Source organism: Ovis aries, chromosome 14, assembly GCF_016772045.2.
Source record: "Ovis aries strain OAR_USU_Benz2616 breed Rambouillet chromosome 14, ARS-UI_Ramb_v3.0, whole genome shotgun sequence".
Taxonomy (NCBI): Eukaryota; Metazoa; Chordata; class Mammalia; order Artiodactyla; family Bovidae; genus Ovis; species Ovis aries.
In genome coordinates this window covers 11832524-11893471 of record NC_056067.1, presented here as the reverse complement: position 1 = coordinate 11893471, position 60948 = coordinate 11832524, and the positions used below count along the sequence as shown (strand labels likewise).

Sequence of the window (60948 nt, the reverse complement as noted above, 5' to 3'; positions counted from 1 at the left end):
GCAGCCAGCGGCGGAATTCCCGGGCCCTCAGAGGCGCTGCCTCTCCTGAGGAGGGTCCCTGCTCACCCGCACACCCCTAGCTCTCCTCCAGGGAAGGACTCGCTGGGCCTCGCACCATTTGGTCAGAGATGGCCCGCCATCCCTGCTCACCTGAGTTGGGACCGTGAGAAGGTGTTACTGCAGGATCCAGAAACGTGGGCCTGCTGAACTCTGGGACTTGGTTTGAAACAGAAACGTTGTACCCTCTTCCAGGGGACATCCCAGGGCCTAGACACAGTAGGGCTCCCGGAGTCCCGGCCTCCTCCCTGGTTTTAATGAGACGAGCCTGGGGGGACGTATCACCACTGTTACTCCTCAGCCACTGTCCAGCCGCAGTGCTTCTCCTGGGCTGCAAGCCCACTGACACAAGGCACTGTGGGAAGTTAGCCGCAGGGCACGGCCGCCACCTGCCCCCAGCACCTCCGTCCTCTCAACAGGCTCACCCCGTGCACGCCCTCAGACAGCCTGCTCTGTACGTCAGAGGGGACCTTGGTGACCATGCCAGCAGGCACACGTGCGCAGTCCATCAGTCGTGTCTGACTTTGTGACCCCACGGACTGCACCCCACCAGGCTCCTCTGTCCGAGAGACTCTCCAGGGGATCCCCCCGACCCAGGGATCAAGCCCGAGTCTCGAGTCTCGAGTCTTCTGCACCAGCAGGCGGATTCTTTACCACTGTACCTACTTGGGAAGCCCAACCATCCAACATCAGGGTCATAAACAGCGCCAGCTTTCTGCCTCTACTCAGGGCTTGGGTGCCTTGGCCTTGGTGCACATCACCCCTTCGGGGTGTTGGCATGACCGACCCCAAATATCCTCGGGCTGGAAACTGTGCTGGTCTGTGGATCTGTGACAGCAACGGTGTGTCAGCCGCTGAATCCTGTCTGATCCAGTGGCAAAGGGTAGTGGATGCTCGGCATTCTGAACGAGGGGATTTGTGCCAGCTCGTCCTCTGCCCATGTGTCTTGACAAAACAGTATTCCACATTTGCAGACTCAAGTGTCCTTCTCCCCTGCCCATCCCCAAGGCCCAGAAATCAGTGCGGCTGTGGGCCCACAGTAAGTCAGTGTTCCATCACAGCTTGCCAGCGGGAGATGCTAAGCAAGCCCCTCCCTCCTTAAAACAGCTCAGAACTCTGAGCCATCAATGCCCAGAAGATCCCAGAAGCAGAGCAAGAGGCTGTAGCCAAACGTCCTGCTCCAACTGGCCTCTCTTGTCTTGAGCTTAAACTTTTGTTTGAGTTTTTCTCCACTGGACTAGGGGGACTTGAGGAAGTGAAGGGATCTCTCAAGGGGGGCTATGGTGGGAACACATGAAAACCAGGTTCATCGTCCCAGAGAGGAGGTGAATGTCAGGGGTCTGAGCTGGGGCTGCTCGGGGAGCTTCCGCACCCCATCCAAAGGCCAGCATGGGGATCAGAGAGACCCCAGTCCCCTGTGCAGACCCTGCCCATCATCATTTCCTCAGCACAGGTAGGAAGCTGGATCATGGACCAGACTTCGACTTCTCCCTTTTTTCACTAGGCCTCGTGGCTGGAGGAAAATGGGTGTCCAGGAGCCACGTGGTATTAATACAGTGGTTGGGAACATAGGCTTTGCATTCAGTTCCACCTCTTACCAGGACTGTCTGGATAAAATCCCCTAACCTCCCCAAGCTGGTTTCTTCATCTGGAAACGGGAGCAGTGAGTTATAGGATCTGCATAGGAGGGCTGCTGAGGAGGTAAATGGAAGTGCCATGTAAAGAGGATGGCCACAGGCCGCCGGGGCACCTCCTGAATGTGAGCGAGCCCCGTGTCTGCGAGCCCTGGCTCCAGGCACTCTGCTCAGCTGCTTCTCCGTTAACACCACAAGCCGGCTGGGCCGCTGGACGGGAGGGGGCAGCAGAGGCCACGGTGAGGCTTCTTCTCCTAGGCTTTCTCAGGAGCCCAGAGAACTTCGGAGGAGAGACTCTAAACTTGGTGCCCATCAGGACCCCCTGGAAGTCTGTGGGCCTGAGGATTCCTGGGTCCCTCCTCCAGAGGTTCTAACGCAGTGACTCAGCACACACACACATACCCCCCACCCACAGATGGAGCAGACAGACAGCCCTGGTGTTTCTGATGAGGGCAGTCCCTGAATCACTCTCTCAGAAGGGAAGCCCTTGAGCTCAGGGGTCTCCTGACCAGAGGTTAGGAGGTCCTGGGGTGGGTCCTTATCGGAACCCCTGATTCAACCCCATGTCAGAGTTCATCTCTTGAGCTAAATGGGATGATGTCTTCTTCCTCCCTGGGAAGGGAGGGAACGAATGTCCAGGTGCATCATATTGGAAGATGGGGAGTCCAGCAGTCCCCAAGCTGGATACTCAAGCCCCTGAGAGGGCGGCCTTGTAAAATATTAGTTCTTGCATCTTGTTTGGTAGCCATCCCCACGATGAAGGGGAGAAGGATAAGAAATGCCTGGATCTCATAGCCATTCCCATCTGGGCACCCCAGAGCTAGGCTGTCTTGCTCCCGACCGGCATCACCTCACTGACCACCGTGCCCATAGGTCTACATGACATTACTATTAGACAGGAGGAAAAGTGAGGCTCAGAGGTGACGTGGCTTGCCCAGGTCAAGCCTTACGGGGCTGGGGCTCCAGCTCTGTCCTTGCGTCCTTGCACTACCTCCAGGAGTGCTGCCGGCGGGGAGCCAGGCTTTCAGTACCTCACCCTCCCCACCCCTACCCCTGCAGTTTCGCCCCAAGAGCCAAGAAAGCAGCAGGACCCGGCGGGCACTTTCCCTTCCATCTGAAGCGCACACCCTGAGTGCAGACTGGTCCCCGGGCCTGCCTCCGCCAGGGGCCAGGGAGCCAGGACACAGCGCCAAGGCGCTGCTGCAGCTGCTGCCTGGGGCCGCCATGGCCTGCAGCCGAGGCGCGGCTGCATCCAGGGCGTCGGCCCCTCGCGGAGAGCTGCAGGGAGCTGCAGCCAAGGCGGGATGTATCGTCTTCTTATAGAAACCCTATCGAGTTCCGTCCTGGCCGCTTCCCCACCCCCAGGCCTGTTACTTTGGGGGGTATTCATACCTTTAGGGTATCTCGTCTGCATTGTTCCAGGACAAACCCTAAAGGTATGCACAGGACTTTAGAATTAATTCTCTGGAGGGTGTTCCTAAGCTAGAAGTATACGCACCCACACCCAGTGCAGGCCGTGTGACCACCTCAGAAGCGCGTTTGCGTTGTAGGCTGGTAACTTGCACGAACTGTGCAGGCTTTTGTGTTGGCACCTAGCAGTGGGAGCTTCATCCTGCAGTCCTGGCATGAGCCAGACCAAAATGGGCCTTGGGTCGGCCTCCGCAACAGCGAATGCAGTCCTGCAAAGCAGGCCTGTGAAATCTTGGTTGTGGATGTGGAAGCAGTTACGCCTGTAGAATCTGGCCCTTCCGGGTTTGCCCGAAGCCAGACTCTCCTCTCTGAGGGGAAGGCTGGACTTTTCTCTCAGCCCCAGGCCCCAGGTCAGGCCCATCCCGGATCCCTGGGCTCCCCAGGGCCGGCTTTCCTGCCCCAGTCCCTCTGGATGCCTCCCATCCAGCCTGGCAGGGATGTGAGCACGCTGAGAGATCCCGCCGAAATGAAGGTGCTGCAGGGGAGACGAACAGGAAAACTGGGGTTCACTGCCGCCCCGGACTCTGGTCCAGTGGCGCCAAAGCCCTGCATTACCAGGGCACACAAAGGCCTCTGGCTCGCCAAGGAGCCAAGGGAGTGGGTGCGCGGTCTGGAGACGCCTCAGCAGAAGACCGGGGCGCCCGCCGACTGGGCCGGCATTGGGTTTCTCCTAATCAGCCCCACTTCCCCGGAGCCTCCATTCTAATTGGGGCGCAGGCTCCAACGGGGGGAAGGAGGGGGCCCCTCCCGCCTGCCCGCCTAGGTTGTCTGGATCCCCAGTGCAGCGGCTCCCGCACCGGAGGCCTGAGGGTTTTTCCCTGGCCGGGTTCTCCAGGGCATCAGTGGGGGCAGGGGATAAGGAGAGGTGGCCTCCGCCCCAAAGACAGGGCCTACTCCGTCCTCGGTGAAGCTGCTCCCCAAGCGCTGCCCGCCGCTCCGGCTGCCTGAGACCCGAGGGACAAAGTCGCCGGCTTCTTCCTGTCCCCTTTATCTCCGTGTTATAGATAGCTGTTAGTTTGGGCATTAATTGCCCAGGCGAGTTTATTGATAATTTTGATGTAACAGAGCACCAGAGAAATTGCCCTCATGTCCAAAATGTCAAATTTGAGAAGAACCAGGTTCAGAGGCTCATGACCCCACGACGCGGAGAAACTGTGGTGGGTCTTGAACGGCTGCACCGGCAATGTGACTTTATTGTGTTTGTTTTCCTAGGTAGCTGGGAGTTGGAATAGAAAGAGGGTCAGTAGGGGAGACAGACTTTTTAAAATGGATTTCCCCCCTAATGATTTAGGGGGGAAACGTGCCTATCACCTTGCTCTCCCACCAACACAGCCTTTTTCTTGCTCAAAGTTTATTTGCTTCACCATTGGGGAAAACCAAGTGTAGGGCACCCAAAAAAAAAAAAAAAACCTATCAAAAAAATAACACCTTAGAAGATGCTCCATGATCGATAACAGTTGGAAACAGTAAAGTTTGAAACTCAAAATACATTTCTCATTGGTCCTGGAGTGACCAAAAAGAAAGTGTAAAATGTTGTATATACATATATGTACGAACACACACACATATATATGTATGTTTTTCCCTGGGGGAGGGAAAACTACAGGTTTTTTTTTAGTTTATTTTTTTTAAAACAAGAAATGACATTTAGAGGGGCAAAGGGCTCTTTTTAAAAAACAGAAGCCAAGAAAAATAGTTACTCTTGTCCAGATTTCACTTCAATGTGAAATGAAGAGTGAAAAGAGAAGGATTGGCCAACAAATAAAAAGGGGAAAAAAAGATTAAGAATCATCCATACTTGAAATACAAAAAAGAAAAAAAATAAGACTAGCGATCCCAGGCTGGTTACTGTCTATATTTTGAAGATATTCTGCAATCCCAAGAAAATACTCATGCAATTTTATTTCTAGTTGATACAATATAAGGCCATATACAAATGTTATACATTTTTATTTTGTTCTTTTTTAGGAAAAAATACACAAAAGGCAAAAACATCCTCAAATTGTCATTTTTATACAGTGCAGAAGGAAATTTAAAATACGTGTCACAAACGCTGCACCCCAGCAGCCAAAATACTAAAAAAAGGGGGGGGGGAAGTCCTTCATTTTATATATATATATATTTATATAAAACATATGGAAATTTGTCTTTACACAGATCAGACTTAGTTTCAAATTTACAATGGATATCTAAAAAAAAAAATTCTACGCGGCAAATATTGCCAACAAAGTTACACCATTAATACTGATAAACGGAGGCGCCTATGCGGTGTTTCGATTATTAGGGAAAGAAAGTAGAATAAATAACAGGATGAGCCTTGCTATCGTTTTTTTAAAAAAGTGCCTTAACCTTTCTGCGTCACCGCAATCCTGACTCAGGGCGCTCTGCGGGCCTTCCCCGTCCCCACGGCACCCTGCCTGCCTCACGCTCCCACCAGAAGGTTTACAGTAGAGATCGGAGACAGCTGGGTCTCGGGAGAAAAACCACCCACCAAACAAGTCAAAACAAAGTTCGAAACCAAACCAAAAAAAGCCTGAAGAGAAGGAAGGAGAGGAAGGCGGAGGAGGACGGTGGCAGAGGCCGGGAGAGCCGCCTGCTTCTGGGTTCCTGGTTACTTTCCTAAGATGAGCAGTGGCTTCAGAAATGCAAGTTACTCGCTCAAGGATCCACCTGTGGCTGACGGGAGGACTTCTGAGGTGGGGAGGGAGAGGGCGACTTCTTGTCGGCCCCTCCTTTCCCTGCAAGAGACGGCTCTAAAAAGGAGACGCGCATTCCAAGACATTCTTTCCAAAAAAATTAAAAATAAAACGATAAATACTCAACCAAAAAATAAAAGTATTTGATAATGACGGTTTCACACGTTTGCCTTTCTCCTAAAAACCTTCCCCGACGTTTGCCGTTGGAGGGGGAGATGGGGAGAGACCATAGCAGAAATTCGTGTTCAGATGTTGAGAGTTCTTCCCCAACACAGCACCTTCTCAGCCGGTTTCAGTCGGATCAAAAATAGACACTTATTTATCAACAGCTGCAGTCAGATCAGGCCCCCGCCATCACCATTAAAAAAACTGTTGAGGGAGTGGTGGGGGGGGGAGGTGCCGACCTCGCTCGGTCTTTGCCTCACGGGATCCCTTTCCCAATAATCCGGTTGGGGAGGGGTCAAACCCTTTTCTTCTGCTGACGGTTATACCTCAAAAAAAAAAATAAAATAAAAATAAAGCAGTTTCTGGTGACGGGTTCCGGAGTCCCTGCGCCCAGCCGGCCCCTGCCCGGAGGGGCCCGGAGCTGTGGCCTCACATGACGCAGGGCTTGATGTCTTGGTAGGTGACCTGCTGGTGGTAGTAGGAGCCGCCGCCGGCCGAGTGCATGGACGACGATGCCATGGTGTTGAAAGAGAAGACGAACTCCTTTCGGTCACACATGCTGGGCGACTGCGAGTGATACCGCGGGATGCCTGCGGGGGCGAGGCGAGAGGAAAGGGGGCGTTAAAGGGTGGCCTCCGGAGGCCCGGGCTCCGGGTGGAGAAGCACCGTCACTGTGGGGCGCACCCCGGGGACAGGCCTGCCTGGCTCGGCGCTGGGCCGAGGCCTCCCCACGTCCCAGTTCCTGGTTTCAGGTCTCAGTCGGGCCAGCACCCAGAGGGAAGATTCCCCAGACACGGTCAAGGATCCCTGCAACCCTGGGTGCCTGCTGCCCCGGCCTCTCCCTCCGTGGACACTGAGCCTGGCTTGGGAGGCTTCCGGTGGCGGATGGGGAAGGGGTGAGAGGGGCCAGCAGAGAAGGTCCAGCGGCCTCCACTTCCAGGGCAGCCTGAGGCCTGGGCCTGGCGCCGGGCAGCCACCTTCCAGCCCCTGGAGGCGGCGGTGTCCCCAGAGCAGTGAGCCAGGCCAGCAGGGGCCAACACAGGGGCAAAGAGGGCTTCTCCAGAGAAAGGGTCTTCGGGGAGCGGAGCCTGCAGGACCTCTGGAACCCTGGCTGGAGTTTGAAGCAGCCCCAGTTGTGCGACCCCCGTGGAGAGAGCCCTCCATTCTCCAGGACCGGCTCCTGCCTCCCGCTGGCTGCTGACAGCTGACTCCTGACAGGCCCCTGCTTGGATCCCTCCAAGCTCTTTCAAGAACCAGACCCAGAAGGCTACTAGCGCGTGCGGAGACGGAGGGTCCAGAGGAGAAGATGGTAGTGCATCTTTTTTTCTCAGGGGGGATTGGAAGCGGAGCGGTACCTGTGGGCCTGGAAACCTGGATCCTGAGAAACAGTTTGTTGGGGCCCGCAGCTCAGACCTTCGATCTGGGCCCCTCTCAGCCTCTATTGCCACAAAAAGCCCCAAACTCAATGTTCGTACACCCCAGGCCTGGTTTCCGAAAGGCCGGGCTCTGAGCTTCTGAGCGCCAGCGCCAAGCCCCACCGGCTTTGGGCCTAACTCTTCCGTCCTGCTCGGCTCAGAGCAGAGGCGGCTCTCCCAAAGCAGGGCGAGCGAGCCAGCTGCCCTGGGGACGGGCCAGCTCCATCCTGGGAACTTGCCCAGGTGTCAGGGGGCTAAGGGACCTGAGGGGACTTAGAAGATTGCAGTCTAAGTCTCTGAGGTGAGGATGGGGCCTACCTGGCCAGGCTGGGGCTGCCAGCACATATCCGGGCATTGAAACAGAAAGGAAAAGGGAATGTTAGTCTATGGGGGGACTCCAGGCTGCCCTCAGCCCTCAGACGGGGAGAGGTGGACAGAGAGACACCTTGGGGAGCTGAGGCCTCCATGGTGCAGCTTGGGGACTGGCGCCGCAGGCTCCGGACCAGGGCGCCAGCAGTCTGGGGGCTAGGTCTGTAGTGCGCTCACAGATGTCCACCACACCTCTCCTACCGCCCAGTCCTGGGGACAGCTCGGGGCTCCCCACTCACCTTGCAGCTCAGCAGGGGCGTTGTGACTGTTCTGGTGCAGATACGGCTGGTCCAGGGAGTGCGTGGAGAGGCTGCCGGACAGGGGGTTGGCCGCGGGGTTGCAAGGGGACAGGGGCTGTTGCTTGATGTAGGAGGCGCTGCTGTTGAGCGCCGCCGAGGCAGAGGGAGGCCAGGCGGCCGCGGAGCCGGAGTAGACGGCGTGGGGCTCCATGACCCCGCCTGCCGCCGCGGGCAGCAGCGGGGAGGCGGGCACTGAGCCGTCGTGGTGCGGGTACTCGCCGGCCGCCGTGCCGCCGCAGCTGCCCATGTACGAGTGGCCGCCGTTGGCGGGCAGGTGGGGCACCGAGTGGCTGGGCAAAGCCATGCCGTCCACGTTGCCCGGCAAGTGGCCGTTCATCATGCCCAGACCTCCCTCCAGCGCCAGGCTGTTGGGCGGGCACGAGAGGCCGCCGGCAGAGCCCTGGAAGCTGTAGGTGTCCGGGAGGTGGTTGAAGCCGAGCCCGTTCATCATGCTGTACATGGGCTTGAGCGCCTGGCATTTCCTTCGGAAGCCGCGCGGCCGCCGCCGAAAGGAGCCCTCCTCGAACATGAACTCGCTGGCCGGGTCGATGGTCCAGTAGTGGCCCTTGCCCGGCCGCCCGAGGCCCTTGGGCAGCTTGATGAAGCACTCGTTGAGCGAGAGGTTGTGGCGCACGGAGTTCTTCCAGCCCTGGTAGGAGCCGCGGAAGAAGGGGAAGCGGCTCTGCAGGAACTGGTAGATCTCGCTGAGCGTCAGGCGCTTGGTGGGCGAGCTCTGGATGGCCATGACGATGAGCGCGATGTACGAGTAGGGCGGCTTCTCCGGGCGCCGGATGCCGGCGTTCGTCTTCTTGGCCTTGGACGGGCCGGACGACGCGGGGTCCATGGCCGCGCCGCCTCCCCCGCCGCCGCCGCCGCCGCCGCCGCCGCCGCCGTGCGGTGGCTGCTGCTTCTCGGGCGCCGAAGACATCGGGTGGCTGCTGCCGCCGCCGCCGCTGCCGCTGCTGCTCTGCGCGGCCGACGAGTCGGGAGGAGGAGGAGGAGGAGGAGGAGGAAGGGGAGGGGGAGGGGGAGGGGGCCGAGGGGGAGGGGGCTGCGCGCGCGGGGCTGGCTACACCTCTGCCGTCATCGGCGGCCGCTTCTCCGGAGCGAGCCTCGGCGCCCTCCCCCGCCCGCCCGTCCTCCCCGAGGAGCGGCCGGGTCCGCGGGCGGTTGGCGCAGAGCCCCCCGCTCTCCCTCCCGCTCCCTCCTCCCCCTACTCTCCTCCCTCTTTCCCTCCCGCCCTCCCACAAGGGAAGGAGCCGAGCAGAGGCTGAGAGCAGCCTCTTTGCAGCCTGGGCGGAGGCCGCGAGGAAGCCCCCACCACACACACACACACACACACCGGTTTTTTTGAGGGGGGAGGCGCCCCCCTCTCGGGCCTGTGGCCGTGCGCCCCCGCGGGGAGCAGCGCTCGGTCCTCGCCACCCGCGGCGCTCGGCTCCACGACTCCAGCCGAGGCCGCCCGCTCCGTGTCGTCTCTCGGCGGCGGCGTCTCGCGCGGGCCGGCGTAAGACCCTCCAGGAGTTCCCTCCCCTCCCAGCCCCCCTCCGGCACCCCGCGGTGGTGGGCGCTTAAAGGGCCCCCACCTTCGCCTCCCAGCGGCCGCCTGCGGAACCCGCCCCGCCTCCACCAACCTGGCGAGCAAGTGTTAATGCGCCCTCGGCCCGGGGTTCAGCCCAGCTGCGCGCTGGCCACCCCCTCCCCGCCCCCCACCCCGCCTTCCCTACCCGGGCCGCGCGGAGGAAAACGCAGCCGGAGTCCCGGGCCTTCCCCGACGCGTACTTCCCGGTGGCGAATCGCAACTGCAGTGGCGGCTGTGACCGCCGGGTCGTGGCCATCGCGGGCACAGTCGGCTCGGCTACGAGTCCCCGCGGCCGGCGGGCGGGTGTTCCAGCGAGGGACCGCCTACCCTCTCTCCCCGCCCCGGGAAGGACTGCGCCGCGCCCGGGACTTTTCGGACTCGCCCAGCAGCGCGCGAGCAGGCGGGCAGCCGCTGGAGCCGAGCGCGGGCGGAAAACGAAAGCGCAGGGCGGATCGCTGCAGCTTTGTCTCCGGCGCCGCGGGTCGTTCGGGGAGCGAGTGAGAACCTCCGGCCTTGCGGGGAACCAGGACCCCACGGGCTCCTCCAACAAGTGGCGGGGTGCATTCACTAACGTGCACTCGTGCGTACACTGATGCACAGGCAAACGCGGTAAATTTCGCAGACTCAGACCTGCAAACACAACCGCGTTCGTTCCCACTCACGCGCACATGGCGTTCAGGCATGTGCGTGCCCACTCACGCGCTCGCTCACGCACACACAAAAGGCCCAAAGGAGCTTCAGCTCGCACCTACTCTCACTCGTGTGTACACCAGCCACGCTCTGATGTGAGCCCACACATAGCTCAGCTGACACCCCCACCCCCAACGTACACGCTGAAAACCCGCCTATTTGGCCCCGCGATGCTTGTGTCCCCGCTTCGCAAGAGCAGGTTCCGATTTCTCGCAGATGGTAAAGGCCCTGGCAGGAAGTTTATACGGCCCAACGTAAACACGTTCTGGGGGATTCTTTAATAATAATAATAGAATTCCGCGTGCGCGGGGGGGGAGTTGGCCTAATGCCCCTGTGGGCTCGGCCTGCCGCCGCCGCGGGGGCCTCTGACACTGCGCGCCAGGCCAGGTTCCGGAAGGCAGTCTGCGCGGGCGGGGAGCTCGGGCCCGGGCGGCCCTCGCGCGCCAGGCTGCCCGCAGCAGGGGGCTCGCACGCAGCCCTCCTCCGCCACCCTCCGGGCGCAGGGGTGCGGGCTAGGACGAGGTGGGGGGCGGAGGCGCCGAGCGCAAGACGGCGCAGGAGCCGGGCGCGACGTCGCACGCGGGGAGCCAGGTGAGTGCCGTTCGCTCCGCAGACTTCCGAGGAAGGAGGCGAGGGGTATTTTCGCGGGTCATCTCGAGGAACCAGGACGCCGTGCCCCGGCGCAAGCGGGGCGAGAGGCGTGTGCTGGGCTCGAAGTGTGGCACCGCGGCGCTTTTCAAAGCCCACCGGCCTCCCTGGTTTCTCTGGCCTCCTTGTCACCCGCTGACCCAACCCTCTCGCTCCGACGCCTGCAGCCTCGGCGGTAGACGCCTCGTCGCCTCCGGGGCGCCTGGCACGTCCTTGCGAGGAGCTGGGCGTCTCGGCGGCGTAGCTTACCCTAGCGGAGCGCGCTCTAGGCAAAGCCACCTTCTGAGCGCCGCGCTTCCGCTCTGCTCTCCCAGGGTCTCGGCTCCGCACGCTGGCAGGGGCCGGCTGGGGAAGGGGGGAGTGAGAGACGTGACCGCGTAGTATGTGGTTGTGTCTTCGCGCAGGGAGACGCGCGCTGGCAGACCCATCTCCGCTTGACACAGCCCGGCCGGCACCCGCCGAACGCAGGCATCCTGAGCACGGCGCACGGCCTCCATCCGTCTTTCCAGAGAACACCCCTCACACGGCTCAGGCGCCCCAGCGCTCGCACGAGAGCTCAGGCCCTGCCTACTCGCTGAGGACACACTTCGGTTACTTGCAAACACTCCTGCCCTGCACGTTCGCCCACGCACAGCCGGCCGCACAAGCACGGCAGCTCCTCTCCCGCGCGCACTCGTCCACGCACACGCACTTTCATATTCTCTCTCTCCATCACTTTTTTTTTTCTTCCACCAAACGGCCGCTGTAGGGTAGGAGGCCCCGCGGCGCCGGGAGGGAAGTTCCCCGCGAAGGGGTCCGATACCGCCCGCTGCTGGGAACGCGTCTGACCTTTATAGAAGAGAAGCTAACCAGGGAGATGGCCCTCTCCCAAAGCAGCGAGGGGCGAAGGCTCCCAGAAAGTGATAGTGACACCTCCCTTTCTCTCGCTCCTCCCCCACTGACAGCTCGCCTCCAAAATGAGGGGTCTGTATGGAGCGTGAAGATGGGGGGCCTTTTCCCAGCAACCCCCTTCCCTCTAGGCCCTCTCTTAGGTGGGGAGAGGGCTGCAGAGTTCATCCTTGGGCTAACCGCAGATCAGTTTTCCTAGCTCCTGCACATCACTGTTTCTCACTGGCTCCCTGTGGGGGCTCCTGTGGGTTGGGAAAAAGCTTTGGCGTTCCTAGAAGGAAGTGTGGAGCTGGGCCCCACCTGGCCCCCATTTACCCCTGAGATCTAGCAGTAGAACAGACTTTGCAGGGGAAGGCCAGCAGTTACCGCGCCCAGGGAGGGGCTGAATGGCCTTGGAGCCTCAGGAGTGTGGCAGACAGAGGCTCTCCCTGCCCCGACATCTCCACCGGGGCAGCAGGTAAAGGGGGAGGAAATGTGCCCCGGCTCTGTGATCCCGAGGCCCTCATTCTGGAGAGAACCTCAGGCATGGCAAGGAGGGCTTTCGAGGCGCCCAGAGACCAAGCTTTTGGCTCTTCAGACGCTCCCGAGAGCTCTCTCAGATCGTAGGTTTTGGAAATGGAGAAACTGAGGCCCGGGCCTGGCTGGGCCCATGCTGCCAAGCGAACACCTCTCCGTGGTTCTTCTCCACCTCCAAAGGCTGGCTGTTGGAATTTTGCCCTCCCAGATGCCTCCTCACAGGCCTGGGGTGGAGAAAGTGAATTTTAGAAATGCTTCCTTTGCCCCCACCCCCATCCCTGGCTTTCCAGGCTCAAGGGTACTGAAACCCATTCCAGAACTGATGGCGGTAGAATAATAGATGCCACAAGCACATGGTAATAACAGAACTTATCAACTGTTGGCCATGCACCCAGTGTTGAGCTTTGCGTTATGAAAGCCTCTCAGATGCTCTTAACCCTTCTCTGGGCTGTGACTCCCTTTGATAAGCTGTTGAAATCTACAACCTTACACACACCCCTTCCAAAGGACATATACCTGTGACGTTTGTAGAATGATTTTCAGGGTTTCACCAAATTCGTGGAGCCCACCCGTGAATCCACAACTTCGCATCCATAAACTGAACCCAAGACTCCGGCTAACAGCCCTGAAAATACTTTTCTAACCTTAACAGATGGTCCTCCCAGGTCAATATTGTCCCTTCCTTTACAGATGGATTCAGTGACGTTGCCCGTGTCCTAGGTCACCCTGCAGAACTAGGATACAGCCCCGAGAACAGGGCAGAGACCCTCGACCTGTAGACCTACAGTCGGATGTGGTCTGGGTTTGAATCCAGCCTTCAGTGTGTAGGAATGTTGCATAAGCCGTTTGTGCCTTAGTTTCCGCTGGTTTGTTGTTGTTGTTGTTTTGGCAGGGAGCCGGCAGGAGTTGTTGGTTTATTTTCCCCCGGTTGACTCACTGGGTAAGTTTCAGGTGTGCAGTCGATTCGATACATATACATGGTGCGAGATGACTCCATCCTGTCGCACAGTTACCATTTCTTTTCCTGCGGTGGGAACGCTTACGACCTCTCAGGACCATTCAAGTATATGATACAAGTGTTATTAGCTGTGATTCCCCATGCTGTGACCTAGTGTGTTCATCTGAAAAAAAAAAAAAATGGGACTGAATAACGGCATCTTTTTCTTAGAGCTGTTGGGAGTTAGACAAGACTGCCCAGAAAGCCAGGCTATCCAAACAGACAGAAACAAACAAAACCCCCAGGGGCCCAGCTCCAGGGACGGTCGGAGAAAATGCAGACGGGGGATTCCGGCTGCTTTCTGCTCTCGCGTAAAGATTCATCAAGAACCCCCTGCCACCCCAAATCAAATCTGCGCTCCAGCGCAAGCCCCAGGAATCCCCAAATGGGGAGGGGGCTGTAAAAACAGACACGCCTGCCATGTCTCCCACTCCCCAAGCCCGAGGTATTTTTACTGGCTAATTGCTTAAGTGAAGCCGCCCGGGCCGAGAGCGCGCCGTAACCCGAGCAGGGAACCAGATCCAGCTCGGATTGTGCCCGGGCCGGCAGCGCGGGCGGGGGCGGGGGCGGCTGCCGACCACCCACCGCGAGGGCAGCCGCCCCGCCCGCCGCCGCCCCTGCTCTGCATTACCGCCGGCCCGCGCCGCCCTCGTCCCCGTTCCCTCGATCCCCTTCCCGGGCGACGTCCAAAGGCGACACAAGGTAGTGCGGGCGGACCCCAGACCAACATGGGCGCTGGGCAGAAAAGGAAGCCTCCTGGCTTGGGGGCCTCGGTGGGGGCTGGGGGAGGGGTATTTGTGGTGAAAACGTAGCCCCCGCGTCGGGAGACTGTGCGGGGAAAGTCAGGGTCAGGAGGAGAGCGGGTGTCCTCCCCACAATTGTAGGGTGATTTGTGCAGAAAGTGGGGTGTTTTCCTCTGCAGAGTCTAACGGTGCACACGTATGGCGAGTGCCAACGTGCAGAGTATTGTCCCGAGGGCAAGAGGCGTAGAACTAGAGGGCACCCAGCACAGCCCCATAGGCATGAGCGCGATTGTGTCAGGCCTGTGTGCACAGAGGAGCACGAGGTGTGCAGACACGACTGCTTCTTGTGCTGAACGTCACTGAGGTGGGTGCACGTGACGAATATTAAGATGGGGACAGAGTGGCGCAGTGTGTGTGGACTATCGGAGTGCCCCGGGAGGCGTCCTGTACACCAGCTATCAGGAAGTGGGCATAGTATGCATGGGGCTGCGCACACAGAGTCGTCAGGGGCATGTACAGCGCCGCGGATTCTGGACAGAATGCCTGCCGCAGGCTCTGTGGACCACACGATGTAGGGCTGTGTGCACTGTGGTCAGCTGTGCTTCTAATGGGTTATGTTGGACGCGATATAGCGGTTTTACACGTGGTGCATGCCTGTGCACACGGAGCGCCCTGGGCTGCGTACTGCAAGGAGAGGGTCTGCACAGGGGCGCCGCGTCTACCCAGAGCGTCAGGCGGTGTGTTTGCAGTGGGGTGTGGTGATGTGAAAGCAAAATGCGGAGATCATACAGCTAACGGTCATGGAGGCCCGACTCTGTACCCTTGCTAGGCACCTCAAGGTCCACTCTAGCTCAGAACCCCTCACCGTAACCCTGGGAGGCAGGTTCTGTTTTGGTCTCGGGGTTCTCCTACTCTGTCTGTAGTGACAGAGCAGCTTTCCTGCCCTTAGATGTGCCGGGGAGCGTGCACGGCTTCGAGGACCATCTGCCTTCTGTGCGGGTCTTTGTGGGGCTGTGACCGCAGAACCGTGCAAGCCTCTGTCTGCAGCCCACACAGGAAAGTCGCAGAGAGGAGAAATGCAGGCAGAGTGAGCACTAGAAGGGGGCCCCAAGTCTGGGGAGCCCCAGGGCTCCTAGGGAATGCCACTGGGAAGCCTCCCGCTCTGTGCTGCACTTGTGCCGGCTGCTGCCAACTAGACTCCAAACCTAGGCAGTCCACTGTCTTCTCTTGTCAAGGGCCAGCCAGAGTCTGGGGCCCTCTGAGAGTCTTCCTGGGGTACCCCAGGTGAAGAGGAGAGAGCCACACCCTCTGGCCGCACTGGCCTGGCCACACCCCCTAGGCTCAGACGGGGCTCAGAAACCCCACCTGTGGGGACCCCCCCCCAGGGCCATGCTTGGGGGGCAGCTGTGGTGGGGGCTATCCATGACCCAGGCCTGGCAGTTAATCTCCCCTGTCAGTTGTACATTGCGGAGAAGTTCATGTTTTGGTCAAGGGAAAAAAAAGAGAGAAACTTGTATTTGTGCTGCTGCAGTCCTGAGCTTGCCCCTCCACTTGGCCTTTTACCCAAAAGCACGCATTTTCCATGACGCTCTTCAGTGAAATATTTGACAATGCTGCAACCCAGGAATTTACAGCCCTCTTCCCCGCAAGATTTTTGGGAGTTTTCTGGCCTTAGCGGCGCATCCTGCTCTGAGGAACAGAGAGCGCTCCGGGGACAGTGTGCGTCCTGGAGCTCCCACCCCGGATGCCTGGCCCGCGGCTGTGCTCCTTCCCACGGGCTGGCTCCAGAGCAGCTGAGGTCTCTTCATCCCTGCCGCCTAGACGGCTGCACTCAGAAAGATGCAGAGAAGACGTTAGTTCCAACATGGGGGTGGGGAGTGAGGATGTGTGTGCCAGAGGGAGTGCCTCCCGGATCTTGTTTTTGAGCAAGGGATCCACATAGAGGGAGAGAAAGGCATTTCCCAAAAGGTGCAGCAGAGAGAAAGGGGCCAGTCCTCAATACTGGCTCGCAGGGTGGGGGCGACCGATGGAAAGAAGTCCTTTGGAGGCTGGGGGAGTGGACAGTGAAGACCGAGAAGGCGAAAATGACTGAGTTTAAAAAAAAGGGAAAATATCAATTAAAATGTAAACATCAGGTATTTTCTGTTTCTCAGGTTTGAGGGGGGAGATACAATAACCCACATAGTTTGTGGGGAAGAAGGGGTTGGCAGAAAGGGAGACAAGGGACACCAGGGCCAGGCCAAGCAAGGCCAAGGTAGGGGTGGCGGGTGCTCAGATTTGTTTCTTTATGAAAAGTTGCAATCTGCTCCCAGAAACCTGCCGGTGTGTGTGAAGTGTGTGCCTGTTCGTCTTCACTGACAGCTTGCAAAGCTCTATTCCCTCTTAGAGGGTATCGAAAACACGGAAACAAGTGCTGTTTCTAGGGAGCAAACAGAATTGGAGCAGCCCAGAGAGGCTAAGGAAGGGAGAGGCACTACCTGCCTGCGGGCAGCCCGCAGCCCCCAGGTCTGCTGAGGAAATGGAACTGATGCCCCCTACCCATGCCTCCCCAACTAGGTCAGGCTTGGGTGCTCCTGTCCCAGCAGGGTTGTATCCGTGCGGCCCCAGGGCACACCTCCCCCCCAGGACTTGCACTTGGGCATGTGGGCTTGCACAGCCTCCCCAGTGTGTTTTCTGCACTTTCAGTGGGGGAGCCAGCTCTATGTGTGTGATTCGGGAAGAAGACACAGCGCCCTTCAGAGCCAAGTGGTATGGGGCAGCCTGCCCTGCGCACCCAGAGCGGAGGCACGGGTGACAGGAGACAGGGAGACCCTTCCCCGTCCCAGAGAGGTCACCAGAGCCCAGAGACTCAACGAGAAGCAGGGGCTCCAGCAGAGGGGTGCAGGGGGTTTGCTTGAGGACAGAGTGGACATCTAAGGAGGAAGAGATGGATTCAGAGGGTGTGTGTGTGTGTGTGTGTGTGTGTGTGTGTGGACACCTGGCCCCAGCTGAGCACAAACTGGACATCTCCCTCTGGGGCTCCAGGCACTGGGCGGGCACTGGCCACTCCGATATGGAAGTTTCTCTGTGTCCCATTTTCAGAGGAGTGGGTCCCAGACCTCATCCCCGTTAGCCCTGGGGTGGGCTTTCCCAGGAGAGCCTGCGAGGCCCTCTCCAGTGTCTCCAGGGGCCCGAGAGGGAGGAAAGCAGGGCAAGGAGGCCAGGGCAGCACGGAGCCTGGAGAGCCTTCCCAGGTGACATCACCTCTGGGTGCCTCTGGTTTTCCTTATCTTAAAGTGGGGGGCAAAGTCAGTGCCCATTCACAGGGCAGCCTGAGAACCAGAGAAGAAGTGCGGAAGAGCTCTGACCAGGGTCTGAGATGGGGCTAAAGGTGGGGGGAGCAGCCACATCCATGCAAACCAGGGCAGAGTCTTAAATAAAACTAGAGAGACTTGGCTTCCACTGCTCATTGTGTGGCCTGGGGTTGGTGGCCTCCCCTCTCTGCCTCAGTTGCAGAACCAGTACAGGGACAGTACCTCCTTCTTGGTGGCAGGTATCCAGCTGTGAGTAAGGCTTGACCTGGTTGTTATCACTGGGGGTGCTCCCTCATCCCTGCTGTTTGTGGATGCAGGGTGAGGTCCTGTGGGTCTCACCTTCGTGGACTGAGCTTTGGCGGCGTGAACTCGAATAGACGATCAGCTCACTCTGGACAGGTCCCCTCCCCTGGGCACCCTCTTTTGCCCCCACCCCTAGTGGTGTGGCACCTACTTCAGAGGGCAGGGCATCATCGGTGGGTCGGTGGAGGAGAGCCTCCGCTGCCCGGTGACAACTCAGAGTTGATGTGCTGACAGCCGGCAGGTTGATGAAGTCTCAGGTGTGGCCCTGCACCAGCCAGGATTGGTCCCCAGGATTGGTCCCCAGTCTCTGCAGTCAACAGAGCCCCTTGAGGGCTCCCATCCCTTGTGGGAGGGAGCTCTGGGGCAGGGGCCCAGCCACCAAATACCTGGGTTAGAATCCCGCCCCCCTCCCTTTTCTGTCCCAGCTGCTGGGCAGTCTCTGTTCGGCTTCCAGATCTCTCCAAGCCCCTCTTCTTATTTGCATGGTGGTGAAAATACAGATACTGCCACCCTGGGGCCCCCTGTGAAGACAGCGAGAGAACAGTGCTGCCTTCAGGGAACCACTGAGCGCCTGCTGCGTCGCTGAGCCCACTTTGCAGACAGGAGCTCGGGCCGAGTGAGGGCTCCAGTTTCAGACTCTTCCCTCCTCCTCGGAAGGGCACTAGTGGAGGGGGTCCCAACTCAGGCACCTCCAGGAAGAAGAGAGGAGGCTCTGTTTCATGTCCCCCACAGCTCTCCACTTTGAATAACAAGAAAAGGGTACCCTCCAGCCTGTAACCCCCGCCCCATGGGACAAAGGGGCTCGGGATCACCCCCCCCCCTACTCCCCAAGAGCTAGTTTCCGAGAAACGCCAGGGACAGTGAGCGATGGGGCCTGGCCTGAACATCCCTGCTCTGAACAGGGCATCTGTTTTGCTAGGAGTGGGGGCTCATCAAGACCATCAACTGCCCTCGCCCAGGGTGTCGCCCGGACAAGAGGGTATTGCCACTCTTTTTTGAGGAGTTAGATGGGTGCAGGAAAATTTGGGGAAAGACAGACATTGGAGTACCTTGGCTCCTTGGGGGCCTATGGGTCCCTGTCTCCCCCAAGAGCAAACCTCCAGTGGGATCCCCTGCTGGGCAGGGGGCAGGGGTCCTGACCAGCCCAGGCACTGGGTCTCCACTTGAGGCAATTGCAGAGCTGGACCCGTGTGGCTCTTTGCCTTTAAAACTGCTCCGTGTCCCTTGATGCTATTCTTATTTTTGCATCTCAGCCAATGCCCACCTTCCTATCAGCCAGCCGCTTCATACCCAGTAGAATTTAAAAATTTACAAAACAGCAGTGTAAACATAGTCACTTACACTTTCTGGTTCTTTTATTTTGAAATGTACTTTCTCAATGCCTGAGCTATGCCAAAGCTTAGAGCAGTTTGATCACACACGGCTCCTCACGGGGGTTCTTTAGAAAAACTTATTTCCTGGGGGCACTTGGTTTTCATTTAAATACTTCATTCCTCTCCTCCAGCACCAATTAATTTTATCCCAGGTATTTTTCTTAATAATCAGAAATTAATTACATGCAAAAATTCTATCCCTGACATGGGAAGACCTGCTATTTTAAAAAGCACAAACCTCAAAATATTTTAAACATTTTGTTATATCTCAGGGTTAAGACGATCTTTTTATCTCCGTTCTCCTCCCACCTCCCCTTCCCCTGTTAAAGTTTAAGAATGAGTTGGATTCACGTGGCAGCTGCAGGCTAAGCTTCCGCGGGGTCATCCCCACCCCACCCCTAAATTGGGCTAAGACCCATGTAATTCGCCATGAAAACTAACTCAATTAGGAGTCAAATTTGCCCTTTGTAGGAGATCAGTAGTGAGTATCCTAACACCCCTTCGCGATCACCCCCACGCTTTCTCCGCGTTTTTTGCAAAGCAGCATTTTCTGAAGGACTTAGCTTCAGTCTCTCCGTCTGCCCCTTCGCCGGCCGCCTACCTGCCCCTAACTTCTTTCTCGCTCGCTCTCTCCTTTTTAAGCAGTCAAGACTCACTCTAGCTTTGCGAGTCTGACTCGAGCCTTCTTTAGTCGCCTCCCAGAAAATAATTGTGGAGAGCTGGCGTTCGGCCGAAACGGTGGCTTCTGACTCGCGCAGGAAGCTCAGAACGCGTTTCTCTCCGCGGCGACCCGGGCCCACCGGGGCTCCGCGCCGCGCGCGCCACCCCTCTGGGTCGGGGCCGGCCTGGCTGCGACGTGACTCGGCGTCCACCGAGGCCCCGGCGGCGGCGGCGGCGGCGGCAGGGTCCGGCAGACCCGGCTGGTTACTGCCCCTCTCCTTCTGCGACGAAGCAATTATTTTAACCGTGGTTTGGGCTAATGATGGGTTCTGCTTGCTTGAACGCCGTGTTTATTTTACCTCGACCATCCCCGGGGAGGGGGCGTGCGCCGGATGCTGGAGTTGCAAATTCGAAAACTCTCGGGCTGGGGCAAGGTCTTAGGAGATGGGAGCAGTGAGCTCCCCCTTCTTACTCGCTTGGTCCTGCCTGGGTGGGAGCCCAGGAAGGCGGATTCAGCCTTCTCCTGCGGGCGTGTGAGCGGAAAGGCCGTGTTCTGGGCGCCCAGGCGCACCCAGGACTCTCGCTCCCGGAGAGGCGCCTTCTGGAAGTCAAATACGAGCGCATCTCCGGCCCCGTCGCTCCCCTTCAACAGTGGTGGGACTGCCTAGCCTCGGATACGGCAGGCGCTGGACGCACGAGGGGAGAGGGGTGGATAGGAAGGGTCTCCGCTGGACTCTGGATGCAGCCTAGGTTACCGCTAGAGGGTGAGACGCCTAATCAGACTCTAAGGTTCAGGAAGCCCGGGTGCCTCCAAGTGTTTTCTCCTCTTTTCTGCAAAACCGGAGAATTCACTTCAAGTGCAAAATTGCTGGGGATGTGCCTATATGGGTAACGGGAAATAGCGGAGACCAGAAATTAGGTAGTAACGTTAAGAGGAAAAAATAGTCAAAAGTCTCTTCCTTGGACAATCCCAGCTACGTTTTTGGGGGGCTTGAATTATACGGGGAATCGGCTCTGTTTTTGACCTGCGTGTGCCCGTGGGGAGACTCAGTCTGGACCTGGGGCCTGGACCAGGCGGCCTCATTTCCCATTGCCGTCTCCGAAACCCTCTCGATTTTTAATTCGTGCGTGTGTGGGTCCCGAAATGGGTCCAGAGACGGGTGGAAGAGAGCGAAGCTCAGACCTTCCGCTCTGGGCTGAGTTCTGGTTTGGGGCGGGGCGCGCTGGAGGAGAGGCCGGTAGGCGCAAGGATCCAACGCACACAAGTGCGTGCGGGGTTGGAGCCAGGCCTGCGTAGACGCGGACGCGGGAGACCGGCGCTGCAAGGAGAGCCGCCAACGGTCGCCGCGTCCGTTTCCGTGGACCGCAGAGACCACCCCGCAATTATGGCTCTTCCTTCACCAAAAGCCCACCCCAGGCCGGAGGTCCCAGGCCGCGTGGACTCCCCCAGCCTCCGCCCCCGGCTTCTTCCTCCGTCTTTCCAGGCGTCCAGCTGAACGAAGCCCGCGCGGGTTCCAGCCCAATTAGCTCGGCGCAAGGCCGCCGCCTGCCACCAGCTCCTGCTGCAATTAGGACCGCGACGGCGAGGGCGGGGGTCGGGCAGGTAAAGAGGGACCAATTTGCCCCGGGGCTTTATCAACAAGTGGCTTAACTAGGAATTTACGTTGACAACTCAGCACCTCCGTCGGGGCTCCGGTGGCGGCCCGCAGGGATGACAGGCTGAACTGTGGGGTGGGGCGGGGAGCGGCCCGAGACCCGGGAGGCCTCAAGCCCCAAAGCCACACAGAGGCGGCCTCCGCCTGGGCCCCGCGCGCCGCTTGGATCGCGTGGACCCGGGCGCCCCGGGGCGCGCCGCGAGGGCAGGGGTCCCGGCCGGCGGGGGCCGGTGGGCGCTGGGCCGTCTTTCCCGGCAAAGTAGGTGGCCCTGTATATTTTTGTTCAAGTGGTGTTTATGTTAATGAAAAAAGGATGGAATTACAAACAGCCCGCCGATGGAGCTTCAGCCTCAGGCCCTCGCGGCGCTCGCCTCCCAGGCCCAATCAAAAGGCGCGCATCCTGGGTCGCTGGGACTCTCAGCGGAACCTTCTAACTGGGAGAAACGATCATGTGGCCTCCCTCACGCTGCAGAGTGGGGACGCTGTTTGCTATCACCCACCCCAACCACCACTGCCACCCGCAGTGGCACAGTCAGGGTTCTGGGTAAGAAAAATCCAGATTCAGGTCCTGCAGCGTCCCTAAGAGCACCCAGACAGTTCCTTTGGGATTGCCCGCTGGGGCAGACGCAGTTTCAAGCCTACCCCTGTTGCCAGCCTTTCCCTTGTCTCTTTTTTTAAATAATTACCCCAAGCTTTCGTTTGCTTTCTGGCCCTGATGACTTTTTTGCTGGGGAAAAGCAGTTGGCTTTCCAAAGGCCACCCCAGTTCACTCAGATCAAGAGACTGTTTTCTCCTTTTCTCCACAACCCATCACCCTCTTTTCCTCTGTTGACTCTCACCACCGCCTGTGCTGGCTTTCGCCTCCTTTTCCTTTAGTTGAACAAGAACCAGAGCAGGAAAAGCAGGGCCCTGCGGAGAGATGCCGGGAGGGCTCCCACTGCATTCGGGAGGCATGCTGGGCCGAGACAGCAATGCTTCCTCTTGGAAACTCACCCGCAGCCCTTCTCCAAACACTGTGCCCCAGGAGTCTGGCAGCTGTATGGTCAAGTGGGGCCTCATCTAGTCTCCTGGAGGGCCGGGCTGGGAGATCCCCGCTGTCGGGTGCATCTCTACAGCTCCTCAGCATGCTGTTTGCATGGATGCTGTTCCCACCTTCTGGATCCGTTCTGCCCCTCCCAGCTCTGTGTACAGGGTGCCCAGACAACAGTCCACCTGGGCTTTCAGCTTGGGGAATTGGAGCTACCAGCAGCATCTGGGCACCACACTCTGGGCTCAGTCTCTGCTCCCGGGTACTACAAAGTCCACAGACGGTGCTCAGATAGGCGTTGCTGGCCAGGCTCAGCCCGACTCAGCAATCAGACTAGAACCCAAGCAGTAAAGAGGTCGTGAGATCCAAAGAGAGGAAGCTTTTTCCAGGAGGAGGAAAATAGGGAGTTGTCCCTTGGCCATAGAGTTCTTCAGGTGGACTCCTCCCTGACGGGAGGGAGCACCAACTCTAGGTTTAGGTAGCTGTGGGCAGGGGTGGGGAGGACTCACTCCAGGAGAGGAGGTAACTTGAGGTCTGTGCCCACTCCCTCTCTCTGCCACTTCAGGGCTCCACGCCAACCCCTGGGAGCTGACCTGGGACCCCTCTGTTGGGTCTCGGAGGTTGGATCCTGGCGTACTTCCCCGGGCTTACGTAATGGACGCAGTCGAGCTGTTGGGGGGGGGGCGGTGTTCTTAAGTGAAGACCAAAGGATCTTGAGGTGGGAGGTGCGTTGGGGAGAAAGCATTCCTGTAGCTTTCACTGCTGTGTTGAGTCGCTTTCTTACACACTCTCTCCCAAATAAGAACCACCAAGATGGAATAAATTGGGCCCAAGCCACGGTTATTGGCACTCCCTTTCAAACAGTTGTCATTTGTCAAAGCCCTCCGCTCAACTGACACTCCCTTGACGGCTTTTGTAGCCTTGACATTGAGCAGCGGAGAGAAAAATCCAAGAGGGTGACCCGGTGCAGCCTCCGCTGCCGCAGGCCGGAATCCACCCCTCTCCTCCGGGGGCGCCGAGGTCACAGGCCACGTTTTTCACGCAGAAGCCGCGGGGTCGACGGCCCGGAGGAGGGTCGCTCGGCGGAGACTCTCGCGAGTTTCCTCCCGGGCTGCGGGCCGCGTCACCAAATGGTCCGCCTGCGCGCGTTTCTCCCTCTCCGTAGCGTTCAACAGGTGCCGGGCGCCCGCGTCCCGGCTCCCTTGTCTCCCCTCGCCCTCTCCAGCCGTCTGTGCTGGGAACACTTCAAACCGGTATTTAGTCTGTTGCGATTGGTGGATATGCACAACCCAAGCTGAATGCCCCACTAGGCGGCCTTGCCTTCTGCCAAGGAGAGGGGATCGGTGGGAGGGTTGCAGGGGCTTTTTTCTGAGGGGCTTTGGAAAGCACGGTCCAGGCAAAAAGAGGGAGTTAGTCGCCACAGGGCCGCGCTCCATGGTCCAGCAGCCGCCCAAATCCACGCACACCCAAGGGTTCCGGGCGGCGCTGACATGGACCGCATGGCTGCACTTGGCTCCTGAGCCTTCGACCTCCTCGGCGGCCCAGACTCCGCGGGAGCCGCTTTCTCCGCCGCATCGCTTTCTCCGCCGCACCACTTTCTCCGGGGCTGGCGGATGCCAGATGCCGAGCCCTGAACTTGCCTGCGAGCTGGCGGGGCCCCTTCTGCGCGTCCCAGCCATTTATTCCATCCTGCAATTAAACCCTAGGTCAAATATCTCCTTAACGACGCTATCAGGCCAGCGGCTCATTATGGCGTATATTTAGCCATAAACTAGGGGTTGTAGCAAGGAGGAGATGAAAATTATTGTGTTCTGGGAAAGAATCCTTTTAGCAGAAACCAGAGCTGTTATTTACCAGGGAGAACTAAGTACAGGCTCCGGCTTCTAGGCGACCCCAGGCAGGACAAGCTGCGCTGCCGGCTCTTGCCGCCTTCGCCCCGCGCCCCTGCCCCAGGCCCCCGCCGGCTTCCCAGGACCCAGAAGGCTCCGCCCCAGGGCGCAGGGAGCTGCCCTGCAGAGGAACGACATGAATGTGCCTGCGGAATGGTCTGGAGTTGGCGGGTGGGATGTGGTGTCAGAGCATGCGGCTTTTAGAGTGATTCTTTTTCTCCTGTGCAGCCTTAGGTGGGTGACCTAACTTCTCTGCACCTCAGTTGCCTCATCTGTAAAATGGGGGAGAAGTAACACCTGCTCCCTCGCAGCTCAGGATAATAAGTCTGACCCAGGAAGAAATTTAGTAACTGATGGCCCAAAGAAAAATCATGAGGACCCTGATTAAAAAAAAAAAAAAAAAGAAGCAACTTCATAGGGTGCTGGAATGAATGAATGAGTGAATGAATGAATGAATGAATGCAGGTACTTATGTAAGGCTGGGGGAGACTTGGAGTCCAGGGTTGGATGTGCCCAGTTTGAATGAGGCCCAGACCATCATCAGCTGTGCTTCCATACACACTGGAGATGCTCAGGTTGGCCCCTGCAGAGCTGAGGGGACACAGTGTGTGGGTCGAAGCCACCCCAAATTGAGCCTCTCAGGAAATGACCAAGTGACCCACAGGCTACAAATATTTGGACAAATGAAACCAGGGAGTCCCCAGTCTAAATGTTTGCCCAGGGCCTCCGAGGGAGGAGATTAATCACAAGGCTGGTGGGCCTGCCCACCCCCCCCAGCCAGGCAGGTGTGTCCTAGGAAAAAGTGGCTGTGGCCCCTCACCCTTGCTGGCCAAGGCCCAACTCCCCGGCCTCCGGCCTGGGCAGGACACCAAAATCCCATCCCTTCCCCCATGGACATCTTGCCCAGAGATTCTGGGAGCTCCTGCCAGATGGACATGGGTTGTGTTGGGGAGGGAGCGATCTCTAGACCTTCTGTTGAACGCACACACGATACGTGCATACACACACATGCATATATACATGCATACACACGTATGCACACACACACGTGCGCACACACACGTGCACACACACGTCGAACAGCCAGGTCACCTACTCTACCTCCCCCCTGCAGGCCGTCACTGCCCCGGGTGCAGTCCTGTCCGCTCAGCCACCTCCCTGCTCCCATGCTGCCCATCTGCAGTGAGACAGTAGCCACTCCTGGGGGTCCCCCTGAACTTCCTGGAAAGGGGAGGGGCACCAGCACTCTGCAGTGATGGCCACTTCCAGAGGGGTTTGCAGTTCTGAGAGGGAAGTGCTGGATGCTGGGCCGCGCTCTCTGTCACAGCTCTGTAATCGTGGCCAGGTGCCACCCATCTCTGAGCCTCTGTTTCTCCTTCTGGGCAATGCAGATTCTGTCTTAGCACTCAAGAGGGCAGGCCGGCTACCTCTCACATTAGATGTCAGTTTGATCAGCTCTCTCTGAGGCACCAGCCCATCACCCAGCCCATCACCTTTAGGACACACACACCAGGCACTGCATAGACCTTTACCCCCGGGTGATGCGGATCCAGGCTTTTCCAGTGGCACAGGGAGAAATTCACTACTTAATCACAGGCTTCCCTGGTAGTCCAGGGGTTAAGAATCCATCTTGCAATGCAAGAGGTCCCTGGTCCCAGAAGATCCTTCAGGCCGAGGAGCTGCTTACCCCCAAGCACCACAACTATCTGAGCCTGCGCTCAGAGCCCAAGGGCCAGAACGACTGAAGCCTTCCCACCCAGAGCCCATGCCCTGCTGCAGGAGAGGAGACTGCACTGAGAAGCCTGCGCCCTGCAATGAAGAGTAGCCCCTGCTCAATGCAACTAGAGAAAACCTGCACAGAGCCACGAAGACCCAGCACAGCCAAAAAAATAAATAGATCTTAAAAATACTCAATCCTGTGGCATTCTGATTAAATGAGATCACAAGATGTAACTTTTGTTGGTCAATTAATATAAATGTATGTATGGTCTATTGCTAGGGATCGATGTGCTTTAAAAGCTGGAGCGTCTCTGGGCTGCACGCTGTATTACTCGGGAACTCCACAGGGCAGAGACGGCAAAGATGACACGGGCGGTAAAGGCGGGCGCGCATCCCCAGATGCGTCCACTCACAGTCACTGGCCTCAGGTGGGTCCCAAGGCAACAGCTTACACTGGCTGGGGTTGCCTTGGAGACAGGCTCACCGCGCAGGGCTGGGCTCTGTGCTGCCGTTCAGCTTGTGTTGCTGGGAGGGTCTCTATCCAACATGACAAACGCAGTCAGCCCGGCATGGAGACGCTGCTGCTCAAAACTTTTTATTTCGTTAGAAGCATGTTTACCGCCCGGCAGGCTGGCTGCTCGGGTGAAGAGCCCAGCCTACAATACACAATCCTCCAGTTGTGCCCTCCAGGCCTTTGAAATGGTGGCTCCTGCACAAACTAAGTTCGTTCTGTTCAGAAGAGTGTTTCTATGCTTTCTTCCCCTGCAAGAGTTGAGACTGAATGCCTGCCTTGTGTCAGGCTCACTCAAGCGGTGGAGGAAATAGCAGAAGATCCAGAAGGATTAGGCTAATGAGACAACATTTTCCCTCTGGGATCATATTTTGGTCTGTTCTCTCTTGGGTTAGCCTAGGTTTCTACAGCTGACCTGTAGGGAGACCGGCGCTGTGCACAGACCGACACTGGCCACCGGGAGCCGTCATCTCAGGACACCAGAGTGATGGCCCCAGGACAGCAGTGTTCGTGGAGCACTTCCTGTGCATCAGGCACCACGCAGAGTGTTGTTACCTCCTTCAGTCCCCCAGAGAGCTTTTTGAGAGCGACTCTGAGAGGACTGCCCCCATCCTACCGGGGTCATGGAATCTAGAGAAGGCCTGGCTCGTCCCATCACAGGTTTCCGAACGACAGAGCCCAGGGCCAACACAGCATCTGGCTCCAGAGCCTCAGTCCCCAGGAGTCCTGGCTGTCCACTCACCACCACTGACACAGACCCTAAGATGCGGGGTGAGGAGCTGTAGGTGGTGGTGCAGGAGGTTGGGGCCTGGCATGGGTAGGTATTCAAATAAACGGCCTACTTTCCATACTGTGTTCAGAGTTTTCTGAGCACAGTGGACTTTGAACCATCCTAGAATCACTCCTGAAGTTCTAAAAATTGTTTTCTAAAAAATTGAGTGTGATTGCGGACATTCTTGTGTGTGATAACCGAGTGTGAGTGTGGATATTCTTGTGTGTGATAACTGTGAGCATGGATGTCCTTGCTGATGCCTCAGATGTCTGTGAGGCATCTGGAACATGTGTTCTTGATGAAGGGACTTTTCCAAACTGGGAAGAGATGACCCAAATTTGAAGACAGCTTTGGGATGCAAAATGCTTAGTCTGAGCAGCAGTTCGTCGCTGTCTAAACCAGCTCCGTCCTTGTCTTTTAAAGATACTGAGCGAGACATGTACCGATGGGGTGCACTTGAGAGTAACCCAGGGCTCGGGGGCAGGGGAGGGGTGGAGATGAAGCAGGAATGGACAGCAGTTGGTAAACCGTGGGCAGTGGGCAGATGGGCTGGGCAGAGCATTTTCTTCCCTTTTCTGTACTTGATGGTTTCTATAGTGAAAATATTTCTTCTACATTAAAAATCAAAATAAATAAATAAATAAAAATCACCTTGTCCTCATAGGGACCAACATGGTGGGGTGGGGAGTGGGGGCAGGGAGCAATGCAGAGTTCGGTGATAAGGGTGGGTTGTGTGCACACAGACCACATACGCACACGACATCCACACACCACACACACACACCACACACACACACCACATATACGCACCACATCTACACATCACACACACACACCACACACATACACACACCATGCACACACCAGACAAACACACACCACATACACACACCACACAAGAACACAACACAAACACACACCACATACACACACCATACACACACACCACACACACACACCACACAAATACACCACAAACACCACACAAACACATACCACATACACACACCATACAAAAACACACCACACACACATACACCATACACACACACCACACACACATACCACAAACACCACACAAACACACACCACACAAACACACACCACATATGCACACCACAAATACACACCACACACACACACCACACAAACACACCACAAACACCACACACACACCACATACACACACCACACAAACACACACCACATACACACACCACACAAATGCACACCACAAATACACACCACACACACACCACACAAACACACCACAAACACCACACAAACACACACCACATACACACACCACACAAATGCACACCACAAATACACACCACACACACACACCACACACACACACCACAAACACACCACAAACACACACCACATACACACACCACACAAATGCACACCACAAATACACACCACACACACACACCACACAAACACACCACATACACACACCACATACACACACTGCATACACACACCATACAAACACACACCACATATATACACCACACAAACACACACCACATACACACACCACACACACACACCACTTACACACACCACACACACACCACATATGCACACCACACACACACCACATACACCACACAAACACACACCACACAAACATACCACAAACACCACACAAACACACATCACGTACACACACCACACCACACAAACACAAACCACGTATGCACACCACACAAACACACACCACATGCACACCACACAAACACATACCACATACACACACTACATACACACCATATACACACACCACAAACACACACCACATACACACACACCACACACACACCACATACATACAAACACACACGCACAGAGACAGTAAAACAGAAAGGAATCCTAGACATTTAAAGTTAGAAGGGGACTTGACGTGGTTTCCTTTCCTTCTCCCATTTACAGTGAGACATAGGGAGCCCAGAGAGGGTAAGGGGCTCATCCAGGCTGGCGCAGCAGGCTCAGTGGCGGTGCCAGGACCAGATCACATGTGACGCAGGTATCTGCCCCTCCCGCATTAGAAAAGCCAAAACACCGTGCCATGTAGTGTGAGAAAAGGATTTTGCATTTGCAGTTGTACAGAATGGTCAGAGTGGCCGGCCAACCAGGTCTCGCACTAAACACCTGGGAAGGAAGGCGAGCAGTGGACTCGGACATTCCGAGCATCTGCGTATTTCTTGGTCTTGTGCCCAGTTTCATGAGGTGGGCCGGGGCCTCCCATGTTTCTTGGGATGTTTTGAAATCTGCTGAGCCATCTGTATAAATGTGGAGGCTATACACTGCACTGTCATAGCCTTTTCATCTACTTACACATCCCAGCCATGACGACTGGCGTGGTACCCTCCAAGCATTTTACATAGAATGGGGCTTAACACAGGGGATCTGGGCCTCCAAAATGACCAGACAGCCTAGAGGAGTGCATTCTAGTGGGGCCTCTAGAACCGACATTCCAAGAGCTGCATCATCAGCTCAGACAGGAGGCAGGGGGTTGCCACTGGCTCTGTGGAATTCAAGGACGGCTGTGCCTGCCGTCTAGGATCAGATTGGGAAGCCGTGCCCATTGCCTCTCACCCCCATCCTCTCACCCCCACCCCCTGGGCCGAAGGTGGGCAACTGGATGCTGGGAGCTGCCACACCTGCAGAACCCAGCAGGAGCGAACCTGTTCCAGGCTGCCTCCTCTCTGCCTCTGGCTGCGTCTCATTGGCTGAATCTCATTCGCAGCTAGCATTTTGGATGCAAGGAAGTCTGGGAAATGTAGTTCCTGACTCTCTGGATCAGGAAGATGCATATGAAAAGGGAGTGGGTGCTGGGAGCCAGCAACACAGGTCCCGCCCTCTGTGTCCAGAGAGAGGGCTCTGTGCATAGTTCCATGTCACCACTCCATCCGCTAGCTACCCATCTATTCATTCAAGAGATGTTTACCAGGTGCCAGACCTCACTGAGGTGGTGAGCACGGAGCTTCCGTTCTGGTGGGCAGACAGTGGCAAGAAAGGCCACGCTGAACAGAAAAACTAGTTTCAAACAGAATGAAGTGCAATGAAGATGGAAAACCAGGCAGTGAGATGGAGTGATGGGAGAGGAGGGCTCAGCTGAGCTCAGCAGGGCCTGATGACAAGGAGGCTGTCTTCAGCAGGTGCAGAGGCCCTGACTTGCGGCAGGGGGATGACTGCCAGGGTTCTCCCCAGGGAGCCGGGGTGCCTGGAGTCGGGGAAGAGGGAAGCAGAGAAGGCTGGGAAGGTAGAAAGAGAGAAGAAAAAGTGGGCAGGGGCCAGAGGGATCCTGCCCATTTAGTGGGACTCGGAAAATGCGGGTTTTGTCCTAAGTACGGTTCAGTTCAGTTCAGTCGCTCTGTCGTGTCTGACTCTTTGTAACCCCATGGACTGCAGCACGCCAGGCCTCCCTGTCCATCACCAACTCCTGGAACTGACTCAAACTCATGTCCACTGATTTGGTGATGCCATCCAACCATCTCATCCTCTGTCATCCCCTTCTGCTCCTGCCTTCAATCTTTCCCAGCATCAGGATCTTTTCCAGTGAGTCAGTTCTTCTTATCAGGTGGCCAAAGTATTGGAGATTCAGCTTCAGCATCAGTCCTTCCAGTGAATATTCAGGACTGATTTCCTTTAGGATTGATGGTTGGATCTCCTTGCAGTCCAAGGGACTCTCAAGAGTCTTCTCCAACACCGCAGTTCAAAAACATCAGTTCTTCGGTGCTCAGCTTTCTTTATAGTCCAACTCTCACATCCATACATGACTACTGGAAAAATCATAGCTTTGTCTAGATGGACATTTGTCAGAAAGTAATGTCTTTGCTTTTTAAAATGCTGTCTAGTTTGGTCATAGCTTTTCTTCCAAGGAGAAAGCGTCTTTTAATTTCATGGTTACAGTCACAATCTGCAGTGATTTTGGAGCCCCCCCAAAATAAAGTCTGTCACTGTTTACATTGTTTCCCCATCTATTTGCCATGAAGTGATGGGACTGGATGCCATGATCTTAGTTTTCTGAATGTTGAGTTTTAAGCCAACTTTTTCACTCTCCTCTTTCACTTTCATCAAGAGGCTCTTTAGTTCGTCTTCCTGACTATGGTGGTCGACCATTGAAGGTTTTTGGCAAAGAGAATGGTGGTTTTAAAGCATATCTGAAAATTCTTTACTCCCCCTTCTCTCAGAAGGGATGGAGGTTTGGATGCCCCTCCTTGGAAGCTGGGCAGGACATTGAGGCCACCTCAAAGATAAAATGTGGCAAAAGTGAGGTGGGTGATGTCCAGGGTAGGGGAGCAAGGGGGAAGCTTGTATGGCCCCCTGAGGACGCATACTTTGAGCCTCAAGTGGTCTTGAAGGGAGTCAGCTTCTCAGAAGCCCTGTGCTGGAGACACGGCGTGGAGAGGTCTCATGGAGAGGGGAGGCCCTGAAGCCCCCACAGCTCCAGCCCCCATGGTTCCAGGCTCCCAGCCCAGGGCCCAGACGTGTGAGTGAAGGAGCCAGCGGATGACCTCGCCCGGCCCCCGTGGAACCTCGACCACATGAGAGCGCCCAGCCAGAGCCATCCGGCCTGCCCCGCTTGGCTCTCCCACCCACAGACCCAGTGAGAAATAGTGAAGCCACTGCACTTTGGCACGACCTGCTGCACAGCTGTAGATTACCCGGAAAAAGTCTCATTTACATTTTCCAAGTAAACTTTGTATTGAAATAAAACCTCCATACAGAGAAGTCCACAAATCAGCTGGACGAGTTTTCTCAAAGGCAACCTGCCCCCAGAGGCCCCTCGTGCCCCTTCCAGTCACCCCCACCCCCAACACACACACGATGGCCTGGAAGTCTGTGCCCCCAGATTCCTTACCCCCAGGGTGATGGTTCATGAGACGGGGGCTCTGGGAGGTGATGAGTCCACTCATGCCCCGCCTCGGGGGTGTCTGGGACACCCCGTGTGTACACATGGTGGACCACGAGTTAGCAGAGAGAGCCTGCCTTGCGTGAACACCGCATAAAGGGGCCACACGGTAGGGGGTGTGCCCCTCTGACCCGGCATCTGTCTGCCCTCCGCGCTCTGTGTCTGGGACTCACCCGGGTGGTTGCCGGGAGCCACACGGCTCATCTTCCCCCAGGGCTACACGGCATCCCGGGTGTGATGGGGACCCGGCTCTGAACTCCGTTTGCTGTTGCTGGGCATCGTGTGCTTGGTTCTAGTGGAGTCCACCACCATCAGGGTGACTGTTTAGGATGTGCCTTTCGGGGGCCGAATGTGTGCATTTCTATTGGACCTTGTTTCTGCATCTCTTAACAAATAAGAGATCATCCTACACGTAGTGACTTAAAACAATCACCGTCGTCTTCTTTCTCGAGGTTCTGTGGATGGACTGGGCTCAGCCGGGCAGCTCTTCCACTCCCTGTGATGCTCCACTGCGACACCTGGGCTGGACGCCCAGGCTGGCCTGCTCTCCTAGCCGGTTCTGGGAACCCAGCTGAGAGTTTCGATTGGAGCCTCAGTTCTCCTCCCAGCGCCCGCACCATGTGGCCCCGCGTTGTAACGATAGATTCCTGGATCCTAAGAGGAGGGAAGTAGGAGCTTTCAGCCTCTGTAGGACCTGGGCTCAGATGCCCAGGACCACTGTCCTATTGCCCAGAGCAGAGAGAGGGCCAGCCGTACTGGACGGAGGGCTGCCCTGTGCCTCCAGGGGGCTGGCACTGTCAAGACCATCTTTGGAGCTTATGAGTGGATTGTGGGTTGATGGGCACTGGAGAAGGCCCACTCTGGTCGTTGTGGGGAGTGGCCTATGAGCTCAGCATCCACCAGGACTATAGAATCCCTTCCTGGCCCTTCTCACCTTGACCTCAACCTCCACACTAAAGGTTGGCCCTCTCTGAGCCCCTGACTATGAGCAGAGAACACATGTCCGACTCCCGTGGCCTGCATCCTGACTGATGGCTAGAGAAGCATGCTGAAGCTAGTCCCCAGCTCCTGCCTCTGGCTTGGGTTCCCAAGGGCACACCTGCCTCCATGAATCAGATGCCTTCGTGGAAACGGTCCACACTGCACCCCAAACCCAGATCCTGCAGTCCACCAGCAGTGTGGGCATAAACTAAGACTCACGTCTGTCCAGTGTGGAGCAAGTTAGGCTGTTCCTCAGCATGGAGCTTGGGGAACCTGGAACAAGGGGTGGCCTAGATGCTCCCCTCCGGGGGGATGGACTGGACCACAGAGCTGTGTGTACGTGGTGGAATGTGTGCAGTGCTGAGACCGTGGAATGGAGCTGCTCACAGCCACGCAAACAGCTTCAAAGCGTAGGACCCTCAGAACCAGGATGGAGGCAGTGGAGCATCCTGAGGTGGAGCTCAGCCTCTGGAGCTGTAAGGCGAGGGTCCAAATCCCCACTCCTTCACTGACCATGAGCTTGGGCAGGTCACTTACCCTCCTTGGGTGCTTATACCCTCAAAATATGCAGGACAGCGGGCTCCTGTGTGGATGGCTGCTCCTCGCTGCCCCCCAGGGCCGTCCCCACGGACAGGACGGGGAGAGAGGGGCGTTGCTAGGATGCTGAGTGCTCGCCGGAGGCGTGGAGAACCACCGCCTGGTGATGGAGACAGCCCAGCTAGGGCGGCCCCGTATCCTGGGACAGGACAGTCATGCCTGTTGTCTTAGTTGATTTTTTTTTTTTTTATCCAGCTTAGACAAAGATGGGCAATAAGGGTAGTTTTAGAAATGATATAAAGACTTCCCTGGCGGTCCAGTGGCTAAGACTCCACACTCCCAATGCAGGGGGCCTGAGTTTGATCCTTGGTCAGGGAGCTAGATCGCACATGCCGCAACTAAGACCCGGTGCAGCCAGAAAAAAGAGAAAGACACACAGAGTGGAGAACCGCACGTGAGATTCAGGGAGAGGCCACGTGGCGGCAGAGGCGGAGGCTGGAGCGCTGCGTCTGTGTGCCGAGCGCCACTGACCGCGCTAGCGGCCGATGCGGGGAGAGGCCGGGGATGGTGCCTCCAGAATGAACCAGCCTTATGCACACCTGGACTCTAGACTCCCCGCCTCTGGACCTGCGAGGGGGCACATTTCTGTTGTTCTAAGCCCCCCAAGTAGTGGTGCTTCGTTATGGCAGCCCCAGGGAACCCACACAGATTTAAGTATATAATTTTGTATGTATTTGTTATATAAAAGATATTTGTAAATCTTTGAGCAGTGAATAAAATTCATTAAATTGTGTTGTAAAAAAAAAGATAAATAATGTTATCTATACATTTTCTATGCTTGTAAAGAAAAACATCCAAGCCTACAGAGGGTTCCTCTTGTTTTAATTATTTCATTCCTTTAAACAACAAACAATGTGGCTAGAATAAACAGATTTTTTTTTCCCTCGTGAAACAAACAGAAAGGGTTCAATGACTTAAATAGGTAAACCATCCCACCAGCGTGGAATCCGGGCTCAGGCTCCAGACAGAGTCGTGTGTGTGGCAGCATCTGTGGAGTTTGGGGCTTTGCCCGTTTCGTGGGAAGGGAGCCGGGCCTTTTCCGAGAAAGGCTCCCCAGCGCACTGGGCTTCCTGACTGGCTCGGGGTGTGAGCCGGCTTTAGAGCTGCTCTGCCTCCCCAAAGCCAGCAGCCTCCACCCTCCAGACAGGACCCTGCTCCTGGGACCCCATCTGTCCCTGAGTCTTGGGCCACAGCCGTCGGAACCTCCAGCAGCTGGCCCTTCGGTCTGGAGCAAAGAACATCCACTCCTCCCACTCACCAGCGCTCCTGGAGTTTCCCTGGGGGCCTCTTGTCTGGCCCAAAGGTGGGAAGGTGTCAGAAAATTGCAAGGAAGTTGCTCTTACTGTTGGGAGTCAGCGGTGATGCTAAGGGGATGCTGGAGGTCCGCATTCCTGCCTTGAAGAGAAGTCAAGTCCACCTGAGCAGGACGCCCTAGGAGCAGCAAAGAACGAGCTGAGACACAGGAACTCCTTGTTTTGAATCAGAAAGACGGAGGGTTGTTAACACCCCTGAGGGCTGGTGCAGGATCTGAGAACCAGGTATTCTTTCCTGCCTGCTCTCTACTGGATCCTGTTGGGTTCGTGCAATGGACTTGCAAGGTAACAGCTGTTACGTAGGAGTTCACCAGTCTCCAAAGCTGCTTCTGTATATAATTGGGAACATCACAATGGGGAAACAGGAAAGGACAGCAACATACTCTTAAGTCCACAGCACACCGGGTTCTTCTTTTATTAATTTCCCAACGTTAGGCAGAATGACCCCAGTTTGCATCTGGAGACAGTAAAGCTCAGAGAAGTTAAGGAGCTTGCCCAAGGCCACGCAGCGAAGATGGGACTAGGCAGGGCTTTGAACACAGATGCGGGTGCCAACAATGAGCGCACCAGTCTCTCCTGGTCCTCACGCTCCTCTAGACCTTGCCGCCCCACCTTCAAGTGTGGAGCTGGGCCCTCTGATTCCCAGCAGGCTCCGCAACACCCCTACTGGAAGGGGACAGCAGAAGTGACGGGCTGTGACTTCTGAGGCTCTGGGATGCTCATTCCTGGAGCCCAGCCGTCATGCTCAGAGGAAGCCCCGGCGGCCCGTGAGGGCCCCAAGTGGAGAGGACCCAAGGCCCCCGGCCCGCAGCCCTGGCTATGCTCTCAGTCACGTGGGTGGGGGTGCCATCTCGGAAGTGGGTCCTCCAGCCCCATTAACCTCCCCTACTGCTGTTGTTCAGCCCCTCAGTCGTGTCCGACTCTCCGCATCCCCAAGGACTACAGCATGCCAGGCCTCCCCTGTCCTTCACCATCTCCCAGAGTTTGCTCAAACTCATGTCCATTGCGTCGGTGATGCCATCCAACCATCTCATCCTCTGTCACCCCCTTCTCCTCCTGTCCTCAGTCTTTCCCAGCATCAGCGTCTTTCCCCATGAGTTGGCTCTTCACATCAGGTGGACCAAAGTATTGGAGCTTCAGCTTCAGCATCAGTATCTTGGGTAGGCTTTGGCAAAAAAAAAAAAAAAAAAAAAAAAAAAGGTAGGCACTGTAATCAGGTAGCTGTGAAGAGAGCTGCCGTCTTTGCCCACATCCAGCACAGGGGTTCTGGGGCAGAGGTGGCTAGAAGGGCACACACCACGGGGGAGATTTCATGATGGCTGGATGGCAGCCAATGGCCGGTGCCGGGCCTGCCCCTCACCGCTGTGAGGCCGAGTCCTCATCCTCATGATGCCCCTAATGGCCAGTCTGGACAACCTAGCTCTGGACAGCTGGGTCTGTCAGGCCCCAAATAGACACTCAGAAATAGTCACCCAGTTTTACTGGCTGTCACTGTGTAGCATTGTGCGGCTGCTGCTGCTGAGTCGCTTCAGTCGTGTCCGACTCTGTGCGACCCCATAGACGGAAGCCCACCAAGCTCCCCCATCCCTGGGATTCTGAGAGCCTTGCATTTCAAAAGGTGTTCCATCCATCCTCATTTTATTCGAGAGGAAACTGAAGCTCAGAGAGTCATGCAGCTAGGAAGTAGCAAGCCGAGACTCCCAACCTCCCAGACCCGCCCCCCACCCAGGGGCCTACCCTACTGAACCTAAACTGTGTCATCACAGGCCCCCCACCCAGGTGACTCTGCTGCACTCGGGGTTATAACGTGGGTCTGGGGAGTTGAGGCTTCCCTAGAGGAAGCGTCTTGATGGTCCCCAGTGTGGCCCCAGGTCGCCCCTTCCCAAAGCCTTGTAACTTTCTGGTCCTTCAATGCCTCACATGTCCTTCCGCTGACAAAGCCTCTTCTTCCCCACACCCCCACGTGCTGTCAATTCAGTCAGGATGCCCCCGGCTGTACTTCAGAGAAACTGGCTTCAGCAGTGAGGGCACGCGTGTTTCTCACGTAAAGCGTCTGCTGGTGGGGGGCCACGTCAGATGTGGTGTCTCAGCACTTGCGCGCATGTGTGTGTATTCGTGTCCAGCTCTTTGCAACCCCAGGGCCGATAGTTCACCGGGCCCCTCTGTCCATGGGATTTTCCAGGCAAGAATACTGGAGTGAGTTGCCATTTCCTCCTCCAGGGGATCTTCCTGACCCAGGAAATCAAACTCTCGTCTCCTGCATCTCCTGCATTGCAGGTGGATTCTTTACCCTTGAGCCACTGAGGAGTCGCTGTCTCAGTGCTTATCCTAGAGTCACTGAGGACCCAGGTCTCTTCATCCTTGTGCTCTGCTGTCCTTTGCAATGGTGCTTGAGGTCTTGTCACCTCATGTCTATAGGGTGGCTGCCGTAGCTCAGACATCACATCCTTTCTCTCACATCCCAAACAAGAAAGAAGGCAGCAAGTGAAAAAAAGACACTTTGCTTTTAAAAGGAAGAGAAGCTTTCTGAGAAGCCCAGCCGAGATATATGGTTTCACATCATTGTCGGGCTCAGGTTCGGGACAGACTGGGTTTAGACCCCTGCTCTGCCCTTCCTAGCTGTGTGGCTGTGGGCAAGTGACACCACCCCGCCTGGTTGTCTGTGTTCTGGGCGGGCCGGCTCTGAGAGTTAGGAGGATTAGGGGAGCAGGATATGCGAAGTGCAGGCACAGGGTGAGCTGCCACTGCTGTTCTCAGCCTCGCCAGCTTCTGTGACGGAGGCTGCGCAACGGGTGTGGTGCAGAGGTATAAAGGCTCTGCCTGAGAGCCCTGCATCTTCCACACCTGCCCCCACAAAAGCCAACTCTCTCGCAGGGACTTTTATTTCAAGCGTGTGAGCATGAGGCATGAGAGCTCTGCTTGCTGCAGCCTCTGTGCTGGGGTCTCGCTTGTTGTAGCTTTATATGACTTGTAGCTGAGTGTGTGCTAAAGTCTGAACCCCTCTGCACTTCCCCGAGAGGCAGCAGTTCACCCCGGGAAGGATTAGCATGTCATGGTAGGAATGCAAAGAGAGAGCTTCCACTTCCAAAACAGGCCCTCGGGGTTTGCGGCTTCCTGATGGTCTGGAGACTTTTGAGAAGACAAGTGTTTCCTGCATTCTAGTCACTGCCCTTTCGCTTCCAGAGGCAAGACCCCCGAGGCAGGCTGGGGGTGGGGGGATGGTCACTTGAGCCCAGGTGGCGGGGCTCCTTGCTCACACCCAGGCCCCTGCATTGAGAAGGGAAGCCGGAAAGCAGCAAAGTGAGGCCACCAGGCATGGGACCAAGGTCCTCAGAGTCGACTCTGATGGGGTGTGGGGTGGTAGGTAGATGTCATTGGAGAAGCAGGGATTGAGAACCTTGGGGCTGGTAGCAAGCCCCCTGGGCCACTCGTCCCCTGCTTTTTACATGGAACCACACATCTTCTGCAGAAAGGAGACAGAGACCTCCAAGGTGGCAGAGAAGAGTAGTAGCCACAGTGTGTGAGTGTCCTGTGGCCCTGAAACAAAGGACCACAAGCAGGGTGGCATAAAGCAACAGGAGTCATTCCCAGAGAGGCCAAAAGTCTGCAGTCGGGGTGTTGATGGGGTGTCAGATACAGACCCCCAGGGGCCATGCTCCCTCCAGAGGCTCCAGGGGAGGGTCCCTCCTGCCTCTCCTGGATCCTGGGGGCTCCAGGAATCCTCGGCTTGTGGCTGCTTTGGTTGGTCCCTGCCTCTGTCCTCACCTGGCTTCCCCTGTCTGTGTGTCCTCTTCTGTCACTTATAAGGTCACTGTCCCAGGATTTAGGGCCACCTTAGTCCAGTCTCAAGACTCTTAACTTACATGCGCAAAGATCCTTTTTCCAAATGAAGTCACTTTCCCAGGTTTCAGGGGTTAGGACATGGACATTTCATTTTGAGGGGTCGTCACCAACCATCAGTAGCCATTCAAAGGCCCCAGCTGCACTGAGATAGTGGAAGTTGTGGAAGAAACTGTCCCATCTCACTTGCCTGGAAAGCAAACCTGGAGTGCAGGGGTGGGGAGGAGAGGGTGGAAGATGTGTTTGCAGGTATGGGCTCGGCGGCGGCCATAAAGGTCCAGATGCCGTGTGTCTAAACAGGGAGAAGCTAAAGCCCGCCCGTGGCTGGTGTCCCACACAGCGTGTGGGGCTGAGGGGCGGGTGCACGGTGTCGGCGGCCAGAACTGTAGTTTCTCTGGTTCGTCGCCCAACCATAGACTGATGCCCCCGTGTGCATGACTGCCCACGAGTGAGTCCAGTGCTGGGCAGGGGAAGGACGCAGGGGCAGGGTTGAGGGACGGGCACCCCCAGGGCTAGTGCTGAGGTTGGCGTACGTGATGGCACAGCCGCCCGGGTTCCCCGTTGTCAGCGTGTGTGTTGGTTCCTCGGGGCCTGTCTGTTCTGCTCGCTCAGTGTTTGGCACCCCTTCCCTGGAGGGCATGTTGTGCCTGTCATTGCACCCAGCACCTGGTCATGTGGCCACAACTAGCTGCAAGGAAGTCCGGAAGTGGATTCTTTACTAACAGTGGCTATTTGCTGAGCAGAAAATTCGATTACCACGAAAGAAGGAGGAAAGGAGATGCCGGTTGACAAACCGTGTCTGCAAAGGAGGGGACTGGCATTCTGGGGACAAGCTCAGCTTCTCCTGACTCCTCGGCTGCCTGGCATTTGCTGGAGGAAGGGTGATGGATCTTGGCCCAGGAAAGCCCTTGGTCTTCACACTGACCTGGGTCCTTGGGCATAGCAGCCGTGGGCCGTCACCGGCTGAGCCTTCTCCTTGTGCACCAGCTGGCACCCCAGCATGGCAGGGGTCCAACTCTGTCCCCTGAGATGCTGACCCACTTCCAGCGCAGAGCTGAGGGGAACTGCGCTGACGGATCACTTAGATGCCGCCCACCACCTGTGTGCTATTGCTTGTTGAGAAGCTGCAGAAGCTTCCAGCCGACAGCCCTCTGCAGAGTGGGGCCAGACGCCCCCTAGAGCAGCTGGCCCATGGCCATCAGGGACCCGCAGGCAGCTCCAGCACCACTCTTCTCCGGGATGTTATGCAGCCAGCAAGCTCAGTGAGGTCACTGTCTGCAGGATGACGAGGCTGCCTCCGCTCCCTGGCAATGTCCCGCTTGCCTTGTTTGTTTCAGATCCTCTTGCCAGACCCCAAAACCAAGCACCCACCCCATCCCGTTGTCTTTGAGGCTCACTTCATTTTCACAATAGAAAATGAAATTGCCCTTTGTGGGAGATGTAGCTCTTCCTTTGTCTCCCTCCTCCATCTCACCCTCTTCATTCATTTATTCAGCAAATAATAAGGAAGAGACATTCACTGAGTCCCTGCAAGGGGCCAGGCCCTGTGCCAGAACTTGCCAGACATCTTCTCCGTGGCCAGTCGGCATGTGATGTCATGGCTAGGCAGACACAGAGGCAACAATACCACGCATAACTGTTGTGTTAAACGTAGCATGGATTGTCCACAAAGAATATGAAAGTGGGTCTAGCCTCACTAGGACTGTTGGGGAAGTGCGCATTAAAACATCCAGTGAGCCCCACCTCTGGGTGTATTTCTGAAAGAACCGATGATAATGGTTTGAAGAGATATTTGCACATCCGTGCCTATGGCAGCACCAATCACAGCAGGCAGGAGGTAGAAGCAGATCCAGTGTTCATTAGTGGATGAGTGGATGAACAGATATGGTCCATCATCCGATGTAGTATTCAGCTGTTAAAGGAAAAAGAGCAACATGGACGAATCTTGAGGGCATTATGCTAAAATGAAGTCAGCCAGTCACACAAGACAAATACTGTATGATTTCACTTATACAAGGTACCTAGAGTAGCCAGATTCATGGAGATGGATAGTACCATGGTGGGTGCTGGAGGCTCGGGCAGGGGAGATGGGAGTTCAATGGGCTTTCAGTTTGGGAAGATGAATAAGTTTAAGAATATCTGTTTCACAACAATGGGAACGTACTTAACACTCCTGAACTGTACACTTAAAAATGGCCAAGATGATAACTTTCATGTTATGTGGCTTTTTCTTTGGTGGGGGGATTCCCTGGTGGCTCAGACGGTAAAGAATCTGCCTGCACAATTTTAAAAAAAGAAAACAAGAAAACATTTTTTACCCATTGAATTATATTAATGGTGGGAGTGTCAATCAGTAAACTGTCTAGGAAATCATCTAGAAATGTCCTTAATATCCTAAATGCACACATCCTTGGATGCCCCAGTGTCTCACTTGAAAATCTCCAGAAACAAAGGAGGTGGCTGGTTGGTGTAAATGAGCTCCACAGAGTCCCTCAGCCCTGTGCCCAGCACCCCACAGCACTCAGATGTAGCTGTGGTTACAACCATCATAGCATTGTAACAGTGACCCCTGCAGTCAGGGGTCTCCAGGGCAATAGAACCAATAGAGTAAGTGTAATGTATAGGAGAGATACATTGTACGTATGAGGTGTATGAGGAGAGTCACTTCAGGGAACTGGCTTTTTGCAGGAATGCCATTGCAGAGGCTGGCGTCTCTGAAACCTGCAGCGCAGGCAGGCAACTCAGGCAGACTTTCTTCCTCTCCAGGAAAACTCGGGTTTGCTCTTAAGACCTTCACCTGATTGGATGAGGCCCACCCACCCGATCCAGGGTCACCTCCTTTACTTAAAGCCAGCTGACTGTCGATTCTGTCCACACCTCCTAGATACCTTTGGAGCAACAGCTGGATGAGTGTCTCATTGAATAACTGGGCACGACAGCCTGGCCAAGTCCACATCAACCAGACCATTGCAGGGGCTCACATTGCCAGGCTGGGTCCCTCTTCCCTGCAGGGCTCTGGGGACCAGGCTGGGCAGTGAACAGCTCTGTCAGTGTCTTCTGTGGCTCCACTGGCTCAGCCCATCCAGGCAGAATTATCTCAAGGGATTTGCTGTAACACTGAGGTTTTAGCCACTCATCCTCCATGTCTGAGTTTGTCAGTTCGACCAGAGAAAATCCGAGTCTTCACCATTTGCTGGCCTTTCTGCCTCCAGGCACGTGGACACATGGACGGCCTGCCCATTAGAGGTGGACCATGCCCATGGGTTGATGGTGGGCCAGGAAGCGAGGACAGCCATAGCTGTGATTCCTGAGCACTTACTAGGCACCAGGAGGCTTTAACCACATTACCAGTATTAACTTCTATCATCATACAGCTGGATACTGATTGTGCACGCGTGCTCAGTAGCTCAGTCTATCCAACTCTGTGCGACCCCATGGACTGTAGGCCATGCCCCCCCGCCCCCCCCCCCCACCGCCTTCCCAGGCCTTTCTGTCCATCAGATTCTCCAGGCAAGAACACTGAAGTGGGATTTCCTCCTCCAGTACTGGATTGCCATTTCCTCCTCCAGGGGATCTTCCTAACCCAGGGATCAAACCCTCATCTCCTGCGTCTCCTGCATTGGCAGGTGGATTCTTACCACTGCGCCACCTGGGAAGTGGATACTATGCTGCTGCTGCTGCTGCTAAGTCACTTCAGTCGTGTCTGACTCTGTGCGACCCCAGAGACAGCAGCCCACCAGGCTCCCCCGTCCCTGGGATTCTCCAGGCAAGGACACTGGAGTGGGTTGACATTTCCTTCTCCAGTGCATGAAAGTGAAAAGTGGAAGTGAAGTCGCTCAGTCGTGTCCGACTTCTAGCGACCCCATGGACTACAGCCTACTAGGCTCCTCCGTCCATGGGATTTTCCAGGCAAGAGTCCTGGAGTGGGTTGCTATTGCCTTCTCCGCGGATACTATAATTACACCCATTTAAGGACGAGGAAACTGAGGTCCCCAAAGGCTAAGTCGCCTCCTCAGGGTCACGAGGCTAATACATGGGGAATCAGGGTTTAAACCCTGACCCTCTGGCTCCAGAATCCATCCTCCTGTGCCTATACTGTGTGCCATCCTAGAATGTCACTGTCCCTTTGTCAGGTTGGGGAGGTGACAGCTGAGGGCAGCACACACATCTGGGAGCCTCAGCCCCACTCCAAGCTCCTCTTTGGACAAACCCAAACTTCCTTTCTCCCTTGAGGATGCATCTCCTTGTCCAGAGCAGGGCTTAATCCCTTCTGTCTCTTCTCTGGAATGTTTCGAGAATTTGTGTCTGTCAAATGCTTTGGAGAAACATGAAAAGAATTTTTTAAATGCCAAGTCTCTCTTTTTTTTAAATCAATTATAGATTTGCCTTTGGAGGTAACCCTATGACAACCTGAAATCCCAAACCCTCATCCTACCAGAGCGAACACAAATAATCGCTCCGCTGGGCTTTCGGTGATCGCTTAGGATTTCACGTTCACAGGCACTGAGCCGAGAAGTGGGGTCTGGAGGGGAAGTCTGGAGCCTCGAGCCCCGCACGGCTCCCTAAGCGGAGCCGCATGGCGCAGCTGCAAGTGGCGTGTGCGCCATCAGAGCAATTCTGGCAGGTCCTCTTGAGGGGCCTAATAACGAGACGCTTCGCAAACTGGAAGACATTAGCTCCAACCACAGACCATCCAGTCGGTCCATATTTAATGATGCTTCCCAAATGTGTGAAGCACTTGGTTTTAGAACAACAGGAAGACAGGAATCGCCTGGAACCGCAGATCGGAATTTCATCCTGGCCGTCACGTCCCCCCAGGGAAGCCCTGCTTTCTCTGTTGGCGAAGAGTGGCGGGCACAGCACCGCCTGGTGCCCCCACCTCCACCTTGGGGCTGGCATACCTCAGGGAGGGTGACATCTCCGTGCCCTGCATCCCAGCCTGGCGCGCTTGCACAAGGAGCCTACCATCCAGCCAGGCCTGGAAACATGAGCGCCTCCACTGGGTACACCAGGCCTCGGAAACCACCACAAAATCACTGCCTTCCCTCTGCTTTGCTTTGCAGAGCTGCCCCCCTCTCACGGCAGCTCCAGGAGGCCCTTCTGACAAGAGAGCATTGTGGCTGGGGTCTGGCCCCTCCCCGCCACAAAAGGGCCTTTCAGGGTTGTGATCTGGGAGGTGGGGACCGCACGCCCGCTCATTAGCCAGCTCTGGGCGCGACGTCCCCGGCTCACCGAGTGAGCGGTACCTGGAACCAAAAGCTCTCATCTGGAATCAAACGCTTTATTTGATTTTCAACAGGGAGCTCTCCTGACGGCAGCAAACTTGTTTGTCCAGGGGAGAAGTGGTTGGCTGTTTACACCAGCAGATGACAGAACGCTCGCAGTCCCGCTGTCGGAAAAGCGATTGCCTTCAGGAGGCAAGGCTACGTTCAAACGGATGGATTTATGGCGTCGCCGGTTTCGGAAGGACACCAAAGGGATGGCCGGCCCTGGTCACATGCAGGGAGCTTGGCGGCTTGGAGGAAGGACAGGAGGGAAGGAAACTTCATGCTCTGTCCCTTGGGCCCTGGGAGCCTTCAACCACCTGAACAAACAGCTAATTCACAAGGCCTCCATCCTTAGAAGGCGTCTGAGAGAGGGCGGGCGGGCGCGGACGACAGCCGGCTCGTGGAAAGCGGGGCAGTGTGCGCGTGCCTCCGCCGGGGATCTCAGATCTAATTGCTTTCAGCAGAGCCCGGCCCGCCATGTAATTAAGCCAAGGGGGCTGCGGGCTCCCAGGGTCTAAGTGATTTCATGTGCTTTCGGTGATTGTGCTCAGCTCCTTGGATGAAAGTGCTGTTTTATTTTCACCTACAAGATGGTTCCCAGAGAGGACCTCGCTGGGGCTGGGGGCTGCTTTCCTGCGGCGGTGCGGGTGGGGAGAGCAGGAAGAGGAGCTTCGGGGGCCCTGCCACGTCAGCTGGGGTGGCCCGCAGGCCCCGGGTCCACGTGGATGGCTGGGGCCAGCATGTGCCTCCTTATAGGACCCTCTCATCAGAGCCAAGGTTTTATCACTGGAGCCTCGAGTGTCCCTGCTCTTTGATCCACCTCTATTTTTGTCATTAAAAGTGATCAAAATGACCCAAAATGTAAGTAAGGGAGGAGCTGGGCAGGATGGAGACTGCCGGAGTGTGGTGGAGCTTTATCCATTCAGCCCGTGAAAGTTGCAGAGAGGAGTGGTCCAGGAGAGATTCTGAAATGGCGGGGCCACCCCAACTGGGCATCTGGGGAGGAGGGAAGAGCGTGAACCGGATTCCATCCTTGCTTGAGAAGTACCCCCAACAGTTCAGAGTGTGTTAATTTTCAAAATAATTTTCAAAAATTTATTCTGTTTCCCCTCATTATCTGATAATACCCTTTGGCCATGTGGCCTCAGGGAAATTAACTTCTCTGAGCCACTTAATTTTTTTAAGGTGTAAAACAGGATGATAATACCTACCTGCTGCCGGGGAGTTAGTGCAAGAATGGAATGAGATATGTGTGTTAAGATATGCACCTGCTGACCTGAAAAAAAGTGCATATTATATTGTTAAATGAGAAAGGAAAACCTATTGTTAAAAGACAAGAGCAATGGCAAATCCTCGCATGGCAGATCCTAGGGTCCGTATACAACGCTCACAGTACGATGCGGCTGGCACTATTATTAACCCCACTTGGTAGATGAGGGAACAGAGTTACAGAGACACAAGTAACCTTTCCCCAGACACACACAGCTTTACGTGGCCTGGCCAGGATCTATGCCCTAAACCATGGTAGTGCCCCCCACCACTGCCCCCTATTCTGTAAACACAAATCTCAATAAAACCCCGTGTGTTTATGTCAACATGGAGGAAAGCGTGAGAGGGCACACCCAGACACACAATCCCTGAAGGTCACCTTGGAGCAGGAGTGGCAGTGAGAACAGAGATGGGGAGGGGAGAATATTCGCTGTAGGTCTAGGTCATCTTCTGTCACTCGCCATTTTAAAGATGAATTTAATAAAGAACTTTTTGAAAAGAAAGACAATGGTTTGGACTCCAGAAGCTTTGTCCGACTTCTCAATTCCCCGAGTCCATTTGTTTGGCATCTTCATGAGACTGGCGCAGACAGCAGGGGAGCTGTTTTGTGATCAGAGTTGGTTGTCAGAAGAACAACGGTGTGGGCTTAAGGTGCGTGTTCCTGAGATCTGGCCTGAGTCTCTTTGCTTCTGGCTCAGCAGTCCTGGGTGCTCGGCGGGGAAAGGGCGTGTGGTCCTAGCAGTGCTGAAGCTCCGGTGGGGGCAGAATGGCACTGACGAATGCCAAGGCTCCCAGGATTTTGTGTGACCTCCCAGTGACCCCCTCCCCCCCCCCCCTCCGCTCCCAACAAAGGGCGGGCTCTTCTCTAACTGAAGCCCCTCACGCTCACCTTTACACGAGGTCTCGGTTCTTTGCTGGGACAGGCTGACTCCCGTCTGGAGGCTGACTGCTGGCCAGCTTGCCATTTCTTGCTCACTTGTCAACCAGACCCAGGATCTCTACTCAGCTGCAGGCTGGAGCAAGTGGATTTCTTTCTTGCTCTGCTGACATTCTTCCAGGATTAGCGGATATATTACTTTGGCCCAAAATATGGTGAAGCCTAACGATGTTAGTAAAATGGATTACTGTCTGCTCCCCCTCACATTTCCTGTCATAGGAGTCAGGGCAGAAATACAGTTATTGTGACTTGGGGTTTCTTTATCATAATCATTATACACACACACATATATACATACATATATTAGAAAATACAGAGGGAGTCTAACCTGCATGAAGTGAGCAACTTTCTTGAGTTTCATGAGCTGGGGTTCAGAATTCTTGGTCTCCTGCTGTCTCACTTTGGACCTCCAAGAAGCAAAGCCTGAGCCAAGACCTGGGTGGGGTGGTTTACTTGGGTGAGGGGAACTCGTGCAGGACACATGAGGGAGTTTGCACACTGGGATGGGGAAGGAACAAAGGATGCCGTAATGCACTACAAGTGAGTGAGGTCCCCCTGGAGGCCCCCTGAGGACCCTGGTGGACCGTCCCAGACCCCAGGATGCGGAGGGCTGGGGTGCTTGTCCAGAGCCTGCTGGTTGAGGATGCCCTGGACAGCAGCTTCCTCCACTTGACAGCTGCTCCTATACATGTCTGCCAGTTCCCTTGGGGACAGAGGAAGCCCCAACCCCCTCCAGTGGGTCAGATGAGACAGGGGTTGAGGAGGGACATCATCAGCGAGCTGGGCAGTGTGCCTGCTGCTGCAGGTACCATCAGGTGGGCCAGGGGGATTGGGGCCAATTCATCAACCCCCCTGCCCCCCCATATATTCGTACATGAAAGGGTTTAGGTCCTTGCAAACCTTCTCTCACTCCTGTTGCCCTAATCGTCGAGAAGTGTGTCTCAGGGAGTAAAAGTATTGCTAAACGTCTAAGGAGTACTATCATTAAAATTAATAATAATTTTCCCATAATTAGAATTAGGATTGGCTTAAGATAAGAGATGCACAATAGCAATTGCTAAATTCACTGCTTCTCAAATTTTAATCTGCACATAGATCAGCCAGGAATCATGTTTAAAATGCAGATTCTAATCCAGTAGATCGGGGATAGGGTTGAGCTTCTGTATTTCTAACAGAAATGCTGGCTGCTGGTCTGTGCATCACAGTTTGAGTAGCAAGAGTTTAAAAGTTGGAAGTTTCTCTTTCATGAAGATACTGGCAGATAGCCTGGGCTAGTATGCATTTTCCTATGTAGTCCTCAGGGACCAGGCCTCTCCCATCTTGTTACTGTAATGTGAGCAACCTCCATTCCCCAGGTCCAGTGGATGGCCCAAGATGGCTGCCTCAGTTCCAGCCATCTCACTTACATTCCAGTTAGCAGGAGAGAAAGGGAGGAAGAGGGGCCAAGTTGTTGTGGTTTTACAAATCTAAGCATTTTGTAGATCCACATGCATTTGTGAGAAATAATGCAGAGAGAGTTCATGTGCCCTTCACCTAGTTTCTCCCACCTTGAAAAGCAATATTACAGCATCACTATCAGGATGTTGACATTAACATAATCCTCTAACTTAGATTTCTGCAGCTTTGCTTGTACTCATGTGTCTATGTAGTTCTGTGCCATTTTCTCACCTGTCTGTGCTTGTGTATCAGAGAAGGCAATGGCACCCCGCTCCAGCACTCCTGCCTGGAAAATCCCATGGGCGGAGGAGCCTGGTAGGCTGCAGTCCATGGGGTCGCTAAGAGTCGGGCATGACTGAGCGACTTCACTTTCATGCATTGGAGAAGGAAATGGCAGCCTACTCCAGTGTTCCTGCCTGGAGAATCCGAGGGACGGGGGAGCCTGGTGGGCTGCCGTCTCTGGGGTCGCACAGAGTCGGACACGACTGAAGCGACTCAGCAGCAGCAGTGGCAGTGCTTGTGTGTCCACCAGTCAAGAGACACAACAGCCCCATCACCAAAAGGGTCTTGGGCTGCCCTTTATGGCAGCCACCCTCCCACCTGTATCTCTGGTCCTTCACTCCTGGCCACCAGGGGCAGAGAGTTTTGGCCAAGGTTTTGTTTTGTTTTCTTTTGGATGCACCATGTGACATGTGGAATCTTAGTTCCCCAACCAGGGATGAAACCTGTGCCCCCTGAACTGGCAACGTGGTGTCTTAACCACTGGACCACCAGGGAAGTACCGTCGGCCAAGATTCTTGACTCCTATCGTCACAGCAGTACTTCCTGTCCTTAAACGCCATGTAACAGAATCACAGAGCAAGTACTCTGTGTCCAGCTGCTTTTTGTTGGCGTGCTTTTGAGCTTCATCCCTCATATTTTCCACATCAGGAGGTGTGTGTGTATTTTTAATTGCCCCTCATTCCATCACTTAAGTAAACTATAATGTGTTTGTCCAGTCACCTGTTGAGTCATTTGGCTTGTTTCCACTTTTTGGCTATTATGAATAAAGCTGCGATGAAAATTTGCGTCCCTGCCCTTTTAGGGAACACCTGTTTTCAATTATGTTGGGTAAATGCTCGGGAGTGGAATTGCTGGGTTGAAAGGTAGACATATGTTCTACCCAATAATACACCACCAGGCTGGTTTCCAAAGTGATGTGTTTGGTGTTGTCAGTGGGCTCAGTTTCAGTTATGCTGGCGTGTGCGTGCTGTCTCTGTGTGGTATTGGTTTGCATTTCTGATGGCTAATTATGTTGAGCATCTTTCCATGTGACAAATGGCTTTTTGTATAACATCTTCCTTTATTTAGTTAGTTTTTTGGCCACACCATACAGCATGTGGGATCTTAGTTCCCTGACAGGAATGGGACCCAGGCCCCTGCAATGGAAGCTCAGAGTCTTAATCACCGGACCGTCAGGGATGTCCCTGTATATCTTCTTTTACGAAGCATCTGTTCAAATAGTTTGCGCATCTTAAGCATTGAATTCCCTTTTTTATTACTGAGTTGTAGGAGTTCCTGTATTTTGGATATGATCCTGCGTTAGACGCGTGTTTTGCAAGCATTTTCTCACAATCTATAACTTCCTTTTCATTTTCTTAATGGTGTCTCTTTTTTTAACAAAGAACTAGTAAATTGATTATCTATTTATTCTCGGCTGTGCTGGGTCTTTGTTGCTGAGCGGGCTCTTCGCTGGTTGCGGTGAGCGGGAGACACTTCATTGCGGAGCGTGGGCTCCTCACGGTAGTGCTTCTCGTGTTGCAGAGCATAGCCTCCAAGGCGAGTGGGCTTCAGTGGCAGGGGCATGTGGGCTCAGTAGTTGTGGAGTATGGGCGTGTGGGATCTTCCCAGACCGGGGATCGAACCCGTGTCTCCTGCATTGGCAAGCAGATTCTTTACCACTGAGCCACCGGGGAAGCCGCAGTGGTGTCTGTTAAAGAACAGAGGTCTTAAATTTTGGTGAAGTATAATTTAGCAGTTTTTAATTTAGTTGCTAGTACTTTTTGTGTTGTTGCTAATAAATTGTATTTTGTCTGTGTGTCTTGGCTCTTTAGGTATACAGTCCACCTCAGATTTTTGTGTATGGTGTCAGAGAAGTATCAAGGTTCATTTTTTTTCTCCCTAAGGATATTCAGTTGTTCCAGCAGCATTTGTTATGAAGGCCCTTTCCCACTCTGAATTTATAATAATTATTGATATTTACAATTTGTGTTTTCTCTATTTTTTTGCTTGATCACTTGACTTAGAGGCTTATCAATTGTATTCATCTTTTTATAAAAAAAGCTTTTGGCTTTTAATTTTTTCCTGTTACTTGTTTTTCATTTCCTTGATTTCTGCTCTTTATTATTTCAGTCTGCTTACTTTTGCTCACATACTTATTGTTCTTTCTCTGGCTTTCTACCATGGATGTTTAGACCACCAACTTCAGACTCTTCTTCTTTACAGCAAACACACGCATCGGACCTGTGTGTTTTTCCATGAGGATCCCTTTAGCCGAGTGCTGGGGATCGCCACGTTTTGCTTTCATCATCATTCATTACAGAATATTTCGTAATTCCTCCTGTGATTTGTTCTACAGTCCATGGGTTCTTTAGAAGTATGTTCCTTAATTTCCAAGTATTTGGGGATTTTTTTTTTCCCAAGCATCTTATTGCTGTTTATTTCTCATTTAATTCCGCTGTGGTCAGAGATTACATTCTCTGTGTTAGTCCCCTGTGACAGATGCAGCTTGTTTCATGGTCCAGCATGGGGTCTGTCTTGGGGACTGTTTTGTGTGCTCTCTGAAAGTGTCCGCTTTCTATAGAGGTGGTTCAGATTGCTTTCATTTTCACTGATTTCTTTTGTCTGCTCATTCTATCAGTTATTGAGAATGGGATTTTAAAATCTCCAGTTACAACTGTAGACTTTTAAATTTTGCCTGTTTTATTTACTGTGTAATTTGGCTTTGTGATATTTTGAAGCTTTTGTAATTAAATGCATACACATTCACCTATCCACATAGACTTAAATATATTTACTAATCACCATATATACAATACATGGTGCATACATATGTGTATATAGCATATATACTTATATACCATATGTAAATATATACAGCATAAATATGTATATGTAAATATTGACACAATATAAATTTATTTACACAATTGCATATGTGTGTGTGTATATGGCTCATTCTCATCCCTGTGGCCCATCTGTCCTGTTTTTAGCTCCTCATCCCCCTGGGGGGGCTCCTTGGATAGACAACCACTTTTATTCTTCCAGAGTTTCTTTATGCACATGAGAAAATGCACATGTATGTGATATTTTTCTCCCTACACAAAAGTTAGCCAATTACATGCACTCTTTCAAGATTTGACATTGCCATGATGATAAAGAAGAGGTAGCAAGGATAAACAGAAGAACTGTACAAAAAAGATCTTCATGACCCAGATAATCACGATGGTGTGATCACTCACCTAGAGCTAGACATCCTGGAATGTGAAGTCAAGTGGGCCTTAGAGAGCATCACTATGAACAAAGCTACTGGAGGTGATGGAATTCCAGCAGAGCTATTTCAAATCCTGAAAGATGACGCAGTGAAAGTGCTACACTCGATATGCCAGCAAATTTGGAAAACTCAGCAGTGGCCACAAGACTAGAAAAGGTCAGTTTTCATTCCAATCCCAAAGAAAGGCAATGTCAAAGAATGCTCAAACTACTGCACAATTGCATTCATCTCACACTCTAGTAAAGTAATGCTTACAATTCTCCAAGCCAGGCTTCAGCAATATGTGAACCATGAACTTCCAGATGTTCAAGCTGGTTTTAGAAAAAGCAGAGGAACCAGAGATCAAATTGCCAATATCTGCTGGATCATTGAAAAAGCAAGAGAGTTACAGAAAAATATCTATTTCTGCTTTATGGACTATGCCAAAGCCTTTGACTGTGTGGATCACAATAAACTGTGGAAAATTCAGAAAGAGATTAAATACCAGACCATCTGACCTGTCTCTTGAGAAACCTGTATGCAGGTCAGGAAGCAACAGTTAGAACTGGACATGGAACAACAGACTGGTTCCAAATAGGAAAAGGAGTACGTCAAGGCTGTATATTGTCATCCTGCTTATTTAACTTCTATGCAGAGTACATCATGAGAAACGCTGGGCTGGAAGAAGCACAAGCTGGAATCAAGATGACACCACCCTCATGGCAGAAAGTGAAGAGGGACTAAAGAGCCTCTTGATGAAAGTGAAAGAGGGGAGTGAAAAAGTTGACTTAAAGCTCAACATTCAGAAAACAAACATCATGGCATCTGGTCCCATCACTTCATGGCAGATAGATGGGGAAACAGTGGAAACAGTGGCTGACTTTATTTTTCTGGGCTCCAAAATCACTACAGATGGTGATTGCAGCAATGAAATTAAAAGACACTTACTCCTTGGAAGGAAAGTTATGACCAAGCTAGACAGCATATTCAAAAGCAGAGACATTACTTTGCAAACAAAGGTCCATCTAGTCAAAGCTATGGTTTTTCCAGTGGTTATGTATGGATGTGAGAATTGGACTATAAAGAAAGCTTTCTGAAGAATCGATGCTTTTGAACTGTGGTGTTGGAGAAGACTCTTGAGAGTCCCTTGGACTGCAAGGAGATCCAACCAGTCCATCCTAAAGGAGATTAGTCCTGGGTGTTCATTGGAAGGACTGATGCTGAAGCTGAAACTCCAATACTTTGGCCACCTGATGCTAAGAGCTGACTCATTGGAAAAGACCCTGATGCTGGGAAAGATTGAAGGCAGGAGGAGAAGGGGACGACAGAGGATGAGATGGTTGGATGGCGTCACGGACTCAATGGACATGGGTTTGTGTGGACTCCAGGAGCTGGTGATGGACAGGGAAGCCTCGTGTGCTGTGGTTCATGGGGTCGCAAAGAGTCGGACATGACTGAGCAACTGAACTGATACTGATGATAATCTTGGCACCATTTTCACGTCAATCTGTGACAGCTCCCTTTTGACGGCTGCGTAGTACTCCAGCTCTGTTCGTGTCTCCAGCCACACTGAGGGATGTGTGTCTGGTTACAGCCACTGCTGGTCGCAGTGCTGCCTCTCTGTCCTGCTTCTGGATTCCTCACTGCCCTTGCCTGCTGTCTACCCCCCAGCCCAGGAACTGGGCAGCCAAACAAAGCTCCCTGTCTGCTCCAAAAGGTGGGGCAGGGGACTGTAAACACGGTGCCTTTAAATCTTCCCCCTCTCGCAGACGTCAGTCTCACCCTCCTGGAGGCTCTGTCATCACCCCCAAGCATAAAGCTGCCCCGCCGCTCACAGCAGCCAGGGAACAGTGTTTGTGTAAGAAGTCCTTTTGTGCAAATACGCTGAAAACAGCGATGGCATTTTGCAGCTACTGTTTCTGTCATAGGCGCTGTAGTCTAGTGATCACAAGCTTGGCCCCAGCTCTGCTGAGAGTTTGCTGTGTGCCTTTGGGAAGCACTTGGCTGTGGGCACTAGAATGGCTTACTTGTTGTTTAGTCGCTAAATCACATCCGACTCTTCTTTGACCTTGTGGACTGTAGCCTGCCAGGCTTCTCTGTCCATGGGATTTCCCAGGCAAGAATACTGGAGTACTGGAGGGGGTTGCCATTTCCTCCTCCAGGGAATCTTCCCGACCCAGGAATCGAACCTACGTCTCCTATATTGGCAGGCAGATTCTTTACCACTGAGTCACCAGGGAAGCCAGCAAGCATGCTGAGGGGGTGCTTATCCTCTTAAGAGCACTGCAGATTTAATCTCTTTTACCTGACTGGTCCTGCTACTTTCTCCATGGATCCTTCTGAGGCACAGAGAGGTTAAGTATCTTGCCCAAAGTCACACAGCTCAGTAGACCAGGGATTTAATCCAGCAACCTGGCTTGGGGTTATTAGGACAGTCAAACCCATCAGGGAACAGAGAGCATTTAGACAAGGACCTGGTGCACAGTATGTGCTCATTAAGTGTCAGTTAGCTCTGGTCATCATCACCTGCCTGAGGAATTGGAAGGCAGATAGTCCAGCCTAGGAAAGGAGGCTCACTTGGAAAAGCCAAAGGCTCCCGTTCACCCCGTACAACTTTTAAGTGCACCGAGTCCACGGAGTAGTGGGCGGAAGAGCAGCTGCCACTGAGATCAGGTGGGGAGTGCCTGTGAGTGGGTGAGCCTGGGTCACCCGGTATTAAAAGCCAAGCTGGAGCCTCACTTCTCATCCGTCGTGCTAGCGCGGGATGCTGTCAACATGAAATGTGCAAATGATTTAGAGCCCCTTTGCTCCTCTCTGCAGCAAACAGAGAAGCAAAGAAGTTAGCAAGCTTGTTTTGGCAGAGGAAAAAACATAAAACGCCCAAACCACAGAATTCTCAAAAATATTGCTAAGCACTAATTTCACTAACATGTTAGACAGACTTTCGGATCTAGGCAATCTTGTTCCTCGGCTGGAAACAGTTCCCGAAAGCCATGTGATCCCAAACCCACCCTGGGCATGTGGGGCTGATGAGAAAGTCAGCCCCTGCCTTCTTCCCTGGCCTCCCAGCACAGCCAAGCCGGGCGTTCCCAAGGATTCAGCCCAGGACCCTCCCGAAGGATGCTGCTGGTTTGCAGAAGCCCCCGCCTGCCCGCCCGCCAGACCCTCCTGAACTCAGTCAAGCTGCAGACGTTTATGTGCCCTCGAAATACTGTCAGACAAAACCCACCCCCTGGGTCAAAGTCACAGACCCAGAAAGACAACTTAAGGGTGCACACGGAGCTCCTTGTTGGCACATACCCCATCCTTCAAGGTCAGTGTCTGTATCGAAAACGAGCTGAATAACTAGGCAAATAGAACAGCATCCTTGTTAAGAAGGTAATGAGTCACAAATGCTATTTCAATGGTTTTCTTTGAAAGAAATACACATAACCAAACCAATTTTAATTAAAGATCTTGTCTTTGTAATCAGGCAGCCACAAATGAAGGCAAAACCGCTTTCATGTGGAATAATAAACACAGAGCTGAACTAGTTTTCCCATAAAAGGGCAGGGTGGGTTTTTGTTTTTTTTTTCAAATAAGAAAATAGTTTGTTCCTAGCAATACAGGGGATACAAGAAAAAAAAAAAAACTGCCTTGTGCAAAGTACAAAATTTTGAATCGCCCTCACACCACCCACCCTCCCCCAGAAGCCATTTGTTGATGTTAAACCAATTGGAATGTTTGCCAAATTCACATCCCAGTGAGGATTATCTACCCTTTGAGATTAGACATGCGATCCTGATTTCTAAGAGAAAAACGCGGTCGAAAACCAAATAAACATACCTACAAGTACATCTAAGGCGCAAATGGTGGAGACATGATTGTAACACACCACAGTATGTATTTCGGCAGAAGAAAGAACCTGGACATCAAAAATGATGTTTTGATTTTTAGTCTTAAATGACAACAGAATTGAAATACCTCCCCTAAATACATCCTCTGAAACCAGCAAGGAGATAATCATCTTCACTGAAATATGCATGTAATTCAATGATCCACAGAGAAGAAGGCATCTGAGGTGGCCTGAGCGTGGCCACTCGCTCCTGTTTCTTGAGTATAACATCTTTATCAAGGAGTTCCTGGGTGGACGCCCGTGGACCGTCCTGCACACCATGCCCATCGTCGGGCTGAGCCTGCCGTCGGACGTGGCTGGACACCCTCTGACCAAGGATGGTTGCGAGGGCAGTGGTCACCCTGAGGCCTCTCGGCATCCCCAGTGCTGGGAGCAGGAGGCACGGGGCCAGTGTCTGCTGAACTGGATGGCCCTCAGGGCAGCAGGATGGGGTGACCACGTTGATCCTGGGGGGCTTCCTTAAGCATCTTGGGCTGAGTGACTGTGCTGGTCTTACAAGTGTGGAACTTGTCTGGTGATAACCAGAACGTGTGATGGGGAAACAGCGAGGCTTGGAATGCAGGCTAGCTTCTGTTCTGAGTGTCCTGCAAGGAGACAGGGGCACTCTCTGCTAATGCCACCAGACAGGCTGATACCCACATGCTGGGCAGCATCTCATAGCCATCCTGAATGGCACATCTCTGTTACCTGCTTACTCGGGACCACATTCCATGTAGCAGCTGGCCTATCCCTGTGTTTGGTCAAATCCTGGTTCTGAGAATAGCAAATTGGCTCTTATTATTACTGGGTCTGGGGAAGCCCTGATAAGAGGCAGGAGACATGGCCCTTTCCGCTTGCCCCCATGGGACCCTGGTGGCCCAGCAGCACCCCAGGTGCTCAGGACACACTGGCCATCCTCGTCTTCCTCCTCAAAGTCTCAGAGCCACATGGAATTCCAGCCCAGTGGGGATGAGTGTGGGAGTCAGGCAGTGGGGGGCTGCACCCGCCTCTGGTGTACTAGCTATGGGACAGCTTCTCATCTGCAAACGAAGATGACAGCCACCCTCAGCGCCCAGCGGAGGCAGCAGCTTGGCCCAGGTTTTTGTATAGATCACACTCCAGATGCTTAGGATGAGAGCAGAGTGGACCTGCTTGCACACGCAGACCACGACCACTGTCCTGCAAGACAGGAGCACGCTCTGCTCCTCAAGTCAGCACTGTGTCTCCTCCCCCAGGGTTCCTTCCTGCACCCACGTTCCAGGCTATTCTAGGCTCTCTTCTCAGAATGCCTAGGAGTGTCCTGGGACAGAGCTGGGCGCGGGGGTGACCACAGTGACAAGGACAGCAGGGATGGAGTCCACCCCTCAAATGGCCTTTCTGGTGTGTGGTCTGGGACAGTTTCCCTGAGCCTGGAAACAGGGTGGCTTTGTTCCGGCTCCTCCCCTCCTCTCCCCAGCCCATTGGGGACTTGCTGGCATTGAAGAGAGAAGAGGACCATGACTGAACCTAAGGAGGGGGCACTGGCCATTTGGCCAAGGGATACGCGGACCACAAACATCAGGTCAGCAAGTCCTGAGCCAAGAAGCTGCCTGAGAAGCCACTCCTGGGTGATCAACCGTGGTGCACGTCCACACGATGCACGTTGTGCACGTCAGATGTTTGCTGCTGCTGCTAAGTCGCTTCAGTCGTGTCCAACTCTGTGCGACCCCATAGACGGCAGCCCACTAGGCTCCTCTGTCCCTGGGATTCTCCAGGCAATAACACTGGAGTGGGTTGCCATTTCCTTCTCCAATGCATGAAAGTGAAAAAGTGAAAATGAAGTCGCTCAGTAAGTGTCCGACTCTTCGTGACCCCATGGACTACAGCCTCCTCCGTCCATGGGATTTTCCAGGCAAGAGTACTGGAGTGGGTTGCCATTGCCTTCTCCGCATCAGATGTTTACAAGTCTTTAAATCAGTTGACAACATTTCAGCCTCGGTGGCAAATGACCTTGCATTTGTTATAAGTAGTGAGTGTCTCCCTTTGAATCAAGGAAGACTTCTTTTAAGGCTGCATCTGCATTTCATTGTGTAGGTTTTAATTATCTTCAGGGCAGGGGGTCCCCACCTCCTTGAAGGACCCAGTGCCTCCCCAGACACACTAAGCTCCCTCTGGACTTCTTCTTCCTGAAATGCCCCACTGAACCCCACCAACCTGCCTCTCCCAGTCAACACCCTGCAGGCTGCAGCCATGCACAGCTGCCCCTAATCTCCGAGATTGGGCCTTGTGTCCCCTCTGTGTAGCCAAGGCTGTATGCTCCTGTTGTAGTGCCTTGTGTAGGTTTTAATTATCTTCAGCTGGAAACAATAGAAACCCAAAGTAACAGTTACTTAAAGAAGGCAGTTTTGCTTTTTTTTTTTTTTTTTTTTCACACCTAAGTTTGGAGTGAGGCAGGTCAGGGCTGGTCTGCTCCTTCATAATGACCTCAGGATGAGGTTGATTAACCTACCACATAGGTCCTCTTTGTCTAGAGCCGCCTTGCTCAGGGTGGCCACTTCAGCACCAGCCCTCACATCACCATCCCAGTCAGCAGGAAAGAAGATCTCTGAGAGGAAAGGGCAGAAAGCTAAATCAATTGTGTTGTTTAAAGTAAGGGCCGCCACACTCTGCTTCATCTGATTGGCCAGAGTGTAATCACATGGCCATATCTAGCTGCAAGGGAGGCTAGGAGATGTAGCTTTCATTGCGAGTGAACATGCGCCAGCTGAACTGTGTTCTATTACTTTGGGGGGGGGGGGATGGGGTGACAAACATGGGAGGAGAGCTGCCGCCTTGTCCACACCATCTCTTTATTCCTAGTGCTCAGCTTAGAGACAGACTGCTGGATATCCTGAGTGAATAGGTGATGCTTGAATGACTGAGTGAGAGAGTCCATGGTGGGCAGCAGGACCTGGCCATGGGCTCCACTCTGCAAGGGGGCCCTCATGGGACGGCAGGCCCAGAGCACCCTCAGCTCAGCTGCCCAGCAGCCCCAGGGAGCGTTGTGGTAAAGAGGGTCAGGACGCTTTGATTTCCAGATGCCCCAGGGCCAGGGGCTATGAGCAGGCCTGCAGGGGAGGGCCCGTCTCAGCACCCGATGGGGCACTCGGTGAGGTTCCTCCTTGCCTCTGCTCCTCTCCCATCTCAGTGCCACTGTCCTCTCTGACTTCTGGGGTCTGAGCCTGGCACAGAGCTTCAGCAGGTAACCCCGCCCCACTGTCTGCATTTAATTTACCCTGTGTCGCTGGGGCCTGGCTCGCAGACAGCTGTGCAAAGGGATCATCTTTTACAATCCAATTAGCAGCAGACCCCCCAGACACTGGGGAGACCCGAGGCGGTCCCCTTCCCACAGCCAGGCTTGCTGCCCTGCCACGGAGCTGGGCTGCCTGGTGTCTAGAGAGAGGGAAGGGACAGGCAGAAAGGAGGGGGCGGTGAGCTGATACTCTGGCAGGGGGAAAGGGAGGACTCTCCTGAACTTGGCCCGACCAAGAGCGAGAGGCAGGAAAGGCCGAGCCACCCACGCACTTCTCCATATGGCCTCCCAGCTGCGACTCCTTAAGCTCCTCTTGAGGCCAAGCTTGTGGACGACTCACCTTCCTTTCTCTCCTGGCAAGAAAATGACGAGGGGCCTTTTTTTCTGTGTCCCCCATCCTCACCTGGGGTGGAGCAGAGAGGAATCTCCTGAAAGCCAGCAGGTGTCTGCAGCTGCCTCATCCAGCCTGCTCCTCCTGGAAGGAGAAACTGAGGCTCAGAGGGGGCCCAGGAGGTAGGGGCTGGCCGGAGACCACCCCCCCCCACCATCCAGTCACTAGCATCCTGCTAGGTCCCCCAGGAGGGCCAGTTTTGCACCATTTGCCACCTTGCCTCAATTATGCCTTGACCAAGAATAGCACGCAGTACCGGATGTCAGGAATTTACCCCAATTTCCCTCTGGGAGGCTCGAAGTACCTTGTTTCGTAATTTCCTCCACCCAGTTGACATCATTGGAAGCCTCCTCCTGGGATCACGCATTCCTTCTCTGGATGAGGAAACTAAGGGATGGGCCAGCTGATGAGGGAGAGAGGGGGAACCCCTGGAAAAATGCTGCCAGTGGTCCCTTGGACAGGCACCGAGGCTGGTCCCCAGGGGCTGCCTGTGGCATCATTCTCGTGTGGCTTTTGCACCCCCAGAGCCCTCTCTCAGCTGACAGCATCCGTCAAAGTCACTGAAAGGCATCACTAAGAACAGAGCCCCCTTTGAGTCCCAAAGGACCGAATGACCCCCCAAACCAAGAGTGAGCTGGGCTGAGGAGGTGAACAAGCCTGGGTCCCAGCCGGGGAGGGTCGCTGGGTAACCGTAGATGCCCTGAGTGGCAGAGGACTCCTGCTTAAAACAAGGCTGGGATTATGTGCCCTTCACCTTCCTGCCCTGGCGTCCCATTCTGTATTTTTTAGTTCCACGTCAGATACTCCAGACCCACGAGTCCAGTTTAGCCTCCTCCCCCTGCTGATACGTGGGGCTGAGCTCCCCGCCCTGCGTGCCTTCCTAGGGGCTGGGGTGTGCCCGCAAGTCTCCTGGTTTGGGAGATAGGCTCACAAACTTGGCCCCTTGCTGATTATCCCTCCCAGTTGTCCGGCCTGATAACTGTTGCATTTGGAAACAAATGACACCCTTTTCCTACATCTGCTCCAAATTTGTCTCTCAGAAATTAGAGAATTTAGTTATGCGGTATTACATGGCAGTCCGGCCAGGCCTTGGAGTGTGGAACTGATTGGATATTCCACCCAAAATAAGTGGAGTTTCGAGCTCTTTCCAGGAAATTGAGTGGAACACGCAAACTGACATCCAATATTAAATATTATATTTGTATGGTTGTTCTGTAGAGTTCCCTGGCATCCGACATCTGGGAGTGAGATTTATAAATGCAGAAACTGAATACCTGGTTAGAACAGTGCTCATCAGAGCTGAGAAATTAAAATATTACTGTGTGCACTCCAAGGCAGGCTGCTTATAAAGGTGGAGCTATTAAAATATGATTAGCTGACCCGTATTTTGTCTCAAAAATGTCATACACCATTAAAGTTGAGAAGACTTTGATGCATATAGCCCTGGCACAGGCTTTGCCCCGTCAGCAGCAATGTGCTCGGGAATGTTCACTGCAAACATACAGGCCCGCCGAGGGAGGGGCAGCCGCCAGGGCAGCAGGATGCCCAGCACCTGGGGACTCGGGCGCCAGGAGTCAGGAGCATCTCAGGCCGGGAGCCAGGTTCCCCAGAGTGCATTGGGCAGCCGCAGGAGTGGGTACAAATTTAAGTGGAGAAGGAAATGGCAACCCACTCCAGTGTTCTTGCCTGGAGAATCCCAGGGATGCGGGAGCCTGGTGGGCTGCCGTCTATGGGGTCACACAGAGTTGGACAAATTTAAGGGAGTGCCAAAAATCTTGGTAATCAAGATGAGTTCATATTTTAGTATAATATTAAAAAGCAGAATAAAACAGACAAGAAACAAAAAGAAAACCACCCTGGCCAACTCCTGCCTGCTGTCTGGCCTGTTTTTATAAATAAAGTTTTATTAGAACTGGGGCCAAGATGAGGGTGTAGCAAGTGAGGAAGTGTTGTGCCAATTCA

At 54.4% G+C, this 60948-nt stretch overlaps 1 protein-coding gene across 1 annotated transcript; it reads right to left on the bottom strand.

Moving 5' to 3' along the window:
* Positions 1-5043: 5043 nt before the first annotated feature.
* On the bottom strand, positions 5044-9129 carry FOXF1 (forkhead box F1). The gene is made up of 2 exons (XM_027977709.3): positions 8046-9129; positions 5044-6612 (listed from the first exon to the last, which is right to left on the bottom strand). The coding sequence occupies exons 1-2, from the start codon at positions 9031-9033 to the stop codon at positions 6452-6454; spliced, it is 1149 nt and encodes a 382-aa protein (XP_027833510.1). The 5' UTR covers positions 9034-9129; the 3' UTR covers positions 5044-6451.
* Positions 9130-60948: the final 51819 nt, after the last annotated feature.

Coding starts and splice junctions, on each gene's coding strand:
- FOXF1 (XM_027977709.3), bottom strand. CDS start 9,033: ATGTCTTCGGCGCCCGAGAAGCAGCAGCCACCGCACGGCGGCGGCGGC. Junction 6,613..8,045: donor CGCCCCTGCTGAGCTGCAAG/GTGAGTGGGGAG, acceptor TCGCCCCCGCAG/GCATCCCGCGGTATCACTCG.